The 72,089-nt window shown below is 36.4% G+C and overlaps 1 protein-coding gene across 6 annotated transcripts; it reads left to right on the top strand.

Annotated features, from left to right (window-relative positions):
• Positions 1-18,078: 18,078 nt before the first annotated feature.
• Positions 18,079-40,192, top strand: MBIP (MAP3K12 binding inhibitory protein 1). Of its 6 annotated transcripts, XR_010123694.1 has the most exons (10): positions 18,108-18,293; positions 21,965-22,084; positions 23,856-24,080; positions 24,163-24,259; positions 26,744-26,809; positions 27,043-27,195; positions 30,601-30,698; positions 37,222-37,318; positions 37,950-37,988; positions 39,566-39,663. XR_010123694.1 is itself a non-coding variant. In XM_054448681.2 (9 exons), the coding sequence occupies exons 1-9, from the start codon at positions 18,165-18,167 to the stop codon at positions 39,671-39,673; spliced, it is 1,035 nt and encodes a 344-aa protein (XP_054304656.1). In that variant the 5' UTR covers positions 18,079-18,164; the 3' UTR covers positions 39,674-40,192. The 6 variants fall into 6 exon arrangements, 5 of the variants coding, with proteins under 5 accessions (XP_054304656.1, XP_054304660.1, XP_054304661.1 ...); XM_054448681.2 differs by lacking the exon at positions 37,222-37,318 and having other exon boundaries at positions 18,079-18,293; positions 39,566-40,192; XM_054448682.2 differs by lacking the exon at positions 37,222-37,318 and having other exon boundaries at positions 18,093-18,293; positions 39,569-40,192.
• Positions 40,193-72,089: the final 31,897 nt, after the last annotated feature.

Raw genomic sequence — 72,089 nt, 5'->3', positions numbered from 1 at the left:
AAGCACACAGGGATGGTATGAGTTTAGTCTTGGGAATAAAAAACACTTCTTCCTTTGAGAGAGCAACAATCCTACTTTACCATGAAAGAACATCTGAGGAGGTCACAATACCTATTGTGGGTTTCCTTACTTTCCCTCTCCTCTAGCTAAAGCATCTCAGCCACTAGATCTATTTTTTCATTCATAGGTACTTTCATTTTAACATTTACTGAACATCTACTATGTGCCAGGAACTGTTCTGGGTGTGATGGGTACAAAAATCAATCAGCTACATCACTATTGGCATACCATTGCCTAGGATATGGTTGACACTCAATAAACATTTGCTGCTTTAAGGTAGAGATAACAGAAATGAGAAAGCACACACTAGTTATCTGTGAATTTCTCAGCAAAGTAGGATGGTTATTATCTGCTGAGAATGGAAAGGGTAAGTAGTGAATTAGATGTGTGAGCAACGAGAGACCTGAAGCATCAGCTAAGGGAAGTGTGCTGGGGAATAAACGGGAGATCAATATCAAGATAGCCTAGCAGCAACGAGAATCCAGTTGGAATAGGAGAGATTGATTTTTGTAGTAGGCCAGGGTACATATGGTGGTATGACTTCCTCCAAGAATACTATTTTAACAAAATTCTATCGCACAGGAAAAAGATCAGGGGAAACACATAGGTAGGGTGGTGGTGGAAGGTGAGAATTGGCCTGGACAAAAGATAGGGATTTAATAAATGCAAAGTGGAGTTTTACATTTTGCTGAAGGCAAGCCCTCTCTCTCTCAAATCGCTTGATGTTACGTGATATTTCCCCCATATTCTTAACCCATAAAAAATGAATTACTGTCTTCTAAACTGTTCTATTCTAAATTGTATTTCAACATGACTTCTGAAATAGCTGTACCATTACTAAACCTGTTGTAGGATTCTTTATCAGGATGTCCACAGAAGTGCCTTTTCATGATAAACTCCTATGCTGAACTTTTGTAAAAGTATATATATGTTAAATGCAAGATATTATAAAAATTAATATTAAAGTAATAAATAATATTTACTTCTTCCATTGTGAGATTTTGGAAATTCCATACAACAAACCCTATAAATTCCCTTTTTGAATAAATGAGACCCTTTTAGAGGACATTAAATCTATAAAAATTAAAGAACAGCCTCCACTGATTTAGCTACTATGATTTTTATGTATGCTGTTCCTTATCTACCTAGAATTTACACATTCTATGTGTCTGCATATTTGAAATGACTGTAAGAACATATGGCAATATGGCATTAGCTTATTCAAAAACGATATGATTGAATATAGCACAATTCTAAAACTGTTTATGGCAGAGTTAGTATCTTTTATTTTAACCAATTTTCTGACACCTGGATTTTCCTCAGTTTAAATGGATTCCTAGTTTTAAACGAAAAGAAGCTGACTGATTGTGTTCTCAATTCCCCTCTCTTAGAAAACTAGGTAGGTGGGTCAATGTAAGTTGCTGTGAAGTTCTCAGGAAAATACCACTCAAGAGGATAAGAACTCAGAAGCTCTTCAAGCATATGGAGTATCTTTTCCTTTAAAATTCCCAGGACAGGGCTAGACTCACACCAGACACTTGAATATTTGTGTGACTAGACTCTGCACAACCCAAGAGTAGGGCTGTATCTGACTTGTTCACAGTTGAATCTCCATTGCCTACCAAAGCATCAGACATATAATTAATGTTGAGGAGAAAGAAAGCCTAAAGGCCCAAGATAGTTAGCTTCAGTTCTAAGTAACAACATTCTCTTAGACAGTGTACTGAAAGGGTCAGGCACTGAACAAAACATCTGCACTTTAACAACTGTCTTAATAATAGCACATGTTATTAAACACCAAAGAACTTTTGGAACTACTCACATTAAAAAAATTTAGAAAATTGCATTCAAATTATAGGTAATTTACATATGAAATTGCTTGCAGTTAATGTGTTGCTTAATAGGCACACATTTGTTCGTATAAATTTTAGTATTTTCTTTGCCCATGATTTAACTAACTTACCTTTTCAAGAAAGTTGCTGTAAAACTATACTTGAAATCTCAATAGTTTTGCCTTTTTTCTTTGTGAGGGAGATGATGCTGCTGTTTGGGTATAAGGATAGGAGGTAAAGCCAGTTGAAAGGGAAAACAATAACAAAGCAGATAGTACAGTTTATTTTCTTCAGGGAGATTTTCCAAGTGTTTTGGAAATCCATTTGTATCGACAAAAATAAATGAGATTAAATTGACTGAAAAGAGAGCTCCCATTAAAAAAGTTCAAAATATAAACTGTATTACCCTTCAGTTACTGATAATAATAAGAATTTACCTATTTCAGTTTATAGTTTACAACATGCTTTTACATAATCTATCGCAATGGATTTGAATAACTAATAAGTTGTCATGCAGCTAATATTTACCCATTGATTGTTTCCCATTTCCTTGATTATTCAAGCAATTCACAGTCATTACGGAAAGTTAAAATATGGGGAAACATACAGAAAAAGTTCATTCTAAACCAATCACAATACTTTGGTGAATTTCTTCAGTCTTTTTAATGCACTCTTACTATATTTTAGTTAACAGTCTATGTATAGTTTATTATTTACCTTTTTCTTTTGACAGTATAACAAGCATTTTCCCACTTTGTTCACATATCATTTGAATAACCGCATATTTCTAGTTTTTAAACATGCATAAATAGAAAGATATTGTGGATATAATTATGCTAAAAAGTTTTTGTATTTCAGAATATTTTCTTAAATTACAAGATTACATTTAGCAAATAGTAGAATCAACCACAGAATCAGACAAGTTTTTATATTGTGTAGCCAATCTTATTGCCAATGAGAATAATTTTATTTTTGCCTCCCTTAAAAATCTATAGAAAATTTTCCTTCCATCTCTCTTAAAGACAGGAGCCCTTGAATCACAGTTTGCATTATCTCTTCTCATTATGTTATCCAGTAAAGAAAACATCTAGTGCTATCTTGGTATAAAAATATATTTAAAGAATATCATCAATATTTATATCATTCTCTTTTCAAAATAATATTTTTTTCTTAAATCTTTCTCCATATGTTGTTTTCCCATTGTTTTTGTGGCTTTCCTGTGCATGTACTCTTCTGCATAATTTATGACATAATAAAATACAATGCTTAAACTATGATAAGTACTATGATTTTATTATTTTAAAATAGAATTATAAATAGTAAATTTAAGCATTGAAGAATTTTAAGAAACTGTAAAATCTGAACATTAGAACTATAGATGAATATGATAATAATAATGATAGCAACCAACTTAACTGAGAACTCATTATTTACTTGGCAGAGTAACTCAGTAAAAATAATGACATGATTGAGAAAAAAGAAGATAATCACCTCAACAACTAGGAGTGGTGAGCCAACTTACTGACGCAGGAAGTAAGTTTAGCCTTCCCTTAAATACATGTATATAGGATATTAATAAGAACTTCTGCTAGTTAACCAAGAGGTATACAAAAAGACACTTTCTGATCTTGAGGGTTGTTGTAGAATCTACACTTAGAGACTATTAAAAATGAAAGGGGAGAACAATTGGTAGAAGGAGCATGACTTATTGAGTATACTTTTCTTTTCTTTCTTTTTAAAATAATAGATGGCTGAAAATAGAAGAGTAAGAATGGGAATATAAATGAGGATCAAGGCCAAGTGCAGTGGCTCACACCTGTAATCCCAGCACTTTGGGAGGCTGAGGTGAGCAGATCACTTGAGCTCAGGAGTTCGAGATCAGCCTGGCCAACATGGTGAAACCCCATCTCTACTAAAATTATAAAAATTCGCCAGGCGTGGGGTCGTGTACCGTAATCCCAGCTACTTTGGAGGCTGAGGCTCCAGAAACACTTGAAGCTGGGAGGCAGAAATTGTAGTGAGCTGAGGTCATGCTACTGCACTCCAGCCTGGGCGACACAGCAAGACTCTATCTCAAAAAATAAAAATTAAAAAACAGCTGGGTGCGGTGGCTCATGCCTGTAATCCCAGCTCTTTGGGAGGCTGAGGCGGGGGGATCACTTGAGGTCAGGAGTTCGAGACCAGCCTGGCCAACATGATGAAAACCCCCTCTCTACTAAAAATACAAAAATTAGTTAGGCGTGGTGGCAGGTGCCTATAATCCCAGCTACTCGGGAAGGTTGAGGCAGGAGAATCGCTTGAACCTGGGAGGGAGAAGTTACAGTGAGCTGAGAATATGCCACTGCACTCCAGCCTGGGCAACAGAGCGAGACTCTTTCTCAAATAAATAAATAAATAAATGTGGATCAAAGAAAGGAAAATAATCAAATGTCTTGAAAAAAGGGATAAAAATGGTAGGCTTATTATATGTGCCAATCACTATGCTGAGAAGTTTTTTATGTTATCTAATTTTCATATTCACAATGCTATGAAGTAAAATTATTCCCACACAAACCAGGGAAGAAACTGACCAGCAAACGCATTATGGGGTATAGAAGTCTGGGTTGGGAAGGGGAAAAGATAGCTGGATAAAAGTGAGATAAGTGGATATATAAAATTTTTATCAAAAATAAACAATTGAGGCAAGGGGAGCACTAAAAAGATAAGCAATTAGAAATAAATCTGTCTTTAAAAACTGAATAAAATATAGAAAGCCATGAAAATTGTTTGTCCTTACTCAATACCTGTCTATTATACAAGTATTTTTTTTCTGTAACACTGGGCTAATCACCATGGAAAACGAACAACTGAAAAAAATGACATGATCCCTGATCTTATAAGCCTACAATCTTTTAGAGAAATAATAATAACAATTATTTATTTACTTAATTGCCTGCCATTATACACACATCTCATTGAATCCTTAAAACATCCCCGTGAGGCAGGTCTTATTGCTCCAACCCAAATAATGGGGAAACCACCCCTTAAAGAGGCTAGGTAAACTTCCTAAAGTCACATGGGAAGTTAATGCAAGAGCCAGGACTCTAATTCTAAAGTCCTTAAACATCACTGTCTTTTAGAAGACTTTCAAATGTGAAGTATTTAGAAAGGAAACAAGTCAAACATAAAGTAGAGCATGAAATGCATTATATTCATTTATATTCTGTCTCGTTCTATATAATTGCTATATAATCTATATAACTGCTATATTATAGATATAGCAATCTGACATGACAAAACAGACAATATAAATAATAAGTTATTTGGTACATTGCAAAGGCCTGTAAGACTTAGTTTCTTGTCATATATGGACCTTGAGATAACCTTTAAAAGGACTGCAAGTCTTGGATTGGAAAAAAGTAGAACATTCAAGACTTCAGGGCACAGCAGAAAGAAAGCCCCAAAGACAGTAAAAATGAAAGAGAGAAAGAGAGAGAGACAGCGCAAGCAAGCAGGCAGGCACAAGTAGTTCAGTCAAGCTACACTTGCAAATATATTTTGAGATAATGAGTGTATAGGAGGATGCCTGAAGATCGGGTTGGAATGGCACCAGCAGTTATTTCAAAAATGCCACAGGCTATGCTTGTCTGGGCTAAGCTGAGAAACTAAATGTATGACATCCACGGTTTATTAATGGCATTACCATTAGATAGAAGCTAATGTATTTTACTAACAAACGATGGCCTGAGACCAAAAAAAAAAAAAAAAATCATAGAATGGTTAAGCCAGTGAACTTGAAAATAAGTATTTTTTAAAAATTGAATGTCATATCCACATAAGATTTTCTCAAATTCGTCTTTTAAAACATGAATTTTTTATACCATAAAAAGGATGTGCATAAAAATGTGAAAATTAAAATGTATATACTTAAGTAATCTGCAGATTCAAATATGCAAAGGTAAATCAAAGATAACATACACATTTAGAGGAAAATCAATCTACCCTCTTAATTGAACTGCTAGTCAGTCCCTTGGTGCCAGTGCTCTGCCCTCACTGATGTGCACCATTAGGAGTTGCAGGAATGAGAGACAATCACAGGTCTGGTGGGTGAAAGATAAAGCATGTTGAGTTTTGAGGCTATATTTAGGAGAAAAAAAAGGACATGAAAATGTACCTAGTAGGAGTAAAGATACCCATTATGTACTGTGTTGTTTTATAGTAAGACTTGTGGCAAATGGGGACTGTATTAAGGTGACATTTACCTGTAACAGAAAGTTACTGGCTAGGAAAAATCAATAGGAAGAGAACTACCAGGTCTGAAACTGAGCCTGTTCCTGAATGTAGGCAAAGGGGGCAACTTCTATAGTAACATGTAGACAAGGGTAAAGTACCATGTTGGCAACATAGAGTTCTCATATCAAACTATTCATGGGAACTCAAATGCCTTCTGTATATCCTCTGTCATATCTAAATCCTTGGGCAATGGCTTCAGGAGAGAAAACGGCAGGGCAGAGAAAATATCACTTTTACTACCTGAAAGCAGGACCTCTCCTCCATATGGTCATTTACATGTATCAGATCATGCACAGACAGGATTAGGGCTGAATAAACTAGGCACATGGTTAGTGCTTAATAAATGTTACTTTATTGTTATTATTCCCCAGTATTACCACAGTGATTTGGTATGCATTTGAAGGACCTGTCAGGTGACTTTTGTTCATCACTAGGACTAGCATGATCACAGAAACAAGTTGTAGCTCCAAGATTTAGGGGGGTGACTTTGCCCTATGTTCTTCTGCTGATGTAGCAAGACTACCCTCACCCCAGCCTTACCACTGTCACACTAACCACATCCCATAATGAGCACACTCCCTTTACATATGCTCCACCATTCTTAATATTCCAGGCAAGATTTTTCCAGGATGGCCTTTGCCTTGAAAGCTGAACATCATTCAACACATTCTACCTAGTGAACTCTGTGATTAATTCATTATCAGTTTCTGCTGCTATTTTGCTTGACTCCAGGTATCTTTTGCTCTGAAAATACATACCATGCTTAACCTGTATGACTCCTTTATCTACCTAGAAAGATCACTAATCCCATAAAGCAACCCTCATCAGATATGACTTCAATTGCTACACCCTGCCACATTAATTTGTGATTGCTGGTCTAATTACCAACATATTTTACTCTTCTAACAGAAAATTCTTTCCCCAACCTTAATTATGATTAGTCACATATATCTTAAGTTCTCCCAAAAGGAAACAAAAAGTCATAGCTTTTATTGGTGACTTTTGTGCAAAGCATTTAATGTTGTATGCTGAAAAACACCATAATTTAAAAGTAACAGTTGGATAAAGAAAATGTGGCACATATACACCATGGAATACTTTGCAGCCATAAAAAAGAATGAGATCATGTCCTTTGCGGGGACATGGATGAAGCTGGAAGCTATCATTCTCAGCAATCTAACACAGGAACAGAAAATCAAACACATCATGTTCTCACTCATAAATGGGAGTTGAACAATGAGAACACATGGACACAGGGAGGGAAAAAACACAGGGAGTGGAGGGAAAGGGGGAAAGCATTAGGACAAATACCTAACGCATGCAGGGCTTAAAACCTAGATGACGGGTTGATAGGTGCAGTAAACCACCATGGCACATGTATACCTATGTAACAAACCTGCACATTCTGCACATGTATCCTGAAACGTAAAATAAAATAAAAAATAAAAATATATAAAAAATAAATAAAATTTAAAAAGTAACAATAACTAACATTGAGTGCTTACTAAGTGCCATGATCTCTAAGCACTTCACATGTATTAAAAAAAATTTACTCCTTACACAACCATATAAGGTCAGACTATAGTTATTCCCATTTTACAGATAAGGAAACAGGCACAGAAAGGTTATCTAACTCAGCAGTCCCCAACCTTTTTGGCACCAGGGACCAGTTTTATGGAAGACAGTTTTTCCATGGCCTGGGGTTGTCAGGGGATGAGGGAAGTAGGGGATGGTTTCAGGATGAAACTGTTCCACCTTGGATCACTGAGTACTAGATTCTCTTAAGGAGAGCGCAACCTAGATCCCTCACATGCATGGTTCACAATAGGATTCACACTCCTATGAGTAGTGAATGCTGCTGATCTGACAGGAGGTGGAGCTCAGGGGGCAATGCTCACTCGCCCACTGCTCACCCCCTTCTCTGCGGCCCGGTTCCTAACAGGCCACAGACCAGTACTTGTTCACAACCCAGGGGTTGAGGAGCCCTGATCTAACTTACTTAAAACCATACTGCTATTAAGTGTTAGAATTAGCAAAAGAAGAGACAGGAAAAATAAACAGAATAGATAAACCAAAGGTAGATACTTATGTATAGAAGAATGATACTGAGGAGCTATGTTCAAAAAAATGGTTAGTGTATTAGTTTCCTAGGTCTGTTGTAACAAGTTATCACAAACTGGTAGCTTAAAACAACATATATTTATTATCTCTCAGTTGTGGAGGAAAGAAGTGCAAAGTCAAGCTGTCAGCAGGGTTGGTTCCTTCTGGAGATTATGAAAGAGAAACCGTTCCATGCCTTTTTCCTAAGCCATTGTCAATCCTTGGCATTCCTTGGTTTGTCGCTGCATATCTTCAACCTCTGCTTCCATGCTCACAGGACCTTCTCTCTCACTGTCTCCTTCTTTTCTGTTCCTTATAAAGATACTTGTCATTGGATTTAAGACTTGCCCTAATCTAGAATGATCTCATCTTGAGATCTTTACCTCAATTAGATCTACAAAGACCCTTATTTAAAATAAGGTCACATTCTGAGGTTCTGGGTACACATCTCTTTTGGGGGCCATAATTCAATCCACTACAGTTAGACAGTATTATTCACCATTAACTGCTGTAACAAACAACCCTAATATCTCAGATGCTCAACCAACAAAGATTTATTTTTTGTTCACATCACAGGTCAACCTGGGTGCTATGGGCCCCTTGGGAGTCTGGTGAATGCTTTGGACTTGTTCTCAGAATGATTTTTTTTAAAGTATAAGTAAAATGCAGACAATAAATAAGATTACAAATAAGATACATAAGATTATAATAAACAAAACACTTAGAATTACAAATGAAAACAATTATATTGAAATACAGTTATCAAAATAACAAAATAGCAGTAGATGCTTCTTTACTAAGGTATTGAAATAAAATCCAGAAATGAATCTAGTAATTATAATAATTTCAAAGAAGTAATGAATGCAAATGATCTACAACTATCCTGTGATTAAAGAAAAATCTGTGAATTCTGTTGATATCAAAGTCACAGGTACTAATTTGGTAGGTTTTTTTTGCCTTCAATCATGACTGAAGATAATGCTAAATTTCAGATAAAAGATAGTGAAAATAAATATGTGATTTTTCTTCCATAATCAAGTTTATGAACTCCCTGATTTCTATCTGTAAATTGTTTAGGGGGTCTGTGGATTCTAGAACGGAAACTCCTAAACTTGTGGCTGTGGCATTCCTCACACCTCAAAATCCTGTCCTGGATTCACTACATCTTGCCAGCAGACAGGGAAGAGATAGAACACAGAGAACCATGCAGCAGGTTTTAGGAGCCATGTCTGGAAAAGGTGCACATCACTTCTGCCCACATTTCATTGGTCAAAACTCAGTCATATACCAGCACCTAACTGTAAGAGAAGCTGAAACTAAATCTCCAATACTGGAAGAAGTCCACGTGTCCAAAGTCTGACAATATACCTCCACCTTTTTCTCATGCAAGATGGGGCTAAATCTCCTGAGAGACAACAGAGTTTTCACAATTCTTTTGGGAAAAAAGCTCTTAAAGCAGGTGTCTTCACAATCAGAGGTTATTTCACAATCAAAAATAGAAGATCTAGGGCTGGGTCCTGTGGATCATGCCTGTAATCCCAGTACTTTCGGAGGCTGGAGTTCAAGAGCAGCCTGAGCAACATAGGAAAGACACAGTATCTACAAAAAAAAAAATTAGCCTGGCATGGTGGCACATGCCTGTAGTCCCAGGCACTTAGAGTCTGAGGCAGGAGGATCACTTAAACTCAGGAGTTTGAGGTTACAATGAGCTATGGATGCATCACTGAAATCCGGCCTGGGTTGTAGACCAAGACCCTGTCTCTAAAAATAAATAAATAACCCAGTAAAATCAAAGTGTATCAGCAATCAAACACACAAAAAGTCCAGTTAAAAAAAATAGAAGACCAATATCACGAAAAAACAAATACATTTAGTAAACAGAAGAATTTACTCCAGGCTAAAGGTAACAGAGTGAAAAGAATTTTTAAATGAATAATTTTAATATCTTCAGAAAGACATAAAGGAGGAAATCGACAAGCAGGCAAAAATAGAATATAATAAAACAGGAATGATAAGAAAAATAACCAATTAGACATTCTACAAATAAAACTCTATTTGAAATTTTAAAAAACTCAAAAGATGGGCTAAATAGAAAACTAAATACAGACAAAAAACAAATTAGTGAGCCAGAAGATGGAACTGAGGAAAGCTCCCAGCACCAACAAATAAAAAGACATTAAATATAAAAGAAATATTATAAGACATTTAGGATAAATCTTTTCAGAAAGAAAGAATAGAGAGAATGATCAGAAGGCATATCTTAAGAAAGAACAACTAACAATTTCCCAGAAATTAAAAAAAAAGACTTCATCTTCCTATTTTAAAAGTTTATCTCATGCTGAGCAAATTTAATTTTAAAAAGCTCCATATGGTAGAAGAATCAACTCAAGATGGATTAAAGACTTAAATCTAAGACCCAAAAACTATAAAAACCCTGGAAGAAAACCTAGGCAATACCATTCTGGACATAGGAACGGACAAGGATTTCATGACAAAAATGCCAAAAGCGATTGCAGCAAATGCAAAAATCAACAAATGGGATTTATTTAAACTAAGCTTCTGCACAGCAAAGGAAACTATCAACAGATTGAACAGACAATCTACAGAACGGGAGAAAATTTTTTAAAACTATGCAACTGGCAAAGGTCTAATATCCAGCATCTATAAGGAACTTAAACAAATTTACAAGAAAACAACCCATCAAAAAGTGGGCAAAGGACATGAACAGACACTTTTCAAAAAAAGACGTACATGTGGCTAACAAGCTTATGAATAAAAGCTCAACATCACCAATTAGAGAAATGCAAATCAAAACCACAATGAGATACCATCTCACACAAGTCAGAATGACTATTACTAAAACGTCAAAAAAATAACAGGAGCTGATGAGATTGTAGAGAAAAAGGAATGCTTGCTTATACACTGTTGCTGGGAGAGTAAATTAGTTCAACCATTGTGGAAAACGGTGTGGCAATTCCTTGAAGACCTAAAAACAGAACCGCTGTTCTACCTAGCAATCCCATTACTGGGTATACATCCAAGGGAATATATATTGTCCTGTCATAAAGACACATGCATGCTTATGTTCACTGCAGTACTATTCACAATAGCAAAGATGTGGAAACAACCTAAATAGCCATAAATGGTAGACTCAATAAAGAAAATGTGGTACATATACACCATGGAGTACTATGCAGCCATAAAAAGAACAAGATCATGTCCTTTGCAGGAACATGGATGGTGCTGGAGGGCATTACCCCTAGCAAACCAATGCAGGAACAGAAAATCAAATACCACATGTTCTCACTTACAAGTGGGAACTAAATGATGAGAACACATGGACACATAGAGGGAACCAACAGACACCAGGGTCTGCTGGAGGGAGGAGGGTGAGAGGAGGGAGAGGATTAAGAACAATAATAGGTATTAGGCTTAATACCTGGGTGATGAAATAATCTGTACAGTAAACCCCCATGAAACAGGTTTACCTGTATAACAAACCTGCACATGTACTCCTGACAGCAAAACTTTTTTTTTTTTTAAAGCTCCATATGGGAAAGAGGGAGAAATGAATAGGCAGAGCACAGAGGATTTTCAGGGCAGTGAAAATTGTCTTTATGATACTATAACGGTAGACGAATATCATTATACATTTGTCCAAATTCATAGAATGTACAATGCCAGGAGTAAACCCTAATGTAAAAATTGGCTTTGGGTGATCATAATATGTCAATGTAGGTTGATCAATTGTAACAAATTTACCATTTTGGTAGGGGAATATTGATATATGGGGAAGGCTAGGCATGTGTGAAGGTGTGAGAAAAACATTCAATAGACATAGACCCAGAAAAAAGAGATAATGTAACTAACAAAGAAAGATATTAAAATACGTAACATAAATATGCTCTATATGTTCAAGAAAATATGAGAAAACATGATAATAATGAGGAGAGAAATGGAATACACAATTAAGATTCAAATTGAACTATAGAAGTATTTCTATATAATAACTATAATAAAATGAGAAAAGAAATTTTAAAAGTGCCTTTTCCCCTTGAATTTATTTTCTTTTAGTTGGTTTAGTCCACTAAAATTAGTAATTCACATATTGTATTTCTACTGTTTCTACCAATTACTGAGAAAGGCGTGTTAAAGTCTCCAAGTATATATGTGGATTTGTATATTTCTCCTCTTTCAGTTCTATCAGTTTTTGTTTCAAGTATTTTGAAGATCTGTTGTTAATGCAAATTTAGTATTAAGTCTCCTTTGGGGAATTAACTCTCTAACATTACATCATGTTCTTCTGGCAACTACATTGTCTAATATTAAAATGTTTACAGCTTTATTGTTACTGATGTTTGCATAGTATATCTTTTTCCATCTTTTTATAATACTTTTAACTAACCTCTGTCTTTACATTTAAAGTGGGTTTCCTTTAGTCAGCATAATCTTAATTTTAATGCAATGTGCAATCTCTGTTTAGATCATTTACATTTTAATATAACTACTGATATGGCTGAATTAAAATCTACTTCCTTTTCTATTTGTTCCATCTCTTTTTCTGTTTCTATTTCTTTTCATGACTTTTTCAATAAACTATTTTTTACGATTCTCCACTATTAATTTATAATTTATACCTCTTAAAATATTTTTAGTTACTCTAGGTCTTACAATATATATCTTTATTAGACTACCTTCAATTAATATTATATTGCTATATTGTAGAAACCTTACAACTGTGTACTTACAATTCCTCCCTCCCAATTTGTGTGCTATGGTGTAATACATTTCTTTATATATGCTATAAGTCCACAATAATTTGCCACTATATTTGCTTTAGACAGTGAATTATCTTGATGGCAAATAAAAATAAAAATAAATATCTCATGTGTCACTTTATCATAAACATTTCTTAAGATTTTTGATTCATCATATAGATACAGGTTTCTTCCTCGTATCACACCCCTTCTGCCTGAAGAACTTCCTTTAACATTTCTTATAGGGCAGTTCTACTGGCAATAAATTATATTAGTTTTGTTTTCTTTTAAAAATCTTTATTTCTCTTTCATTTCTGAAATGGAGATGTGAAGTCTAATTTCCCTTCCCTTGAGTGTCAGCCAGACACAATTACTGGCTTCCAACAAATAAATTCCAACAATGTGTAACTTGAGAGACTAGGTCCTAAAAGGTATGGCTTATGTCTTGCTGGTTTTTTTTCAGAGTGGGTGATAGAACAGCAAGCAATGCCACTCCTGAATTTCTGACCCACAGAAACTATGAGATAAGAAATGTTGTTTTAAGCCACTAAATTTTGAGGTGATTTGTTATACAGTAGTATGTAACTAATATTGAGGTTCTCCAAACTTCTTGGATCTGTGGTTTGATGTCCTTCACTATTTTTGGAAACTCCTGTCATCATCTCTTGAAATATTTCTTTGCCCTATTCTCTCTCTAGTCTCCTTTTAGGATTTCAATTACAGGTACCTCAGACTGAATAATGCCCTCCAGTGCTTAGATGCTCATTTGCAGTGTTCAATACTTCCCAAATCATCTCTTATGGTGCCCAACCATCTCTAGCAGAGCAATATGCTCTTCTCTGAGGGACTCCACAGGGCTGTTCTTCTAAATTCCACAGTTTTAATAATTCCTCTTTCGTTTCCCCCAGCCCTAGAGATTAGCTGCTTCCTGAATGTACTACTTCTGTGATACTTTGTTTTCTTATTGCCTTTTCAGTTAATTAACCACTTACCATAATTAACAATGTTTATAGTAAACTTTCTCTGTTCAGATAACAGGTATGGCTTCTGTTTCCTGATTAAACCTCAACTGATACAGAAATTGGTATGAGATTTATTTATACCAGTAAGTAAATCTTCAAAAATGGGAGTTTGAGATTGGTTTAGTTATGTCCTTGGGCTTGACTACACTGCTACACCCCTTGCTAATAGGAAGTAATGTTGTGATCCATTGCATGAAATGGCAATACAATTTGCCAGTTATTATCCCAACTTACTTGATCATGAACTGTTTTGTTAAAATGAGCACCTTATAGACTAGCATTCCATAAAATACACTTCAGGAAATGCTTGCTTAACCATACTTCTCTATTTAATGTATCCTCCCTAAACATATTAAGCATGTTCAAGTTGCTGTTCATGTTTTCTATAAATTCCTCGAGAATTCTTATTTATCAATTCACATTTTGATATCAAATTCATATTTTTATCAATATCAATTCATATTTTACTTTAAGTGTTTATAGCTTTTCCTGATTCTGGACCCAACCCCCTCCCCAAAGGAACTAATTGGCTGTATTGCTTTATACATACCTCTAATATGGCCATTGTCACATTATATGAAGTTGTTTGCTTATATATCTATCTATCCCACTAGAACTGGAGCTCTTTGAGGAACAGTCCTTGTCTGATTCATCTTTGTAGCTCAATGTCAATTAGAGTGCCTGGTATATAGTAAGTACAATTAATTTGTATGTGTAAAATTATTGAGAATGGTTATGTAGGCTAGCTATATTTACTCCCTTAAGAAAACCTAGAACACTTTGAATTTGCTGCCACAAAAGAGAATAAACAGACATGTTTCATTATTTAAAATAAATTGTTTATAGCAGTCTATATGTTACAATTTTCCTTCAACAATAGGCACTTGTTTACTTTTTTCCATTTTATAAATCTGTTCACTTATGAAGGCAAATAAATTCAGCTCAACAGGCATATACTGAGCAATTAACTCTGTGCCAGAAACTATGCTAAGCCTTATGTACACCAACATATAAATGCTTATAGTTCAACAAGGAGACAGATATAGTCGAATAAATTCAAGTATCACTGTGATAACTACAATAATAGAAGTATATACAAGTTGTAGGAGTAGTTTAGCAGAGGAGAAAATAAGCTCTTTATAAGGGGGGATTCCCCAAAGATTTTCTAACTGGAGTTTGAAAATGGAAAAGGAGTTTCTCAAGCAGACAACAAGCACTGGGTAAAAATCAAAGCATGGAGGCAAGAAATAGTAAAGTGTTGAAGACATAAAAGCAGTTTCAGAAGCATTAAGCACCAGATGGTTTGTGGCAGAAAATGAGGCTGGAAATTTAGGCAAAGGCCAGATCATAAGAGCCTTAATGTCATTCTAAAGAACTTGGACTTATGCAGCAGGTGATGGGGAGACAGGGATGACAAATACCATTTATTTTACCTTTTCTGCATTGAAATAAAATCTGTATTATCATATATGCAACAAACATCAGTTGAGCCCTTCTCATTTTGCTGGGAACTGGGTTATTTAATAGAGTTGTGCCATTAAAGCTCATCATAAAAGACATTTTTGTTGATAAGGTAAATAGCCTAGATTTCATTTATAGTCTCTATCCTCCCAATTGATTCTTGGCATAAGCCTGCAGGACAGTATTTCTAACTCTGTTGCTAACGCGAACACCAACACTTTGAATCATTTCTGCCAGGCAGCAGATTTTTCAGCAACCCACTTTATAAACTGTAATTAGTTTTCCATAAAGAGCAAATTATTCCCTTTATTCCCTTTCTAAATTTCATAGCGCATATTATACTTTTGTTATACATACATACACACATACAATATCTACAAATTTCTATTTTGAGTTAGCCCAAAGGAATCCAAATCTTTTCAGGCTACAAACTCTTCTATTTAAAATAGAATTTTCTATTATAAAACAAGAAAATGAGAAAAATTTCCAAAATGAAGGTAATAGGCATCAAGAAGGAGTAAGAAAGGTCCTTAGAAAGAAGAAAGAATGCACAAAAGAGTTAACAAATTTTAAGTACTACTGGTTGAGTATCCCTTATCTGAACTACTTGGGACCAGAAGTGTCTCAGATTTCGGATTTTTTTTTAGATTTTGGAATATTTGCATACATATAATAAGCTATCTTGGGAATGGGACCCAAATCTAAACACAAAATTCATTTATGTTTCATGTATACTTTATACACATAACTTGAAGGTAATTTTATATGATGTTTTAAATAATTCTGTGCATGAAACAAAGTTTTGACTGCATGTTAACTGTGACCTGTTATGGTCGGATCAGGTGTGAAATTTTCCACTTGCGGTATTGGCGCTCAAAAAGTTTCAAATTTTGGATCATTTTCGATTTTGAATTTTCAGATTAGGAATGCTCAACCTGTACCTAAGTAAAGAATACTAAGATACAAGTACAGGTCTGGATATCAAATCACAGAATTACATGGAGAAGCAATACACAAATCAAATGGCCATCAGTTAATTCTATATTAGAGGCTCAAAAGAATAAGTAAAACTTGAAAATTCAAAATCAATGATGGCAAAGAAAGGAATAGCAGCACCTTGTTAAAGACAACATTTTTTTAATATACAAAGCATATTCCCAAATGTGTTGCATATCAGTGTGCTCCATATTTGAAAAAATATGAAACACCTCAATGAAAACAAATGATCTGAAACTGATCGCTAATTTGGTACAAAACAAAAACTTAGTTACCCTATTACAATGCTTGAATAAGAAGGTTGCTCAATTTTAGACTGGACATTGTGAAGTATTTTTCTGCCTGTAGAAATAGGCTGGAATATCAGTTGTATATCTTGCTGCCAACAAGGGAACAGAAAAGATTTCCCAAGATTCTGTCAAGCCTGGTGATCCCATTTGTCTTTGGAAATGAAAGCCTAATTAAGAGACTCCCTAGTGACAGGTCAAAGGAGTTTTTATCCCCATCGTCCTTATCCTAGTTCCTTGATGCGTTAGTCCTTCCCTTTAATTTAGTCTACCCTAAAACTAAAGAATACACATTGTGCAAGTTTCCACCTTTGCTTTCTCTACTGTAAATGCATTAGACTATTAACAGAATTAAGAGTTTTAAATTCCACCTTCCTTATCTCTAAGCTGATGTTTATTTCTTGAAGTGTTTTTGAATAAAGCTTAACACTAAAAATTATTGTAATACTTTAATAGGATAACACTTTTTAAAAATATCGGAGTCTGACTAAAAGATTACAAAACCCCACAAACATCTTTATAACAAAGCTCTTATGATAAATAATACTTTGTAAAATTTCAATTCGGTTTTATGTTCTAATTTCAAAGATTGTGGTTGCATGATATTATTTATCCAGGTTAAATTCCTGTTGGAATTATATTGACAGTGTTTCATTTCTTTGAAACAATTTTAGGGTTAAGAGTCTCTACAGTTACAACAGAGAATATCAACTGTATTCCCAGTTACTCAGGAGGCTGAGGCAGGAGAACCGCTTGAACCTGGGAGGCAGAGGTTGCAGTGAGCCGAGGTAGTGCCATTGCACTCCAGTCTGGGCGACAGAGTGAGACTCTGTCTCCAAAACAACAACAACAACAACAACAGACTTAAAGAGATGAAAATGTTCTATCCAATCATGATAATTCCGTGTGAGTTTTCCAGTGTTTAGAAACACGTGGGGGCACCACTCCATCCCTGACCAACAAGCTTCCTCCAGACCCACTCCACACCGCCATGTTAAAATGTCAACTTTTAATTTTCGGACTCAAACTACAAAATTTAACTATGTCTCCTCTTACCAAGATTCACAATGAACATCTAGGAGTCAAGGTAGGCTTCATAACGCTAAACAGACCACGACTCTAAATGACCACCCCAAACATAGCATTCTAGCCTAGCTTTGGTCTGCAATTACCCACTTCAGAGCCTCGGCGCAATGTCACACTGCAACTGATTGGTGTAACGTGCTTGTCATTCACATAGAGAGGATGGGGCCTCAAAGCCCGATCTAAACGAGACGCCGTGTCTTACGTCATCGCCAAGCGACTAAAGCTGGAAGGGAGGGGGCGGGGTAGTGAGCAAACCTTGGTGGTGGTGGTGGGGCGGCCTGAGAAGATATCATGGCTGCTGCCACGGAGCTTAGTCGCCCGAGCAGCGGTGACAGGAGCCTGGAGCGAAGATGCAGCCCCAACCTCTCCCGAGAGGTGCTCTACGAAATCTTTCGCTCTCTACACACCCTGGTTGGACAGGTGAGAGGTGGCCTGAGGGATTGGGAATATGGAAACCATCCGATCCCTCCCCGCCATTCTTTTTCTCTAGCAGAGGCCGGGGGCAGCTAGGCCTGCAGTGGTGTGGGATGCAGTCCCCGAAGCCGAGGTGTGGGAGGAGCCCGGGCCCAGCCGCCTCGGTCGGAGTGAGGAGGACGGCGGTACCTGTTGCAGAGTCGTTTACCTTGCAGCTGTCCTCCCCAAGAGTGGGTGAGGTTGGCCTAAGTGAAAACCCGGCTCCGAGAGAGGCAGGCTTGGAGAGAATGAATGTGGAAAAGCTTCACTGCGAGTTTAGGAGGCGCCTAGCGTTCAGGGTCCTTTTTCCTCCAACTTACTCTTTATGGGAATTGGTTGGTCAGTAGGCCTGAGATTTATAGAAAAGCGCGCGCTTATTAGCTTTTTTGGTGGGGGAGGGAGTAATTTGTTCTTATGAGTTACTTGGTTTTGTTTCTTTCTTTTTTCCTTCGGGCTGTTTTGTGCATCTATAACCCTTTCAAATGGGGAGGAAAGTAAAAGGAATTCATTTAAAATACTTCTAGCGTAAAGTTGGATGAGTTATCCATCGTTGATGCTGTTTGCGTTAGAACTGTCGTTATTTAACTATTAACTAGTTTAACTGGCTGATAAATCGCTTTTGCAGAAATGTCATAGTAAAATTGGTTTTAAATTGAAGTGGGCTTCTTCGATCAAGTCACTGTTTCGTTTCATAATGTAAAATTCAAGTTTTAAATGAGAAACAATTTAAAAGTATGCTTGTTTACCTGCCTTTTAAAAGGAAATATTTTCTATCTTACATAGACCATTTTCTAGCCGTAAAAGTTTGTTTTGGGGCTGGTACTAGCGCAAGTGGACACAGCAGGCATTTGTGTCAAAAATAATGGTAAATTCCTATGAAAATAGAACATTTGTCTGATTTGTGAAAATTATTTTTAAAGCCTTGAGTAGATGGAGAATCAGTCTTTTAAAAAGTTACTATTTTTAAAAATCGTAGTATGTTGTGTCTTACAAAGAACATTACTGTAAGTTAAACGGTTTTATGTAATGACACAATTATTAATGGAGACTGCTTAAAGATATAACTTTTAAATTCAGTTGTTTGCCAAGTACTTACCAAAAACGTTTTTTAAAGACTTGGGGTGTTTTGTTATTAACATTCCATTCTTAAGACCCAAGACCTTTAAATGGTTTAAAAGTTAGAGAACTTTTTATGGCGACGCTGGAACTTAAGTTTATTTATTTTATAATGTCAAGATGAAAAAAGTTTATGCTCACCTATTAACAGAAGATGGAATATTTTTGAAAAATACTGAGCAATGATTCAAACGTTTCTTTTGAAATATTTTGCATACTAAATTTTTCAAACTGATTAGAAAATTTTAAACATTCAAGTACTGTACAAGTAAAGAAGTGATTACAATTTACTTATGTCACCTGTCAAAAATGTTGACAGTAAATATTTGGTTACTTTACCATGACACAGTGAAGGGACCTCCTATACAAGTGTCAAAAATATGATTGTTTCATCAATTAAATGCAAACTTTTCATAATACTCTATATTTTGAGAAGTGTTAAGAGTGAAAATCAGAGTTCCATACTTATAAAATTGCCCCCAGAGAAATCAGTATTTTCTTTTGCAGCCACTTTAAAGGATTTTTAGAATGTATGTTGTAACATGCCTAACTTCATCCTGTGTCATCCCTAAGTGTCGTTGTATTATTAGATCTCCTCAGTAGGAAACATAAAACTGAATGTTAAAAATAATTTTTTACTTAAGATCACAAAATTTACTAATTTTAACCTTTTTGCTTGCCTCTGGATGGTCCATCTTACCAAACTAAACAATTATTTATTTTTAGCTTGGATTTTTGTATTAATTTAGTAAAGTTTTTACTGAAAATATATATTTAAATAGTCTATATTAATAGCAGACTAATAGAGATTTTCGAGTGAGTGGTTTACTCATCCAAGTTCTGTAGGGCAAAATGCATAGAATTCATATTACTAATAATGAATTTGTTGAATGAATAGTTAGATGTATTAGGACAGTTTTAAAATTAATTTGTGACATTATTATGTGGTTTTCTTAAAAGACTAATTATTCTTAATTGCACTTGAAGCTTATGTAATTCTGCTGAATTGAAATGAGAATATGAACCAAACATTAAGACTTATTTTTCTATAAGTTATTTTCTCTAGAATATGTGATACTTTGCTTTGGTTGAGGATTTGCCTGCTTTATCCCCAAGCTGTATTCTTAAGTTTTCTATCATCAACTATAAATCTCCTTGAAGACTATGAAAATACATTAATGGGTTACTTCCATACACAATACAGGTTGTTGTCTAACAAAATCTTTATAGGAATTAAAGTAATATAAATTAATGCATTAACTTTAACGTACAATCTTAATATATTCTAATCTTTGCCAGTGCAGCCTACATGAAATTTCTTATCTCTTTATACTTGTCTAATATGGACTTTTAAATGCTTCCATTCTCGTCTTCAAAGGGCAGTAAATTTCTGTCACATAGTATTTATTCAATATATTATCTTTTTATTGGTAACCTTACATCTTTTTGATCTTTGTACAGTGATTCATCTTTTTTATTATAATTGTGACTCATAAAATCTGTATTTGAACTCATGTAACACCTTTATTTTGTAGAAAAGATGACTCATTTTGAATAAATTATGTTAACTTGATTCTACTATGAAGTATATTCTTATACTATGCTGTAAACACATGTCCTTAGAAAAGTTTATGATGGTTCACTTTTATTCACTCAAAAGACTGCAGATGGGCACTCTCATTGTAAAATTTTCACTCATTTTGATAATAATCTTATATTCAGGTTCTTGGTAGTTTTCTGGGTATTATTTTATTCTATTAGATCACCAACTGATAGAAATCTCCATATAATGAGCCATCACATCTTAGCATTTAGCAAAAGATCTGGACATTTCATCCAGTCTGACAACTTATTTCACTATGGTGGAGAAGTCTTTGTTTTTCAGCTTCAGACTTCCATAGCTAAATAATAGTTTTTTATTTGAAATAAACATGTTGCCATTTGTCCCTACACTTTGTATGTATGAATAATCTTGACTTTTAAATTAGTTTAAAAATTGGTTAAAAGTTAAAAAACTAAAAATGTGATTTGGAGGACGTCAGAATAATGATATATTTCTGATATGTATTTGTGTACATACTTAAAGAGAAAGATGCATGTTAAAACTTTCACAAAACACTTGTACTTCCTCTGTTTAAGGCTCTGAGCTAGAAGTAGTAGGATTCTGAATAGGGCAAGCCTATATTGGACTCCATCCAAAGTTTGTATATATTGAAGTATCAAAAGAGCCTTCATCTTTTCATTTTTCATGAATGGTTTTACCTCTAAAATGGTCCCATTACACAGACCCAAGAAAAGAATTTGAATGACATGTCATTTTGTTTTTGTTTTTTTATGAAAATCTGTAGCTTTCTTGGCCTTTTAAAATGGTAACTGGGTAGAGCATTTCAGTGTATTATTAAAAACTTGATAACTTAGAGCATAATAGACCCGTTACTCTAGAAATCTTATTTTTGTGACAATTCCATATGTACAGCTTAATCGTGTAATTTTTGTGATGTTGCTGGTTTGCCCCTTTGAAGCTTAACCTCAGAGATGATGTGGTGAAAATTACAATCGATTGGAACAAGCTCCAGAGCCTCTCGGCATTCCAGCCTGCATTGCTCTTTAGTGCACTTGAACAACACATTTTATATTTACAGGTAAATTTCATGTTAGAAATGATAACCCGATATTGAAAATAGAAATTGATTGTGGTTAAATTAGTTGGAGTATTTGACAGTTCTAAACACTATATTAATAGTGTTGCTAATAAAAGGTTATTTACATCTGGATTTAATCTAAATCTGTTAATTTCAGTAGTGATCAGGACAGTTAAGGGAATATAGCCCAAAAGACCAATGTGGGTATGAGAATGAATGAATGCAATTCTATTCAATTCTAGACCTGCACTGAAACTTCAATACAGTTCCATCTATGGTGGGTTATAATTAAGCAATAAGACACGGCAGGTGTGTGTCATGCTATGATAATGATTCCATGCCTTGGGTGAGTTTGGAGGCTCATGGAGTGCTTTCAGTGGTTCAAGAAGGGGCATTATCCCAGCATGACACATCCTGGAGTGTCTATTGCAATTAAACAGTTTCAGCATAGTTTTTAAAAAGAAAGTAATTTTTATGACATTAATGTCTCATCTTAGTAAGTAGCCAGTCACTATTTTATCATTTCTTTTCCATAACAGTTTGAAATAATTCATTCTTTATATTAAAAGTTAATATTGAATCGGTATTTATAATAGTGTTGTTATATTTTTAAATATTTCATGTTAATAACTGAACAGTATTATGACCTTGCTGGTTTCTAATTGAACATCTTTGCAATTATAATTGATGTAAGTTTGCAGTTTATCTCTAATCAAAGTGTAAAATGTGAAGTGTCAAAAAGATAAGTGGAAGAATTGTTTGGATTGGTCAGTTTACTGTGATTAAGGTGTTATAAGGTTTCAAAAGAGTAGTACAGCAAACAATGGAAGCAAAATTGTGGGTATGAAAAAAATAATTGGAATGTTATTAGTGTTAGTGTGTTTTGACTAATGGAATAGCCATTAATTTTCAGCCCTCCATTCATTGACTTTGTGGGAAATTTTAACTGTTTCATGTTAAAAGTAATAATTAACCCTGTTTTTAAAGGGCAGAGCAGTGAGCTGTAGAACTCAAATGAGACCTAATTGTGGGGTGTGGGGGAGGGGAACAGTAAATGAGTAATATAGTTTATATTCTACAACAGGGATTTTCCCCCTGTAGTATAGTGATAGGCCTCTGCCTGTTTTCAGCTATAGATCTTTTTTTTTTCTTGTTCGTTTTCTTTTTTAAAATTTAATTTTATGACCAAAAGATATCTTGCCATGTCAGGAAAAGTCTGAGTGTTCACTCAGCCTAACACCTATATGTTTCATGTCTATGCTTCCTCATTCACATTGGCCAACTGCAGTTTCAAGTGGAGAATCTCCAGTGATATAGTGATAATGCAGGGCTTTGCTGAGTGAGAGCACTAGCTCTCGTGTTAAGGAGGAAAAATACTAAGCCTTAGTGTTCTGAGGAGGCATTTGAATGACATGTTAATTAAGTGGCATTGGTGCCAGAGGCTGAAGCCTTTGATTTGGCACAAAATAAAAGATGAGTGACAGAATGATTCTCTCAAAGAAAATTTTAAATTTCCTTAGGTTTTCTTTTCTTTTTTCCTCTCTCCTTTTTTAAAAAACAAATTTATAGCAAATGATAATGGTTACAATAGCAGAGAATAGTAAATACTTATATGTGGTCAGATCTGTGTGTCCTGGTATACCAACTTTTTATATTTATTAACTGATATTAAGTATTTCATTTACTTAGCAGAAATTTATGTAAATATATTAAGTGTGTAATTAATTTTGGTCAGATTGAACCTCAGCAGATGGAATTGTGTTGTTCTCAGCCTTTTTTAGCAAAACTTCAGTCTCCGATTAAAGAGGAGAATACAACTGCTGTTGAAGAGATAGGAAAAACAGAAATGGGGAACAAAAATGAAGTAAATGACAAATTTTCCATTGGCGACCTACAAGAGGAAGAAAAGCACAAAGAAAGTGATTTAGGAGATGTGAAAAAGACACAGATCCATTTTGATCCAGAAGTAGTTCAGATAAAGGCTGGAAAAGCAGAAGTAAGAAGGTTTTTTGGTGGGGGCGAGAGGGTATTATTTTTAAAAATTTTATGTTTACACTGTTAAAACTTGTTGTTTGTAGATTGACAGACGAATATCTGCATTTATTGAAAGAAAGCAAGCTGAAATCAATGAAAACAACGTCAGGGAATTTTGCAATGTTATTGATTGTAATCAAGGTAACTACCTAGAAATTAATTTTCATAGGGTTTTAAGCACAATTTTTATAGTTGCTCTAATCTTTTATTTATTTTTTAAATGAATAGCTTTTAGAACACAATTCAATTTATTTCACGGATTTAGTTAGTAATTAAGACAGTAGAGTTTCCTTCTGCTTAATAATAGACTATATTGCAAACTGGTTTTCATTTTGGTTACACAAAGTAAATGCTAACATTAAAAGTGTTTATCACAGGTGAAGATTATTTTAAAGTTCCTTTATCCTAGGAAATGAAGGTGAGGTATGAGTGAGAAGGTTGGTCAATCTCACTAGTAAAAGGAACTGAGCTCTATGAATTTCAAACCTATACATATACTGTGAAATCATGATGTTAATACATAAGTGAACTTAGTAAAGTTAATATTCCTCCAGAGGGAGCAGTTTTCTCACACTCCTGAGCTGTTTGAAATGTCCTGTGTCACGATACAACTGATTTATCATGAAGACCATGGTGTCTTGCTTTTTTCCTTTCTGCCATAGTGCATACATTTGCTGTTTTTCATCTGATTCTCCTTTACCTCTCTACTTGATGCTATAGTACATTTACAAATCTGCAAGTATGCTGCAGAATACAAAATATTGCAATGCAGTGCCATAGATTATACTCAGGCACCATAGTAATAATCAGAACAAGTAGTTCTTAGGAAAAATTATGGAGAAGAGTTCATAATTGGAATGAACATGTTTCTTGTTGCATGTAATATTTCATGGCTAATTATTATGAACATAGAATTGTCAGATGAACCTAGAAATGACTCATATCACGTTGGTACACTGATTCTCTTAATGAAATAATATAGGCTGGTATTGGGTCCTGAATTTAGCTGTGTGCTACTATTAACATTACACATGTGCATCTCTAAATTTGGTATATTTTCCTATTAGCTTTTCAGAACAGGTGCAACAATGGCAAAATCTCAGGTACTACAACCAACTACAAGCGACTATGAGAAAGGGTTTGTTGAGAGAGCAAGCACATGTGTCACTAATGTTATTCCTCTGTTCTCCCTGCTAACTCTATTATTATAAACCACCAGGGGATAGAAATTGACAAGAATTGAAATGCTCAGCAGGATTCCTTGGCCCATTCAATTCCTTGCTGGCTCAAAACAGTGCTAGCAAGAATTGCTGTGGAGAGTGACTAGCACTCGTACATTCACACCATGCTGAATTTCTCACTGATGGGTCAGTTAATCTATATGTTTGGAATATAATTCTGGAATGGATGATAGCTTCTTTTTTTAACCCTTAGCCCCATGAAATGGTAAGAAGAGAATGGAGAAAGGATGGCCCTTTAAGCATATTTTGAGGTGCCTCCAAAAAAAAAAAAAAGGAAAGATGACTATTTAGTCTCTAGATATAAAAGCTAAGTGGATTTGGAATTTTATGCATACTATTTATCAACAGAACTACTAAGGAAAGTTCAACTGAAAAAAATACAAATGTATTTTAATATGTTAGTGTGTTCCTTTTAATACCTACAAATTTAACCTAACTATAAACAGTGTAATTTTTAAAAATCAAATTTCATAGGGGGGGAAAAAAGAATTTATTTTTTAAGAATCTCATTTACCAGCCATTTTTTACAAAATATTCAAGGGAATTTTACAGGAGATGTACTGCCAATGTGTGGCCTTTAAACATTATTTCAAACATAAGTATATATTATTACTATGTAGTATCATATGTTAATATATAACAATTATGTTAATATTAGTTGTATTATATGTTAACATCTTTCCAATTTTCCCCCTTTGTAATTTATGCATTGATACTTAATTTGAAAGAAATACTTTTCAGCTTGGAAAAAAATAGGAACAAATTTTCACAATAGACCTTTCCTAAAATGAAACTTTTTTGAAAAGTGGTAGGATGAGAAGAAGTAGATGACTTGTGTGATGAAGGGTTTTTAAAATGAGCACTGGAAATCTAGGTAGAGTGGAAATGTATGTGTACTTGAGGTTTCGAGGTCATCTTTGTGTGGAGTTCTGAAATAAAAATGTGTTAATTCTTTTTATTGGGTGTTCACTAATTTGGTCATTAAAATAAAAAATGCTGAATTAAAAGAATTCTAGTAAAAATGATGGGTTTTATTTCTACAATGAAGTAGAATTTAAATACTCTATGGTAGATTATTTTCTCCAGTGGCCCGAATAGTGACATTGGTTTTCAAAATTCTATCAATTTGTGCCACTTAATGTTGATGGCTTTTCTGTATATAAATCTGAACATTAGGTAAGAATATTAGATATTATGATAAATTTTGACAGGTAAAGAAGGTCACTAAATTCTATCCTGTGTGTGATAGTAATTTATTGTTACTATTATTTATTAAAATTATTATGAGTAAAATGTTAATATGAATTATTGAAAGTTTATAAAAATCTCATACATTTGAAGGGAAGAATATATTTAAACTTATATTTATCTAAATTCTCCTTAGAAAATAGTTGTGCAAGAACTGATGCGATTTTTACCCCTTACCCCGGATTTAAAAGTCACGTAAAAGGTAAGTAACCACCACATGACATCTGGGTCACTGACAGAAGTCTAGATTATTAGCAAAATGGAATAGAAATAGCTTTCCCATCTAAATTTTATTTTAAAACAAAAACATCTTGCCATCCTTCATACTTGTGGTTAGATGGTCTTTTTGAAAAAAATATAAAGTGCTATTAGGGAATAAGAATTTCTGATTTTTGAAATACAAATGTATATAGGCTCAAAAGTTTCTTAATTTAGTTTCTAGAGTTGTGAATACATACGGACCACAGACTAGACCTGAAGGAATTCCAGGGTCAGGTCATAAACCTAACAGCATGCTTCGAGATTGTGGTAATCAGGCTGTAGAAGAACGACTACAAAATATTGAGGCCCACTTGCGGTTACAGACAGGTAAGCAAAGTGCTAAGTGGTACCTCATAATGAACCTTTGCAAATGGTTAAAAAATTGCAGTTCATTTAGTCACCAAATTTTCATTTAGCTCCTAACATTTCTTGAACAGTAAGTGCCAGTCATTCAGAAAGTGTTATGTATATGTCAGTTCACTTAAAAGGTGTTATCACTGTACAGATAAATAAATTGAAGTTTAAAGAGCCCAAGCAAACATGCCTAAGATAGTAAGTGACAACTCTTTAAAAAAAAAAAAAAAAAGAAAGAAAAAGAAAAGAGATAGTCCAGTCTTGCCCAGGCTGGACTTGAACTCCTAGGCTCAAGTAATACTCCTGCCTCAACCTCCTGTGTCAGTGGGACTACAATCATGTGCCACTGCACCCTGCTCAAACCCAAGTCCTCACTGGGTGCAGAGCCTGAGTCTCCCTCTCCATTTATTCACCATGTCTGTTGATTCTGTTTTCTAAATAAATATCTCTCAGATCTGCACACTTCTGTCTTATCTCTACTGCTACTACTAGAGTTGAAGCCACTGTGATCTCTGGCTTGGACTGATGGAAGGATATTTACTGGTATCTTTGCCACTTGACTTCCTCTAGATCATTCTCTACCCTGCGGCCAGATTGCTTTTTCTAAAGCTCAAATTTGATCTTGTTTCTTCCAGCTAAAAATGTGGAGATTGGGATTGGAGGGGGTTGTAATTTTAAATAGTGTTGTCCACATCTGTAGTTCCAGCTACACCTCTGGGCTTCCCATCTCCCATTCACTGTGCTGCTTTAGAATCTTTATACTCATGCCCTTCTGTCCATGCTTTTTCTTCCTAATCCTAGACCAGTGCAGATTCACCTTTTGTATAATCTTATCTACGTAGCACCTGGTATTCCCTGCTCCCCTTTAAAGCAGTTATCATGGTTCTGTTTGTTTAATGTCTGTCTCCTGCTAGATAGTCTATGAGAGTGCAACTATGTCTGTCATATTCATTTCTTTGTACCTATTACAGTGCCTGGCACAAAGCAAGTGCTCAAATGTTTATTGAATGAACAGTTACTCATTTCACCTTTGCAGATATATGTACGGAGGGACAGAAAGTTAGTGTTTGACTCTCTCAGGGTAGGTCAAGGGATGATGGCATCCTAATGAAGTGACATTTGAGGCCTTGAAGGATTAGTAGGAATTTTCCAGAGCAAAGCATTCCCAAAAGAGGGAACAGCAGAAGCAAAGCATTCCAAAAAGAAGAAACACCATTTGCAAAAAAGGACAAAAACACAAAATATGGTTCAGGAGATATCTGAATCCAGTATAGCTGGAGTATACTAGCTATCTGAAGCTATACTAGCCAGATGAAGGTAGAAGAAAACAGAATGAGTAAGTCTTTGAGAGTAATGAGACACTGGCATTAAGTATTAATCTCTTCCCTCAGAAGTGGATGAGTTTAAAATGCCACTGTATAAAAGGATTGACTGGTTAAGTCTCTAATAATAGTATGAAATAGTTAATTTTTTGGAAAAATATCTGTTGAATGCTTACTATGCTCCAAGCACTATTTTAGGCACAAGGGATACTGAGATGATATAATGATAGTCCCCAGCTTCAAGGACTTTATAATCTAGATGAGAGAGAGATTAATAGTGAAGTAGAGTTTTAAAGGAGTAATGAAAGGCTGGGTGTAGTGGTGTGTGCCTATAATCCCAGTTCCTTGGGAGGCTGAGGGGGGAACAGAGCTTGAGTCCAAGAGTTTGAGACCAGCCTGGACAATATAGTGAGAGTCTGTCCCAAAAAACTGAGGAGCACTGAAGAATGGTGGGGGCACAAAGAGCCTTTATGCGAATGAAGAGGTTTAGGCAGTGCCTGCGTTACCCAGTGAAGCTTGAACTGGCTCTTGAAAGATACAGAAGTAAGACAGAGGACATTGTAGGTAAAGGGAGCAGCAAGAGCAAAGTCAAATGAACAAGTTAACTTATTTAAGAACAAGAACAACCAAGGTCCTAAGATTTTTTAAAATCCTCAAAATTTTTAGAATTTTTATACATAAGTTGACAATTTTGATATAAAAATTTACTCATATTCTTTAATTGCATAATGATTGGCTAATCATGTATTCATTCAGTCAGTAAATATTAAGCACCAGCTCTTTGCCATGCATTGTAGTCTTATGAACTGATGCTTCCTAGATTTGTGCAGTGCACAAGCTGCACAGCCCTACCTAATGAACAAAACAGATAAAACTGTCTATCCTCTTGGAGCTTACATTAGAATGGGGAAACAAACAATACAGAAAGAAAATATACTGAATGTTGGGTGGTAGTAATGGAATGGAGAAAATTAAGGTAAGGAGGATAAGGGAGTGCTGGGTAGGGGAGTGGTAGTACTGGCATTTTTAACAGGATAGTCAGAGAAAGTGTTACTGATAAGGTAACTTTTGAGCCAAGACTTGAAATTGACTTGGGATTATGGCGGTAGATGGAACCAGCTAAAGCTTACAGGGTGCTTGGCCTCTTTGAGTAACAGAAAAAAGTAATCAAGTGGCTGGAACCATGTGGACATAGGGAGAATATCCACGTTGTGTATGGCCTTGTAGGCCATTGTGAGGGCTTTGGTATTCAATCTGAGTGAAATGATCAGGTATTGGAAGGTATTTAATCTGAGTGAAATGATCAGGTATTGGAAGCAGAGAAATGATGTGATCTAACTTATATTTTTAGAGGATCACTGGCTCCTGTGTTGAGAATACACTCTGTGGAGGAAGCATGGCAGAAACAGGGAGACCAGTTTGGGAGCTGCAGTAATCCAGGGAGAGGTGGAAGTGGTCTGGACCAGAAAGGCCACAGTGTGGAGGGGGTGAGAAGTAGAAGGATTCTTGATATAATCATAAATTTAAAATTTGAGTGGCCATAATTTACTCTTCCCCTCCTCAGAAAGTTTGTTAGCTTAGAATTATGGTAAAGCCCCTTTTTTACATTCTTTTAGGTCAAAGGAAAAATATGGCATGTAGGGAGAAATACTAATTGAAGAAAATAGTACGACATATTGCAACCACTGCATTGAATTATCATCATTTGTCACTATGCATTTTTGTCCTCCCATGTAACTATCAAAGCATATCAGAAATATAAATTGTTCTATATGGAAGCTATTCAATATCTTGTAAAATGAATTTAACATGAAACTTCTAGAATATAGGAAGCATAAACGGGGTTTGGAGAGAGGAAGTGTAGTACAATATGTCCGATAGTGTATAATACAAAAATATGACCTAAGGACTTCATTCTGTTTTACTTTTGTTTTTTATTTTCTTAAGTATTTTCCATTCCTTTGCATAAGTGTCTTTGCATGGTATTTTAAGAATAAAAATTGTGAGAAGAAAGAATTATTCAATAGTATCTCAGAATTTTTTTTAATGTATTTAGGTGGTCCAGTGCCAAGAGACATTTATCAGAGAATTAAAAAACTTGAGGATAAAATCCTTGAATTGGAAGGCATCTCTCCTGAATATTTTCAGTCTGTAGTGAGTATAAGTGTCCTTTAAAAATAAATGAAAATGTTATTGTATTCTGGATTCTTTGTGGTTTAACAGTCACTCATTGATATATAAGCAAAACACTATTTTAATAATTCAAAGATGAATGAACACAGTCCTGTGTAGGGGATACATCTAGTTCCTTAAAAACTCTGGTTCTGAATATTTTTAAAATTTAGAATTTTTAAAAAGGGATACTTCTATTATATATTACCCACACCTCTCAAACTTAGGCCATTTTCATGGCATAGTAAGTCAGCCCGGGTGGTGGTTGGGCCTGTCACTCTGAACTTGCTACTTTGTAAAACAGAAGCTTCCTCTGTAACCTTGCTCTTTCAGTGATGCCTCTGCCTCTTTAATCTCTCTTCCCCAACAGGCTCCTTCTCTCAGCTCATATGCAGTTAATACTAAACAAACACACACCTCAAGCTGCCACTCTTACTCTTTACCTTAACCACCAGACTTTCTATGTTTTTGTAATTCCTTAACTGTAGCATTCACTCATTCTTACCCCTTTTTCCAAGAACATTAAGAAACAGTGTTGTGCTGGTAAGTTAGTATCTTTGGCACATCAACATTTTTCAGAAAAATGATCCTGAGCTCATTGTGTTTTCCTCAGTCTTCTGAGGTGATTATATATAATACCTGCCTTCCCTAAGTTTTGTTTTTTTTTTAAGCAGTACCATATTAGAACTAAAATAATACCAAAGTGAGATTATACCAAAACTCCTATTTCTGAAAAATTATGTGAGATAGCCCATTTTAGCATGGATCATATAAGTTAGTGGTGAAAATATATTTAAAATTTATTTTAGGTAGGACAGCAATCTTCCAAAGTTATAGACTGAGTATTAGAGTGAGTTACAGAAAAGAGGTATTTCCAGAAGAAGGCAGGTCATGTAACAAAAGGGAGCAGCAAGTCCTAAATGACAAAATTTCAGAGAAGAGTTTTGGTGATTTACTGCTCTCAAATGTAAAATGAGGTTTATAAAAATACTAAGGGCTGAAGCAAAGATCGAATGAGATAATGCCGATCAAACACTTAGCATACTGCTTAGCACATGGTAAAAACCTCATTGGCATTTATTTAGTTTTAGAACTACGAAGTAGCTGTACAAACATGGAAAAGTCACTCTATTCCTCTGATCTTCAAGATGTCTAATTTTAGAAAATGTGTTGGTTGTACTACATAATTACAAAGGTCTTTTCACTTTTAGGATTATTCTTTGAATGTCTTCCTAGGAAACTTCATAAAGATTTTTAATGACTTTTCCTACAGTAGTCTACCATAAGTTTTTCCCATTCTAACTGCCTTCATTAAAGAAGGCAATAACCTAGGACAGTTATTTTTCTAGTTCAGTTTCATACCTTGTTAATATAATTCTTCTTAACAATAGAACCGATGTTAAATAGAGTATGGTAAAATCAGATGCCTCCAATGAGAACTTGCTGCAGCATCATTCCTCTCTTCTCTCTGATTCTGATTTATAAAACCTTAACATAGGCCAGATGCAGTGGCTCACGCCTGTAATCCCAGCACTTTGGGAGGCCAAGGCGGGCAGATCACCAGAGGTCAAGAGTTCAAGACCAGCCTGACCAACATGGAGAAACCCCATCTCTACTAAAAATACAAAAAAATAAAAATCAAAAAAATAAGCTGGGCATGGTGGCACATGCCTGTAATCCCAGCTACTTGGGAGGCTGAGGCAGGAGGATCGCTTGAGCCCAGGAGGCTTAGGTTGCAGTGAGCCAAGATCGCACCATTGCACTCTAGCCTGGGCAACAAGAGCAAAACTCTGTCTCAAAAACAAACAAAAAAAAACTTATAGATGTGTTTAACAAAAGAACAAGCCCTCCACATCATAATCTTTTTTTTTGTTTTGATCTGTTACAGATAGGATAGAGTGGGTAAAGAGGTAGAAGTAGCCAGATGGTTAGGACCTTAAGTGCTATGCTCAGAAGTTTAAAATCTGTTTTCCAGGCAGGGAGCAGGGGGAATCTACTGAAACCATTTGAGCAGAGAAGTGATTTGTGAACACGATATTTAGAAAGATTTATCTAATACAGTTGTGGGAGACAAAAGAGAGAAACTAAGGACAAGGAGATAGTATTATGCTAGCTTAGATGTGAAGTTAGATCCTAAAATAGGGACATGAGTGAAAATAAAAGATTAATGCAAGCAGGGAAAAAAAAGGGGACAAATACTGATGATTGGATGTGGAAAGAGACAGAGAACAAGGATAGAGTCCAGTTTCTGGTTGGAAAAATGATACTATCATTGATAGAAATAAGAAAATCTAGAGAGAGAGAGACTTTTGTGGGAAATGTGAATTTGAAGGCAGAGGAGGTTATGAAGTTAAAAATATCAGGTAAGCTTTTTGAGGTACAGCACTTACACTTGGGACAATGGGGAGAGTCTGTGTAGTGGTGAGAGTCCATCGATGGATAGGACCACAGATTGTCTGAGGGCTGAAGTCTGAAGCTTGGTGACTGCCTAATTTCAGGGGCAGGAAGCATTTGTAAATGTAAACAGAGGATTGGCATATATGTATTAAGCATTCAGAAAAGGATGGATGGTGGCAACCTGTGATAAAACAGGTGCTTTTTAAAAGTATTTCCAAATATGTTAAAAAAAACTATATATCTTTTAGAAGAACTGCTTCTGGATTCGTGTTGGAAGGGACACATCAAATTAGTAGTGAGCTACAAGGAAGAAGAAAACACTGGAAAGGTTTAAACATTCAGACTCATTCTGTCCTTTAGGCCTGTGAACATATATGACACAAGCCCTATGGGAAAGAAGATTTCATACTCATCACCCTTCTATAATAGGATGAATGAGCCATCTTTAGGAACCTCACTTGGAATACAGTCAGCTATAAGAATGTCCTTGCAAACAGGAGAAGTTGAGCACATACCTTACAGAGGACATAGTACATTATTCATCACCCTCACCATCATGCTGGGAGTACATGCATGGTAATTGCATAATTTTACATATTTATCCCTCAAAAGTATACAGAAGAAACTACATATGTAGCACAGTCCTATAGCTTCTAAAGATAGGAAAGGAAAGTTGAGCCCATTCAATTTATTAAGGATTGAACTTTTGTTGGAACTCCTGAACTCTGAAAAGATTTTCATTGAAATGTGTTTATTCAGATTCACATGTAGATGAATTCTAAACATGGGGGAGCTTCTTACAATTGGATAGAGATTGATTATCATGGGTAACATTGAAGCGTAGCATAGAAAAACAAATATTTATGGGGAAAAAAGATGTCATTTGTATTTGTTTTATAAAACGTAATCAGATTATATAAAGTTCTCATTTTACGACCAGACATAAAACTCCAAAATAATTTATAATGTGTGTAAAACAGGATTTATGACAAAAGTTAATAATACTTGTTGGACATTTTGATACAAGAGTTCTAAAGATCTTTATTCTTCACATTAGCCATGGAAAGCTTTAAATGTAATGTTTTCAAAAGTTTAAGGGCATGGCCTTAACAGTCCATTTAAAAGATAACGATCTTTGAGTATTTCCAAAGACTTACTGATTTTAAATTATGATACTTGAAAACAGTAAGTACCAACATGCTTTTGCAAGTATATTGTTCATTTTATAGCATTTATCACTCATATGTTTATACATGTTTTTCACTTTATATTTTGAAACTCTCAAGGGCAGGAACTATGTCTTGTTCATCTTTGAGACACAGAATGTAGTAGATATCGAGTAGATGTGCAAATGAATGGATAGGACTTGGCTGATAGCTTATTATTGGACTTTGAAGGTGTGTTAACTTTGTTCAAAGCACTGACTGAGTGTAATTTTTAGTCCGTAACAGTAACTCCTGGTTCTTAAGGGAAGTATCGGGGGAGGGGAATGCTGAAAACCAGGTCAACATCATGTACACAGGCCATGTGCATGTGAACGTGTGGTGGGTCTGAAGCATGAGTGAACAACTGGATTCAGCTAGAAAATTAGATTGTAAACATATTTCAGAGGGCCTTGAAGGTCACACTAACCAGTTTGCACTTCTAGTATCATTGGAGCACAATTAAGTTTTAGAGAAAGAGAGAAACTTGTAATTTAGGTCCCTGTCTGGTGGCATTTTAAAGTCTGAGTTGGAGAGAAATTGGAGTCAAGGAAACTAGTTTAGGAAACATGTCATTGTCCAAGCCAGAGAGAAATGAAGGTCTGAATCAGGACTCTGGGACTAGAAGGGAAGAAAAACATTTTAGATACTACACACATAGAATCAGTTGCCTTTTACAACTGAAAGAAAGAAAGCCAGTCATGGAAGAGGCCTCCTTACCCTTGAGTTTCCTTAGAGCACTGATTCCCTGGATTCACGTGTGTGTGTGTGCATGTGCGTGAATGTGTGTATGACAGTCATGCTCTGCATAAGGATGTTTCAGTCAACAGTCAACTGCATATATTACAGTGATCCCATAAAATTATAGTATGGTATTTTTACTGTATCTTTTCTATGTTGAGATGTGTTTAGATACACAGATACCATTGTGTTACACTTGCCTACAGTATTCAGTACAGAAACATGCTGTAAGGTTTATATGCTAGGAGCAATAGACTATACCACATAGCCTAGGTGTGTACCATCTAGGTTTCTATAAGTATACTCTATGATGTTCACACAATGACAAAATTAACACATTTCTCAGAATATATCCCCATCATTAAGCGATGCATGACTAGGAACCTGCTAAGGTAAAATAATGGGTGAGGAGAGACAATTTTGCATTACCTTTCTTCAGCTTTTTCTTTAGTGTGCTGTGCTCTCAAGTATTTTCGCTCAGGTACCAAAACCTATTAAAATGTCCACCTTTTATACTTCTGTACAGATGGGGTTATGTCCCAATAAACCCATCAAAAACTGAAAATACTATTAAGTCTAAATGCATTCAGCACCTCTAACCTACCGAACATCATAGCTTAGCCTAGCCTAAAACATGTTCAGAATGTGTACACTGGCCTATCGTGTACAGTTGAGGAAAGTCACTTGGCAGCACAGGACACTGTAGAATATTGGTGTTTACCCTCATACCCCATGGCTGACTGGGAGCTTCGCTCACTGCCACTGCCCAGCATCACAAGAGAGCATCGTTATCACGTCACTAGCCCAGGAAAAGATCAAAATTCAGCATTTGAAGTACAGTTTCTACTGAATGTGTGTCACTTTCACAGCATCGTAAATTTGAAAAACCTTATCTAGCCATCATAAGTCAGGAACTATACTGAGATTTCCTTATACCTAAAACAAATAGTAAAGTTAATCTGGTGTATCCATGGTAGATATGGTATTTCTAAGTGTTCTTCTTATCAAAATATTCTGCTCAGACCTAAAACAAGCCCAAAAGGCCACATTTTACTGTTTTTAAGTCACTGAGCCACTGATGACCTTATTTTCCTCATTCTAACATTTCTTGCTTTGGTTCTATGGTACAGTAGTAATCCGATTGTTTAATAGCATAGAAACTATCAATATATTACAGGTTAAACGATTAGGAGAACAAGGGGAATTTTTTTGTTCGTTTGTTTTTAGATGGAGTCTTGCTCTGTCGCCCAGGCTGGAGTGCAGTGGTGCAATCTCAGCTCACTGCAACCTCCGCCTCCCGGGTTCATGCCATTCTCCTGCCTCAGCCTCCCAAGTAGCTGGGACTGCAGGCACCTGCCACCACACCCGGCTAGTTTTTTGTGGTTTTAGTAGAGACTGGGTTTCACCATGTTAGCCAGGATGGCCTCGATCTCCTGATCTCTTGATCCACCCGCCTTGACCTCCCAAAGTGCTGGGATTACAGGCGTGAGCCACCATGCCTGGCCAAGGGGAATTATATTTGCATTAAGTGTATAAAAAACCACCTCTTAGGAAGTTAGGAGACTGATCAATCACCAAATTAAACATTGATTCCTTATTTGCCCATAGGCCCTACCACAGGTATCCAGCTTGGTTTGGCAAAGGAAGGAGCATAATTATCTGAGCTCTATTATTTCATAATTACTAATTCTAATACTTAATGATTTCCCATTTATTGTAACTTGATAAGAAGCATACCTAGATGTTCTTTGAATCAACTTTTGACACAAAGGAAAATGTGAGTTTTAATGTTGTCTTTAAAATCTCAATAGTCAGAAATGCTCATGAGAACATTTTGTCTCTGACATTCACAGTTTTTTTGTCAAATATACTCATTTACTAATTTGCCATTCAAAAGCTAGTGCTTGTGTGAAACTAAGAAAAGGTCTGGAAAGAATTCATTAGGCCAAAGTTTAAAAGGCTCATTAGTGGATCAATGAGAATGTTGTTAGCTTCAGCTAAGAAATTTGAACTCAAAACTGGCTTAAACATTATGTAAATTATAAAATAGGAAGTCCATGGTAGCACAAGCTTCAGATTTAATTGATTCAGTGGCTAAATCATAATTGTAAGAAAATAGGTTTCTTTCCCCTCTTAACTCTGCTTGGTGTTAACTTCTTTTCCAGGCAGATGGCAAGATGGCTACAGCACTTCCAGGTGTCTTACCCAGACATGGCAGTAACCTGAGGAAGTGCCTTCTTTGAGGGCTTTCTCTCAAAAGATGTGAGGAAGCTTTTTCCAGAAGCTCTCCTCTTAATCTCCAGCAGACCTCTCCTTTACTCATTGGCCGGAACTGGACCCAGGCCCATTTCAGTCACTGACAAGACCGGGAAGCCATTGGCTTGGGCCACACAGAGAAGTAGTGGATAGGTAGCTGCTTGCATAAACAACCACAGTGTCTACTATAGTCAGTCCAGGGTGTGTGTGTGTGTTTTCACCCCTTGGCCTCATATACCAGATCCATTTTTCCTTTGTCTGTTGTCACTTCACTTGTTCAATACCCTGGGATGGAAAGGTTATGAAAAAAAACTAAGCAGAAAATCCCCAGAGCACCTCTTTCCGCAATCACTCAGGCTCATTAGAAGCGGGTAATTGATGGGAAAATATGTATTGCCAAGGATGAGCATGTTGCTGCAATATTACTATTACATATTGTTAACGTCATCCTCTTTAGAGGGTGACTTGCAGAATATAAGGTAGATGTTGGTTACAGACAGTAATTGTTATTGGTAAATTGGTTGGCTTTTTTTCTGTCAGGGTTCCCAAGGCTGTACATAATTTGTACAGTATTTTATAAAGAAAAAAATGATGCTTAGATTTTTCTAAACATTGATTCCTTTTTTTTTAAATCTAGAGCTTTTCTGGAAAAAGAAGAAAAGTTCAACCACCTCAAGTAAGTTACTGCATTTTCATTTTGGTTTCTGAAATAGTTTGATTAGTTTTATATCTTTCTTATTAATAAAAGTTTCTACTATGGTTGCTTTTAGGTCATACCCTGGTAAAATCTAGGACTGAAGAAAAGGGCAGTATAAACTAATATACTTGAATAGAAAAATTATTTTAAGGGCATGGAATGACACAGATAGGTTAAATAAATAAAACCTTTGTCCTGCTTTTAGTAGTACAAGGATGTGTCATTCACAAAGTGCTTAAAAATAGGAAGTGCTCAAGTAATTTCAGTCTTCCCCCATCCCTTCCTTTTTTGAATACTTCTAATTAGCAGCACCTAGATCAAAAAGGGTGTTTGGCAGAGTTTGACTTCAGCCAGTCCTGTCTAAAGTGCTACTTTACTAATTAGTTGAACCTTAAATAGTAAGGCTTTGCTAGAATTTAACAGTGGTAATGTGAATTTAAAGTTGGAGAAAACTTTCTAATTTTTAAGAGTAGCATATTTTTTTCTTGTAAAATTCTGAGTAAGTTTTTTGATAGCAGCTATTTTTTCCAGAAGTAAATGATTATAATTGATCCCTCAAGAGAGAATTTCTAGGTATTTTAAGCAGCTATTTTTAAAGTTAACTTTTTTTACTATTGATTATGAGAATAATCAGGTTTTTAAAAGTTATTCTCTTATGTAGTAAACTGTCAGACTTGTTGGTGCTTTAAAAATACAATTCACATAACATAAAATTCATCATTTTAAAGTGGCTATTAGTATATTCACTATGTTGTGCAACCATCACCACTAAGTCTAGAACATTTCCATCACTGCCCCCAAAAAACCCGGTATCTATTAGCACTCAGCCCCAATTTCCCCTTCTCTTTACCCCCTAATAGCCACTACATAATACTTGTGTCTAAATTAGAAATATTAATATATAAGTGAGGGTGTTCACATAGATAGACTTGAATAAATCCAATTTTTATTGGAAGGTAAAATAAGTGTTTTCTTCACTGTTTTCCACTTCAGGTTAACTTGAGTAATCAACATAGAAAGTTTTCCATTAAAAGGGATAGCTGATGTCTCAAATGATTTTTTTCTCCTGGTAGTAGGATAATTAGCATTTTTCTTCTTCTTTCCAACTTTTAAGCTCAAGGGATTTTCAGGTTTGTTACATGGGTAAATTGCGTGTCACGGGGGTTTGGTGTACAGATAATTTTGTCACCCGGTAATCAGCATAATACCCAATAGGCAGTTTTTCAGTCCTCTCCCTTCTCCCATCTTCAAATAGGCTCCAGTGTCTAATAATCAGGCTTTTTTTTTTTTAACTTATTCTTTCTAAGTATAAAAGGTTCAGGAGAGCTTAGTCATTAGAAAAGAGAAAAAGAAATATTTAAGCCTTGTTATTTTATGCCTTTAAATTTATGATATAGTCAACATATATAGTTGCTCAGTTTTAATATTCTCATGAGGGAAAAAACCATTTGATCATGCTTTTGAATATTTTAAATATTTATAGTTCATTTGGCACTTTATCTGCATTAAGATACTTCAGAATCTTATTCAGCAATTTGTGTCGTTATTGTTTACAGCAGAACTATTCACTGGCTGAACTTGATGAGAAAATTAGTGCCCTCAAACAAGCCCTTCTCAGAAAATCAAGAGAAGCAGAATCCATGGCAACCCACCACCTTCCATGAAAAACTCCTCTCATCCTTGTCATTTTACTTTTTTGTATACATATGTGTAACTTACACTGTTATTAATTCAACGGATATATATTTATCAATGTAGACTTCTCTGTGAAGTCAAGGTTTACTTTCACATGAGTCCAGCTTGCAGCAAGTAATCTTCAAATATTCCAGTAAGTTTTGAAATAATGAATGCATTGAAAATAACATTGTTGGAATTTATTCCCTTCTGTTTTAAAGGAGGTATTTTGGAAATTGAAAAACTTAATTTACAAGTGCTGGTACATCTTTTTTCTTTTGTGGACCACAGGAAGGAAGATTTATTTTGATATTGATACTTTAAAAAGACTTTATATTTGTGACATTGATGTTAACCAGTTTATTAGTTTAAATCAGTACTTTGCATATAATAAGCATTCAACAAAAATTTATTGACTGAAATGAATTTTAAATGCATGTGCATGAACTTGTTTTTCTTAATCTTTAAGATGTCAGTATTCATGTAAATAAACAATAGATCCAGCTTTATCCCTTTGATGGTGTGACTTTGAACAATTTACTTAATCTGTCTTTGTTCTTATTTCCCAGTCTGTGAAATGGGAATGACAATAATAGAAACTACCTTATTGATTGTTATGAAGAAGAGATGAGATCATGCATGTTTGAAACTGTCTGTCCCAAGGGAATTGCTCAGTAAATGTTAGCTAATATTATAAAACCAGGTCTGTTTTTGGACAGCAATTAGGATATTACAAAGAAATTTTAGTACCTCTCTTTTGAGAGTCTTACCTTTACAAGACCCCGCTTACATTAGGCAGTGCATACATTACCACGGTTACAAATTAAACATTTGAAAGATGCAGCTACAGTTATGTGGAAATTCTTTCATGGAGCAGTTGTTCAGGTCAATAATTGTTTGGTAGTTCACTCCTGTAATCTCAGTACTTTGGGAGGCTGAGGTAGGAGGATCGCTTGAGCCCACAAGGTCGAGGCTGCAGTGACACACTGTATTCCAGCCTGGGTGACAAAGTGAGACCCTGTCTTAAAAAACAAACAAAAAAGGTTTGGTTACAAGATTCAGAAATCTACCAAATAGCTTGGAAAAGAGTTGTTGCTAAAACGGAGCAGAAACCTGGAACTTTATTGCAGGAAGTACAGTGAAACACTGTAGGATCTAGGAAGTCACCAGCAATTAATCTCTTTCTGTGTCTCTGACTGCCTCTCATTCTCTGTCTCTGTCCTCTACTCACCTTGTTTTCTGCTCTCCCTCTCCTTTTGTCTCTGTCACTCTGCCTTTGTTTTTTAAAGCTTACACATAATCATCTATGTACCTACTATATTATCTTTCTGTGGACTGGTTTCTCTGAAGACCTTTTTATCTCTGCTTCCCCACATGGAGTGACATGTTAGTCCTGTCTTTATTAGTTCTATCTTCAGAGCCTCAGTTTGTTAATGTGTTTGAGCTGCTATGGTGCAAACTCTGAACTCAGCTCTAGAACTTCACAACTCCAGTGACTGCTGCTTACCTCATGTTTTGTGTTTCTTAGCTCATATTCTCCAGAGATTAAACCAGACTCAGTGTGACCAGGCATCTCAGTCAGCTGTGGCCAGATGGGGCCGAACCTGTTTGTAAGAAGTTTGCAATGTACACACAACCTTGTGAAACCATTTGTGGCAGCTTTGAAATTGTGGTCTCCTCAGAAAATGTAGGCATTGGAATCATTCCCAAGAAGACATGGGCTAGGTGGATTCCACCAATGACTTACCACTGTATTTCATTTCTGCAGAGCAAACTTATCCTTCAAGATGTTCTTTTCTAGCATGATCCCATAGTATAAGTACAGCTACAAATACCTATTCCCCACTCTGTATCTGGTCCATGTGATCATCATCCTGTCATAATGACATCCTCCACGTTTAGTGACACATTTTAATATCAGCACACCAGCCATTCAGTAGGGAAAATGAAAATAAAAAATTACCAATTAGAAAAGGAGGCTGACTTGGTGGTAGGGAAGGAACTTAGAAAACAGGATCGTACACTGATCACTAGTCCAGACCAATAAATGCCATAAGTCTGTTTCTTGCCTAGGTAATAGAATAACTTCCTAAGTCATGCTTTGGGGGTCCTAGGATATGCTTAACTACGATTCTCTCTTTCTGTTGTCCTAAGGCCTACCTTCTGAGGGACCTAAGAGAGGAGTCTTCTCTCCACTAGAGTACATATTGTCTGGTGCCAGCAGCCTTTTCTACTTGAGTCTGGAGCCTGCAGAAGAGGCTCAAGATTCAACACCATCTTGATAGGAGTTGGGATAGGTACTTGTCCAAGACTAAGGTTCTTCTGGTGATAACTACCCCAGAACATTAGTGGGCTCTCAGTCATTGTCCTGAGTACATCTTTGACTGAAACGTGATGCCAGGAATTTCTGTGGGATAAATTTGCTCCCTTCATCACAAGGCTGCCTAATGACCTTTTTACCTTCAGGATTTTTGTTATTCAGCTTTCTATTCCCATTGTTTCTAACAGCCTTGTCCTCAAGAGAATAAAGGAGCACAAGTGATTAGAAAGAGGCTTGCTTGCAGGGACTGGAAAGCACCTCTTCCCTAGTCTGCCCTATGGATCTCTCCCTTCCACAAGTTAAATTCCAGTCTATAAAAGTGTTTTACAAGGGGTTGGTGGGGCTGGGATTGGGCATCAACGTGTTTATCCTGTGGGAAAGGCTTAGGATTCCCACACTAGTCTGCGTACTGTTAGATATTCTCCTTTCAATTGCTGGCCTCTTGAGGTTTTTCAAACTCATGAATAATATCTGGATCTGGTCTCCAGCAATCTCAGCAGAAGATTTCCCTTTTGAAACAGGTCATTTTCCCTGCCTTTCTCTATCTGCTTTTAGCCAGACAACCTGCACGTGTGGTTTGGGTCCCAAGAGATAATAGGTCATTGTTCGGCTCTTTTGTTATCACTTACCTTCAAAGTACCAGTTTTCCATAGAATAGGGAATCCTCCCTGTCCACCCCACCTAACCCCATCCCTCCTCTTTGCTTTAACTCCATGGTTAGTTTTACATTTTCACTGAGGATCTGTTACTTGAGCAATCCTATTCCTGGCACCAGTTTCTGTTTTAGAGATTTGCTGTTTTCAAGAAACAGGAGCCCAATTCTAAAATAAAGGGGTGGTGGTGTAAAGAATCCAAACTGCAGGAAGTTTAGGCAGGTTTTGTTACCCTTTATCCCTCACTGGGCCACATTGTCTGGATTCTGTACACCCTTCTTTCCCTTTGGAGCTTGGCTTCTCTGAAGATTTCATCCTTTCTGCTTCCTTGCAATTTAGGCTTGCCCAGGGCTTTGGGCTCCATGGAGCTATTTCTGACCTAGCTCTTTGCTTCCAGTATTCCTTGTTTGTTCCTTATGATTCAAAATCTGGAACAGGAGTTCATATTCTCAACTTGGGCCAACTGTCCACCCCAGAACAATGACCTGTGGCTTGAACGGTAAAATCTCCAAGAACAAAACAGCCACATGTGCCCAGACCTTTGGGGAATGAAGAGCACTTCCATAAAGAAAGCATGAGCTGAGACCCCTGACCCTGTTACCTAGACTGATGAAAATGCGGCTGGCCTTTATAAAACTTTCAGTTCCATAATACTTTTTTTTTTTCAGTGACATTAATGGGAAATGCTTTATGATCCAAGAGATAGCATCCAGGTTCATTGTAAAAAATTTTAGTTTGGGGCTTCTTTTTTGAGCAGTTCTAACTGTAAGAATTAATATTTCGTGACTTTTACTCTTCCTTAGATATCCTCCAAGTGATAAAGAGAAAATTTACTTTTTAAAAATAGAATAAAGCTCCTATTTTGTAAATCTCATATGGGTTCTTTGGACTCATAAATCTAAGACATATTATGAGATCTTTTCTGTATCTTTCAAAACTTACTATCTCATTATCCTAGGAATTATTTAATCATTACTAATCAATTATTCCAAACTATGCTATAAAAATAAAGACTAAAATAAAAAGGAAATGGAATATTGATGGAATTACCTAAAAGGATAATGTGATAGGAAAATAAATGATCATTATTATAACATCCTTCAGTTTTCATATAGCATTGTCAAAAGTATTACATCATCTTTCAAGAAGGTATGAAAGTCTGGAGAAACACCATCTTTAGAGTCCTTTTTGTTTAAGCTTTCAGTGAATACAGTTAAGAGTTCAGAATTTTTCATTTTTTGCCCATAATAGCAAGAAGAAAATAGAAGAATTTCCACAATTATTAAAGCAGGTGAACACAGAGAGACAGAGGGCAGTACTCTAGACCCTAGATGATGTTGGTGAAACTGATCATGTAAGCAAAATCTCAGACCATGAGTCTAAAGATGCATGTTCTAGATGAGTTTTCTCATACTCAAGAATGAAGGAGTGAACCATATATTTCCAAGGACAACAAGGAAATAGTATTTCCAACCAGGTACTCAATGAGAAGAGCTTAATCATGCAATATTTTGTGACAAGAACCTGGACCATTTAATTTTGCTAAATGCTGTATTTGATCTTTTATGATGTTTATCCACCAAAATTTACTTGATATAGTTCCTAAGTTGAAAAATGCTAAAGATAGCTATGTGCACAAAGGTGATTTAAAAAATCAAGATGTAGAAATGAAAAAAATCTTTCTAATTGGTGCTTATAAATCAAAAAATGAAAATGTTTTGCAATAATCGCCATCATTCAACAAAATTATGTCATTAAAGCTTTAGACTTTATTTTTAATTTTTGTTTTTTCTGTTTTTTTGGGTTTTTTTTTGTTTTGTTTTTTAGAGATGGGGTCTCACTCTGTCATCCAGGCTAATTTTTGTATTTTTAGTAGAGACGAGGTTTCACCATGTTAGCCAGGCTGGTCTCAAACTCCCAACCTCAGGTGATCCACCAGCCTCAGCCCCCCAGACTGCTGGGGTTACAGGCATGAGCCATTGCACCCAGCCTGATAGCTCATTTCTTCTGAGCACTGAATCACTGTCCCTACTTTTTACACAGGGAAAGCAGTTTGCCAGCCTTGCATGTTTACTTTTTTAAAAAGCAGAAGCATGTGAACATTTCACAATCCCCAAATTTTCTAACACTTTTATACATTCTTTGTGGCCAAGGTTTCCTGGAGGAAGTGTCAGGGGGAGGAGGGAAAGCAATCTCACATTTATTCAAATTTTTTTGGAGCTACTTTTAAAAAATAATCCTTTGAAAGTGATTTTATGTTGCCTAAATATATGATAGATTTTTTAAAAAATTTTGATACTATTTTAAAAATTTAATGTTAGGCATTTGGACTTTACTAAGATCTTCAGATTTAAAAAATGTATCTTAACTCTCATGCCAGGAAAAATAGTCATCACCATTTACCATCTACTTCCAATGAATCTTAAAACTTTAAAAAAACATATTTTAAGGCCATGCGCAGTGGCTCACGCCTGTAATCCCAGCACTTTGGGAGGCCAAGGTGGCCGGATCATGAGGTCAGGAGTTTGAAACCAGCCTGACCAACATGGTGAGACCTCATCTCTATTAAAAATACAAAAAATTAGCCAGGCTTGGTGGCAGGCACCTGTAATCCCAGCTACTACTCGGGAGGCTGAGGCAGGAGAATCATTTGAAACTGAAAGGCAGAGGTTGCAGTGAGCTGAGATCACGCCACTGCACTCCAACCTGGACAACAAGAGTGAAACTCTGTCTCAAAAAAATAAAGAAAATATATTTTAAGTCATTTTATGAATAATTTACTGAATTATAAAGAGACAGTTTAAAAAATAAACTTTACTAGAAATTTTAGTAAGAATTTAAACACAGTAAGGACAATTTTTATTTTATATTTTCTTAGCGTTGAAGGTAAAAATGGGCAATGTTGGTTGAATGTAAGTAACTGCTCAATATGTGCCATGAATGAACCTAGAGGATATCCACCTTGTAAATAATTATTCCATATCTCAGATATATTTCTTTTAGGTACCAGTTCCTTATTACTTCCATTTCTTCTTGTACTTGCATTGCCAAAATGCAATGCCTCTTAAAACTTTGAGCCAAGCATGGTGGCTCAAGCCTGTAGTCCCACTGTTTGGGAGGCTGAGGCGAGAGGATTGCTTAAGCCCAGGAGTTCGAGGCTGCAGTGAGTCAAGATCGCACCACTACACTCCAGCCTGGGCAACAGAGTGGGATTCTGTCTCAAAAAAAAAATTTATATATGTAATATCAAACAATGAAGAGACATGGAAGAAATTTAAATGCATATTACTAAGTGACAGAAATCAAGCTGAAAAGGCTACATATTAAATGATTCCAGCTATACCATATTCTGAAAAAGGCAAAACTATGAAGACTGTAAAAGATCAATAGTTACTAAGGGTTGAGTGAGGGAAGGTGAGGGGTAGAGATGAGTAGGCAGAGCACAGAAACTCTTAGGGACAGTGAAAATACTCCCTGATACTATAATAATAGATGTATGCCATTATACATTTGCTTAGACCCATAGAATGTACAACACCAAGAGTGAATCAATGTGAAGTGTGGACCTTGTGTGAAAATGACATGTCAATATAAGTCCATCAATTATAACAAATGTACCACTCTGATGAGGGATGTTGATAATGGGGGAGTCCATGCCTGTATTGGGGAAGGGGGTATATGGGAAATCTCTGTACCTTCTCAGTTTTGCTGTGAACCTAAAACTACTCTAAAAAAATAAAGTCCTTTTAAGTAGGGACACTAAAAAAATAACCCATCCTTACATGACAAAATGCTTCAAATGTTCTTATTCTTGTGACTTGCAGTTTTTGGTAACCACAGCACTGTCTGATAAATCCAATTTATTACAAGTACTATTTTCTTGTCTTTAAATGGCCATTGTAGGATGGTCTTTGTCTACACTGCTTTAAATCACTAAGAAATAGAATTTTCTTCCAAGTTATCTTAAAATTAAGTTTGAATTATTTATATAATTTTAGATTATCAAGTTAATAGAATTTTTTTTGCCATTCTAGAATTGTGAAATTAGGAGTCCATTAAAAAACTGTAAACTTTTCAAACATACAGAAAAGTACACAAAATCATATATCAAACAACTGTGTCCTGCCACCTAGACTTAATAAATGTTAATATTTGCTTCAAGTTTTTATTTTTAAAGAACCAGGCCAAGTGCAGACAAATAAAATCTATCCCTTTCTCTCTCTCTCTCTGTCTTTCCCTCTCTCTCCAGTGAGAGTCACAATCCTGAAGTTCATATGCATCATTCTCAGGCATTTTTAGTATTGTTTTGTTTTTAACACATTCTGTTAATTATATCATATTTGAAACTTGCTACATTTCACTAAACATTGGTTTTAGGTTTTAACCATACTGATTGATGTAGCTCTACTTTACCAATTTTAATTGCTATTTAAATATCTCAAATGTATGAATAAACCAGAGTTTATTTATTCATTTCCCAAATAAGAGATACCCAAGCTGTTTCTACTTCTTGTATTTCTTGTACAGGATCCTGACCTGCGTGTGGTAGCCTCTGGAGTGAGTAGCTATCCCAGCATATAGCTTCCAACTATGGAAAACAAGCTACCTAAAAGATTTACTAGAATGTGATTTTAAAAGAGAGATGAAAATTAACAAGTTATTTATGTATTACTGATAAAACCATACAAATATCTAGCAGTAGACAGGAAAGTATAACCAATCATAAAGTGTATATTCGATTTTTAACTATGGCAATTCTGTTTCTTTCCTATATCACCTCAGTTAATTTAAACATCTAGGCTTTAATAGCCTGGGAATTATGCTTTGAAATTCACTGCATTGCTAAAGGACTCCAGCCTTCATGTGGCAGCCTATTAAATAGCAGCTATTCACTGCCTTTTTTCTTCTCCTGCTCTCAGAATCCTGATGTCGTTTTTCTGTCTCAATAGAAAGACAAGGGGTAGATGAACTCTCATGCCAATTAACAAATCTAGAGAAAAAATATGACTGATGCTTGAAAGGTCATGGCCTCTGACCTTTATTTACCTGTATAAGACAAAATCCAAAACAAGGGAATTAAAAGAGCATTCATTCTGTTAACCTTCGTCTCTTGGCTAAGACTATCAAACCAATGTGTTATTGTGATTAAAAAAAGGAATTATAGAAGTCTATTTATTCATTCAACATATATTGAATAACAAAGACTGTGCCGGGGCTGGGAATACACTGATGGAATTTCTGCCCTCCTAAGCTTTAATTAGTATGTGTTCTTCCCCATAGCACTGACAACAACCCCAGTTGCTTCTTTCCCAGAAAATTAGGGGGTTCCGGAAACACCCAAGAAGCATAATTAACACGATCAAGAGGAGGCGTGAATGAAAATAAGCAGGAGAGGTAAACATTATTAGGGTTTGTGTATAGTTTGAGTATCCCCTATCTGAAATGCTTGGAACCAGAAGACTTTTCTACTTCAGAATTTTTCAGATTTTGGAATATCTGTGTATACATAATAAGATATCTTGGGGATGGGACCCAAGTCTAAACACGAAATTCATTTCTGTTTCATATACCCCTTATATACATAGCCTGAAAGTAATTTTGTACAATATTTTAAATAATTTTGTACACAAAATGAAGTTTTGCATTTTGACTGAGATTCCTCACGTGAGGTCAGCCATGGAATTTTCTACTTGAGGTGTCATGTTGACGCTCAATTTCAGATTTTGGAACATTGCAGATTTCTGATTTTGGGATTTGTGATATTTAACCTGTATTCATTATGCAGCTTTGTATACAAATTACAGAAAACTTCTATTCAACTGGCTTAAACTAGGGGAGGACTTATTATTATATGTAAAGAGAAGTCCAAGTTGGTTAATTCACAAGCTCTGTAACATTGTCACTGAGGACCTAAGTTCTCATGTTTCTGATCTGAAGCCTCTACTTCATGGTGGCAAGATGGCTGCCACACTTCCAGGTACCACATCCAGATAAAACAATATAGGACAACAGAAGAAATAGACCTCTTATGTCTCATTGGCCAGAATTGTATCACATGTTTCTTCCTAAACTAATCACTGGAAAGAAGAATTTTTATGATTAGCTAAATTTAACTCAATTAAAAATGATAACCCGCATGCCCAATGTTCTCTATTTATAACTGGAAGAAACAATACTGTACAAACCAACTGAAGGAGGACAAGCATTGTGTAAAACTCAGGAGTATACAGACACTGATATGAACGCAAAATTAAAATCTCTGTGTTAAACAAATTGATTAACAGACTTGCATTTGATATTTCCAGCTGAAGATACTAGTTACCTGCAATAGGGAGACAAGATTAACATTGGAAGGTGCCTATTCTTCCATAAACCACAAATCTTCCTAATGTTTTCTTGCTCTCAGCAATAATTACAAATCTGAAACTTCAAATGGGAAATGTAACAGAAATTAGGCATCACTCAATAGTTAAACTCTTATTCATTTCATCAAGGAAACACTGTTACCAAAAGAACACTCTTCTCCCTCAAGAAATAAAAGTATGTTCCTGACTGTTTTATATTTTGCCAATGAGTCGAATTTTATGTTTTATGTTAATTATTAGAGTAGAAGAAATTCTTCTTGGATAAAATGATACTGCTGACAATACAGCAATAATCCACTGAATTTGTAGTATATTTTATGTTTTCAAAGTGCTTTCTCATACAGTAATCTGAGTTACATCTCATTCTTACTCCGGGAAGGAGTATATAACAGTGCTGATTCCTCATCTTTTAGATGTGAGAACTGGGACATGTCAAGAGTTAAGATTACCCAAGCTTCATGGCTAAGTAGTTAAAAGATCAGGATTAAAACTGAATTACTTTATTCCTAATCCAATGTTTTTGGAGCAATTTGGCAAGATCTTGTGTAATTTAAAATTATTTGATGCTATGCAAGGCTATTTTAAAAACTAAAAATAATCAGAATCTCACTTCTGAATAAATTCAGATATAAAATCTTCTTTCAGATTTTATCTTCTCCAATCTAGCCCTAGCTATTAGGTCCCTGAAACTTAGGGACCTTAGATTTTTTAGGTTCAAATGTTCTTTTCCCAAATGGTCCCATCCCTTTTCCCTATTAGATATATATTCTATATTAACTCAGAATTCAGCAAGTCTCAGCCTGGACACTTGTGTGACTTTAAATCCTACTTTAAAAGTTCTGAAAATATTTGGAAAGAGCCAAAAGTCAAAGTAAAAAAGAACAAGAGTACCTAAAATTGGGCTGGAAAAGGCAAATTTGAGAAAAATCTCACTAGAAGGAGTCTAGTGTAGGAAAAACAACTCTCCCACTTTCCTGGATTTCAAGGAGCAGAAAAGCAATGTCATGAAGCATCAAACAGCCCTATCTTTCAACAGTGATGGATGATTGATAGGAAGCTAAACAAAGCAACAGGTTCAAAGAAAGAGATACTTTTTTAACTAAAGCTAGAAGGGAGGAGCAAACATTTCCTTAAGAGAATTGTGACATGCCTTTTCCCTTTGGGAATGCTATTTAAGTGGAGATTATAGAGAACATAAAATTTACATCTCCTGCTTGGACTGGACTCCAGTATCCAGTGGCCCACTCAAAATCTCCACCTTGGATGTCTGGAGTCATGTCAACTCTCCACTTTGAAGACTGAACTCCTGATCTTTTCCTCTGACCTGCTCCAGTCACGTCTTTCCCATCTCAGTGCATGGCAACTCCCTTCTTTCCAGGCCCTTGGGTCAAAAAACCTTGAGGCCATCTTTAACTCCTATCATACATTTTGTCAGAAAATGCCGTGGTCTCTACATTCAATACATATTCAAAATCTAACCCTCTCTCATCGCTTCGCTGCTACCACGCCAGCTTAAGCCGCCATCATACTAATCCCTTGGATCACTGCAAAAGCCCCTTGTGGTCCCCCTGCTGACCTTGCCATTCGGCTCTCTATTTTTCACACAACCAGAATGATCCTTCACAATCGGAAGTCAGTTCACGTCACTTCTTTGCTGAAAACCCTACAATGGATTCTCAGTTCACTCAAGAGTAAAAAACAAAGTCCTTCCAAAGGCCTACAGGGCCCTACATGATCTGCCTGGCCCGCACCACCCCCCTTCCTCGTCTGACAAGCCCCTTTGACTCCTGAGCCCCACCACACTGGCCTTCTCACTGCCTGGACGGGCTCTCCTGGGTTACTGTTCCATATCCCCTCATATCTTAGCTGAAATCTTACTTTCAATGGAATAGGATTGCTAGGCAAAATACTGGGCACCCATTAAATGTGAATTTCAGATAAGCAATGAATAGCATCTCAGCACATGCCCCAAATCCCCCAAATTTAACATGGGACACACGTATAAAGTATTGGCTGTACATCTGAAATTCACATTTAACTGGGTGTCCTATTGTTGTTTTTGACTTTTTTTCTCCATCTGGCAGCCTTACAATGGTTTCTATCCTGATCCAGGCACATCCCACCTCCCCTTCACCCCAACTCCAGACTCCTCTCACCTGCTCTATATTTTTTTTCCTGGTAACACTCAGCTTCTTCCAACAAACTACACAATTTACTTAAATATCATGTGTATTGTCTGTCTCCCTCTTCTGGAAAATCATCTCCAAGTAACCAGTTCCAGCAGAAAAGCAAGATTTAATTTGTGGTTAAATAATTTTATTTTTCAGCATATTTTTTCCCACTTTGTTGGAGTTGGAAGTTTTTTATGAAAACACACGGGAAAACATAGGTGTTTCTATATTTCCACTTTTAATATTGGTACACATCTAATACATGGGCACATAGGTTAATATAATTGATTCCCATTCAAAGTTAACCATGTGCTAACCATGTGCTGTGAACTGTAGTAAAGAAGTATGTCTTCCAAAAAACATACCATACACATAGTTGACAAAAGAGAGAATTCCTATGGGGGGAAATAACAGTTGCCTTAAAAAAATCCAAAACATTTTGATTGAATGGCCCAATTATGTCCCTTCTTTCATACCAGCCAAATACAGGTAATTATTATATTTAAAATTAATAAATTTTTTTTCTGCAGCAGAAAGGCCATCTGTTGAACTCTGTCATTCAGTAAAAGCTATAGAAAATGTAACTACCTTGTCTTCATTTATTCATTGAACTTACTGTCATTGTTTAGCTGTCATGCATGGAGCACTGTGTCATACGATAGGGCAGGAAGAGTGTGAGAGGGACCCTTGGGGAAGGGAAGTGTGAGAGGGAAGAAGGAAGGGTCCAGATCTGAAAAGCCTTGCAAATCACTGAATCACTGGCTTAAGGAGCCAGTGGGAAGAGCAGGTGAATGGCCCGATTAGAGTGGCACGTTAGAAAAATCACTCCGGCTTCTGGCTACAGTGTGCAGAATGGATTACTATGCTCGGGTACATTACATCTGGTTAATAAGTTATTTTTGTAAACAGGGTCTTAACCTCTAGGCCTCAAAGCAAAAATTTCAGAAAAGGGCATTGAAGAAGCCACAACCCTGTTTTTAAATACCTTATTATGGTCTGTTTAAATATAGTTTTTAAGGTAATTATCTGTATAGCAAACATCTGCAATTTTATTCAATTCTGTGAATTTTTACTAATAGATAAGAGGCAAAAATGGAGAAAAAGGAAGAAAGAACTGGCAGGAACTAACAATTTTGAGTAGTATGAGGACTTCTCATGCATTATCTCATTTAATCCTTACAATAAGCAAAGAGGTTACTGTATTATTATCTCTATTTGCAGACAGGAATTTGAGACTCAGAAAGGTGAGAAGTCGTCTGTAAGAGACAGGGCTGGGTAGCCTGCCCTCATCCTCTCCAGAGCCCATGTTCTTGCCTCTGTAACAAATGGCAGACACATATACAGAACTGCTAAGTTAGGCAGCAGATGAGTAGAAGAAAGGCTGAGATAACCTTGAGTAAAAACAGAATAAAGGGGAAAATGTATAGGCCGAAGGGGAAAATTAATTGGCAAAATAAAAGTATGAGGAATTACCCTCTTGAAAAGAGCAAAAAGGCAACTGGCTTCTTGAATGAAGAGATATAGAGATGATCAACTTTGAATTTTTCAGCACATTACAAGTACAACCGTAACAGAATTGCCATTGAACTACAGAATTTAAGAGATGGTCTTCTTGCAGAGGTACTAATATTAAAGATGAACTGCTACAGAAAAGAAGTCTACTTACTAACTTATTTTACACAACCCCTCTCACATGCCCTAGTATTTGACATTTGTGCGTGAGGCTTGATCAGCATCATATCCTCTGAAAGCCAGCTGCCTTTAGTAGATATGGCTGCCTGGCAGGATAACACTCCTTGCTATAGGGAACAGAAGGTATCCCGTCCCCAAAAGAAACCTTCACTCAGGTTTATGCCCCCAAACTCTTTGGAGGGAGATACCGTCACCCTGACTGCATGCCCTTTCTAAGACACAGGCTAATCCAGGGTTAGTTGGACAGACAATGGTCACCCGTATATTGAGATGTGAAGAGCATGGGAACTGTGTCCTTCTTTAAAGTAGCCTCCCTCCTGCCCAGTAGGGATCTTGAATTAATATGTGTGGTTGAGTCATGACCCCACTCACTTCATTCATTTTGGGCACTCAGCTACCAAAAACTCCAGGGAATGGAGCACTGAACTGCTGAGCTCTGATGGGGAGAGTGTGGTGGGGAAGGCACTGGCCCAGGGTAATCAGCCTCAACAAGGCCAGCTAGGCAGGAAGCAAGTAAATCTGTTTAAGTAAAGAGGACAGAGGCTGTATATCCAACGTACCACAGAGTGTGTACATAGAGTGTACAATTGATGTTTCTTATATAATTGTTGAGGTGTTATGAGAAGTAGGGATTAGGTGTCAGTCCCCAAACTACTGCTTATTTGACACGTTTTTCACTAGTTGTATCTGAACAGGCAAAAAAGTTGCCTAGTTGCGCAATGTGGTGATGAAGGTAATATATGCCCTTCCCATGGGATATGCTATGAGCTGTGTGTGAGCTTTTGTCTTCCAAGTATGAATGGATGTTTGTGCCTCTCTACTTATTATTAACAAGGCACCAAAGAAAAAGGTGGAAGAGAAGGAGGAGAGAGGCAAGACAAAAACATACCAATACTCTTAGCTCCTTCCTGGCCTCTAAGGCTTGTGTACACCTTTGTCCCGGAGGCAGCGTTTATTGAAGAATACATTTTTGCTGAGAGACTTAAAATCTAACTGGTATTAGCTACCTAGAGATGGAAGGGGAAAGTCTTTGAAAATGTTAATTTAATAAACTAGCCAGCAGCCGGGACACCGGATGAGAACAGAAGGAGGGGAGAGAAACATTCCCTCCACCAGAGCATTTTGCAGGTAATTAAAGTAGAGACTGACTCACAGCAGGGCAATTTTAGCATACCTGACACAGGGCTTGACTCGAGCTCCCTCAATGTCCCTTCCAGTGCAGTTATGCTATTAGCTTTCATAATATTCTACACAAGGGAAAACATATTTTCTTCAAGCTATTCCATTTTTCAATTATTAAAGAGCTTTGAGTTTAAAAGTTCACCAAAAAACCCATCATGCCCCATCTTGGACATTACCCTTGTCTAATGGGTAGTAACAAGATCACTCTTTCAGACACTCAGTCCACATTACTTAAATGTTCATCTGCTCCATTTCACACTTGAAATGGGCTGTGCAATAAACGTATTTGATCTTTTCTTTATTGTCTGTTTCAGGAATGTATGCAGGGTTTTCTTCTTTGCTATATAGGAGCAGATTTCTCCTTTGCAGTGTAGGAAGTGATTCACCTCTAGGAGGCTAATTTTTTATAGTTGAGTGCAGGATCTTAATAAATAAACCAAAAAGTGAAGTGCTATTTTGAACAGCCCTCACACCAGCAGGAAGAATCAGTGAATGAGGAACCATGGAAGACTGTTCACTACATACCCATTTACTCCAAAATATTATTTGGATCAGCATTGGATATTTTTAATAAATTATAAGTGATTCTTCTTTCTGTATTAATTAAGAACTTACACTACTCTTCAAGTGTTTTAACTCCCCCAGTGCCAAGCTTAAGTCCTCTGGATTAATCCTGATGCATGAAGAGCTTGGAAAACATAACAATGGTAAGCAACAACCCTGAGTGATTAAGAAATCAAGATGTGTGCAGGTGCTGGTAAAACACACACACACACACACACACACACACACACAAATACAGCAAATGAAAATTAGAAAAACTGCCCAGACATATTGTCAGAACAAACTAAAAATTTAAGGCTTGGAATATGCTAGATTTACATTACATCTCACTTTAGAAGAAAGTGTTAGAGGAATAAGGCCAGGAAGACTATGAAAAAGCAAAGCTCTTAGCAGAGGGCCTACCACAGAGGAAGTACTCAAGAAAAATGAGCATGAAACAAAGAAAAATAAGGACAAAAGATAGAGATGAAAAGACAGCAATGAAAAGAAAATAACTTCTCTGTGGTTATTTTCTACAGTAGATTTACAGCACAAAAGGGGGACTCAAAGAATCTTTTGTCCAAGCTGGCGACATCTGATGAGGTATCCTAGATATGGCTATCAATGTACACAGCCTATTTCAGTTTAACCAGTCAAGGATTAAAATCATTCTTCGTATGCCAACATAATACTCTGTAATACGAGACTGTTTCTCCATGCATCATCTCAGTTTGGAGAACCGGTAGCAGAAAAGTGGCTTCCTCCAAAGCAATTCTTTTCTATTTTGTTTTCTCCAAAGCAACTCTGAGAGGATGGCCACTGGGATTTTCAGCCCAGATCCTATAAACCAGAGGCTTCCTTAACAAGGAAGGAGACAACCAACACATAGTGATACTAAAGTATCTCCACTTAACAGAAACAGAGAACCAGGACCGGAAATTCCTCCCTCAGGGCTTCCCAGCGATGATCTCCCTAACAGTCTCATGGTTAAAACAGTAATCTCATTAAGTCATACTTTTATGGAATAAGAACATCCCCTAAAAAGCTAGATGCTTCTGATTTTGCTTACCTTTTTCACAACATGCACATTGTCTTCACTGATAAATTTTTCATGGCAATAATACATAATTTGATAAGACTTTCTTGACAAACGCCCGGTGGAAATCCTAAACAGTGTTTCCTTTGGTCTCTCTCAGGGTAAGCCCCTGTCCACAGGTTCAGTTAGTTCTAAGAAATCATCTTAAAACTAAATATGTACACACTTCCTTCCTGACAGTCAATGTTCACTTTTACCTAAGCATAACTGAGCAACTGGAGTTTTCAGGTGGGTTACAGAGTGGAAAACAAATACAAGCTAATTTCATGGAATAATCTCTCTAGGAAGAAACAAACCATATCAAAACAATCCCTTTTGTAGATCTTCAATTAAACTGTACTGTATCATGGACAAAACACTCATCATAACTAGGAATAGATAGGTATTGTTTCAAACATATTATGTACAAATCATCTAATTTTTTTGAGGTTAATGAGTATAATTTATCCATCTTTGGTTACTGAAGGGGTTACATAGGATGAACAAAACTTAAGAGTTCATCCATTTCGTTTCTGTTGATTTGCTTCTATTTGTTTGGCTTTTACGTCCATGTAATTGATTTGTATAAATCCGTCCAAAGCAGATGGGCAACTGCTCATGACACTTGCAAACCATTTAGATTATTATTGTACTGATGTTTATTCAAGGCTAAATGGGGAGAATATAAAAGGTGTGATGTTCAACTTAGCATAACAATATCATGAAAAATTTATTTGGTCTCAGCAGCAAAATAGATACTCTCTACCAATCAGTTTCATAAGTGCAGGTGAATTGCTTCTGTCTATGTGGCTGGACTAACTACCCAAATTAATTATGGCACCATTTTCCAGTTTTACAACATAATGCAAACTCTCCAAGAGCATAGTAGAAAGCATAATAGAAAGACAGTCATCTCCAACGCTACTAGACGTTAACATTTACATTGAAGACTTGTATATCTCTCCTCACACTTTTGAATCAGAGGATTAAAAAAAATTATCTGCTAAAAATAAGTAAATAGATACACATTTGAGAACCCAGAGAGAGCCATCGTCTACTCAAATAGCACACTGATAGCATTGATTCTGTTTTTGTTTTTCAAGGAATAGATTGTGATTATAATTTGCTACACAAAATTATGTTTTGTTCTGTGTTTAGATTTGACACTTTCATAGATCTAAACAAATTTAAGTGCCATTGCTTAATAGACAAATAGAGATACATTGTTTTCTATATGCCACCAGAAGCTAATTAAAACTGTTTCCCTAAAATCCTGATCAGTTAAAATGCTTTGGAAGCACTGGAAAGTTATTTTAATTTTTTCCCCCAAGTGCTAATGATCAACTCAGCCTATGACACAGACCAGAGGTGTCACAAAGACACTTAAGATGTGTGCCCAAGTAAGTCCAGCTTGGAAGTGGGTATGCCTAAGTGAGAGGAAAAGCAAATGACCTCTAATATTTGACCTCACTGTGGTTGGATCTGTTAGGGTCTCACCAGTACTATTTTTTTCCCCTAGGCACAAGAGAAGACTACACTTCCCAGATGCCCTCGCAGTTTGAGAGGAACCATGTAACTGAGTTCTGGCCAATGGAATGTGCGTGGAAGTGAATAGCATGGTGTACGCTATTTCCTGACCTGGCCATTACCCTCCTGGTCTCTTTCTTAACTAGATTTTCTTTGAGGCCAATTCAAATTTACATGGGGAAACTTAGGTTTACTTTAAAAATCAGATAGAATTTTAGGTGATTAGGCTGAAACTCTCTAAACAAAAAGGGTTTAAAATCCTTGAAGAATGAAAGTTGCCTGGGCCAGTCTAATAAAAGCTATGAGCATCACAATAAACTGTTTTTTAAAGACTATGTGTCTTGGAAACTGAAAGTTCCACTTATAAAACACACATTACTGAGTAATGTGTGTTTAAAGGTTTAAAAATGTGTGTTTAAAGGTTTTAAAAACCTTTTTATATGACTCATATAAAAAGGTTTTTTAAAAATCTGCCACATATAATGCGATTTTACTTTTGATTATTGTGAAGTCAGAATTCCAAATACCTCAGATTCACCATTCTGAACATCAGTATTATTTGAACAGTACTTCTGATGCAGAAGGTACAGGTGACAGCTGAATTTAGAGCAACCCATGCCATTCCTTAAATTGTATTTTTAATAAAACCCTTAAATGTAAATTTTTATTGCTTCTCTCTTTCTATGATGCCACCCAGACAAAACCACTTCAGTTATTTTAACTTCTTTTAACTTTCCTACTTATTTATTGCAGATGAACGGGAATTTATTTTATATATATTACTTCAAAGTATTCTTATCATAAAATCTGTATTTACACCCTTCTCACAAAGACCAATTAATAGACTCTTTCCATAAGTAAAGGACTATTTAACTTACAGAAATATAAATGATGCCATGCCTGTACATACTGATATTTTTAAAACCTCAATTTAAAAGGTGACAGATTTTACAATGATGGATAGGGCATTTAACCACTAACTCTAAAGTATACTTTAAGTCCCACATTTAAATACTGCATAAAAGTTACTTTCTTTGTTTCCTTCTTTTATTCATCTATTTATAAATTCAAGGTCTTTGAAATGTTTTTCCTCTTATAGTTAATGTAGCCTGATCTTTCCTTAGAAAAATACATTGCTACATTTATCAATTTTCTGATAGCTCCATAAACAATGTTAGCTTATAAAATGCTAGTACTCTAATACAATGGTAACACTACAAAAAGTTATATATTTTTTAAACCTTTTCTCCTTAAACGAATAATTATTGCTTAAAGAATAGTTTCTTCCAAAGGTGGCATTTGAATGTATGGTTCATAATGCCACATGATAACCTCAGAGAGTGAATGAGCTTGTCACTAAGGCATCTAATCCTCTAGGCAAAAAATAAGAAAATGTGTTAGGACATAATTAAATACTTACTTTTTGGGAAAATATAGGAAAAGAAACTTCATCTTTTGTCAAACACACTTTTGTTAACCCAGACTTTGCCAGATTTGCAGCATGTCAAAACTGGTTCTTTCCTTAGCCATTTAAGAACCAAGAATGCACACTCATTGTTCATGACTAGTTTCCGCTCGCTTGTGACAAAACAGCTAGTTGGAGAGTCAGCCTCGGTCAGTGTCTATTTAGGGCAAAATGTCAAAAAAGAATGTCCTGCATTTGGGCTCAACAATAATGAACATGGCTAAATCTGAAAATTAACAAAAGAAAGTGAACAGCTTTTTAAATTCTGAGAACATTAGATTCTGGTGTCCTTTTTGTTCCGATTGTTGTGGCTTAACACTCTGAAAAGACCACCTGTTGGGCAGCCATTTTGTGATTGTATTGAATGCGGTGATTGCATAAAAGAACACTTTCCAAAATAACCTGGCATTATTATTCACTTATTTTGTAGTAAATCTGCATTCAAAACCTGCATTAAAATGTGAGGCTTTCCTCCTAAGTGAAATTTAAAACTATAAGTTTATGGAAATGCATACTCAACTGCAAATGCGTGATTTTATGGTCAAATGCATTATACTCAAAAATGAGTTCAAGTAAACCTTTGATATGGCAATTAGAGAGTATGTTGAATAAAGTGAAACAGTTAAAAGTGGTGCATGGCAGACAGGGAATCCCAGAGGAAATGACACAAAACTGATAGCATGTAATTATTAGACTGACACAGAGACATAATGTAGTTGGAGAAAATTACTGTTGTCTATTAAAAGAATGTGATATCCTCAGCAATCCTGAAAGCATATTTTACTGGTATAATACCTCCGCTTTCATGAATAAAGGAAAAACCATGTCCCAAATTCACAGGCTTTGTAATTCATTTATGCTAAAAATCTCTCCGAGAACACACTGTAAACAAAAACATTATTGTTTAAGTCCAACTGGTGGAAAATGCTAGTTAATGCTGCAAGTGACAACAAAGAAAATAAAAGAGAATACTCAAAAGAGAAACTGTTCCTAAGATAAAAAGATCGTTTGTTATAACTATCCAATAAATGTTTTAAGAGCATGCATTTTGGCATTGAAAATGACACTTGTATCAAAAATCATCTTTGGTGCAGGAACACATGTTTTGGATGCTTGATTTGATTTTCAGTTTTGTGGCTACTTTAGGATAATGTGAAGAACAATAATTCTCTATTCCATGATTTTTATTATTACATGAGCCTGTAGAATTAATGCATGTTCTGAATTTGGAAAACACAATAACTTTCAAAATATTTTTTAAAATTACATCAAATAGTTTCTAAGGATTCTTAAATACGTTACATTTCAGTTTAATCCTGATTATAGTCTTTTTCTCAATATAATTTCATTTATTTTAAATTTGCTCTATGTAATGACCCAAAGTATATTATGTGGAATGAATGATCATATTGTCACAAACATCCAAAAGTTTTTCCTAAGTTTTTCAAACTTGATACTCACTCATGGCCTTACTTCTATACATTTTTACAATAGTAAAGATTTTTTGCATTAAAAGTGAATTGTAAGCCCCGGGCAACATGGCAAAAACCTATCTCTACAAAAAATACAAAAATTAGCTAGGTGTGGTGGCGTGCACCTGTAGTCCCAGCTACTTGGGAGGCAGAAAGGTGGGAGGATTGCTTCAGCCTGGAAAGCAACGCTGCACTGAGCTGTGAGATGACACCACAGCACTCCAGCCTGGGCGACAGAGACCCTGTCTCAGGAAAAAAAAAAAAAAAAAAAATGAAAAAGTGAAGTGTTTCTTTAAAGAGAAAAAAATTAAAAGTGCTTTCCCTAAGCCTTATTTCCAAAGTGGAAAAGACCAACAAAAAAAAGAAATTTCCAAATTGATTATGTTTGTAAAAAATTCTATTGTTGATTTTTACAAAATATTTTGCTACTTTCATCAATTTTCTGATAAGTTCCTTAACTTACAGAGACTCCGGTATAGTGTAAGCTCTGAATGTTTAGTCAAAGTATGAGTTTTTTAAAATTCCTTTCTTGGTAGATAAAAACGAAGACTTTTTTTCTGATAAATAAGCACACTTGACTTTATATTATCTAAAGAAAAGCTTACATCTTCCATATCCACAGGCAAATATGATTCCTTCTTTTCAAGACCATTTTTTCCCTTGTTTTTCAGGGCCTAATATAGAGAAATATAACATGAAAATATAAACATGAGGAAAAATACAGCAAATATTCTGAAATATGGAGGGTATTATAAATAACTCTCATTCACAAATTTGGGATTTTCATGTTGAAAAATTATGAATACACTCAAATGTCATTGTCATGTGCCTAGAAGCTCAAGATACTGAAATTACCGGGCAACTTTAAATTTTAGTTCATCTCTCATACCTTTAACTCCCTAAAGATCTGTTTTCTTTACATAAATGCCACTCACTGGAATATGCACCACTCCTCCACAAGAAAAGCCATATGAAAAAATGACAAAGAATATCATGTCATGTTTAAATCATGTCCTATTCTTGTGTTTGAGACCCTAAGAAGTTAGTGACTTAGCAAGTCAATGTATTAGAAAGCTGTTGGTGGTGCTGTTCTATGCTTAGACTAAAATATACTCCATTCTCCTAAAGAAAATAGCTTCTTGCAAACACCTTCAAAACAAAGCCAAATTATATGCTATATAATAAATTAATATGAGTTTCCTGTTTGCTAAAAAGACTGAGTTTATGAATTTAGTTAGATAGAATCATGGATATAAACTTGAGTTTATGTAGAAAAGTAGGTTAGGCTTGGGAAAAGAAAGAAATCTTTATGAGAATCACAATATACTGGGGACTGTGAGGGTTAATAAGAGGTAAGGAGGAGGTGAAGGAAAAGGAGAGATGGAGGAAATAAGAGAAACTGAACAGATGAAATAAAGGATTCAATGGAAGGTATTGTTGGTCACAGCTAGGTGTCAGAAACAAAACTAGAAAATGGGAACTGCTTCAACATTGGGAGGAAAGTGAAAAAAAAATGAATGTATACCACATAGTAAAAAGAAAAAGAAAATAAGAAACAATAAAAAGGCTTTCAGGCTTTCCACAGAGCATATCTCTGAAAAAAAATAAAGCAAGCATGAAAGAAAAGAAACAGTGAAATTGAAATTTTCTCCAAAGGTATCTCATCCAGAAGGCTTCATTGTGCCTTCCCTTTCACATCAAGAATTTAATTTTGCATTCCCTTTGTCTGTCTTGAGGCACACTTCTAGTTTATTCCATGAATTTCTTTTTCTTTAAAATTCTCCTTATTGGCTAAAAGAAAGGTATAAAATTCAGATCTTTGCTCGGTCTCTTTTGTCCCAAGTTTAGGAAAGATTGGAATGTCTTATTCGTTGACACTTGGGTATTTGCTCATTTTCTCTGCTGTACCAGTAAGAGCCACCATTTTCATTGTCTTTAAGACACTCTCCTTGTGACACTAATAGACTAGCAGACTTTTTACTCTCAATTTACCATTAATCATTAAAGCTCCTTCTTTAATGATTGTGGAATAGAACCTTTAATGTTCATGGAAAAGGATATAAGAAGTCATAAGTTGGATTGCTCTTATTAACCCCGGGGTTGTGTTTCTAGACCAAGGACACATATTATTTCCGGCCCAAAAGTCTGTTCAGGTTGCCTGGAAAGTTGGACCTCCATCAGGAGGGGTGATTTATTTGGGGATATGGAGGCAACCCTAGAGCTTTACCTGAATAAACCCAAATTTGAGATTTGACTCTGGAAGGAGTCCTTCCCTGACTCTTTTGCTGGTTTTGAGCTTACCAAATTGAGCTCACCAAATTTTGGTTTGTATTTGCATCTTATGGTTCATTCTGACCCAAGCTAACCTGCATCCTCAAAGGATGTGTGGCCAATAACTTCCCTAAGGTACAGCATACAGGAAAAGGACTAGGACGTGGGCAGCTACATGGGCTCACCAACTGACTCTCCAACCCTGCTCATATCGCCTGGCCAAGGAACTTGAGTTTATCTCTCTATAAATTCTAGGGCATTGGTTATTTCTCACTTCACAGGATCACAAGCATATAGACTCATTGTCTTCCACTGATCAGCAATAGTATAATAGTATGGGGCATTTGTTGGGGCCCCATAGAATGAAGACACTACCATTCAGCTGATGATGCTGCCCCACATATTGTGCATCCTAGGCATGCCCATCCCCCACCAGTAACCTCAGGCAGCAGTCCTTATACTGAGCTTCTCTCTGGTGCCCATGGCAACCCCAGCTTTTAATGCTGAAATGTTACCACAGGGTTTCTTTTTGGTTTGGAGTTTTTTTTTTTTTTTTTCTGGAATCTTTTTGAAATGAACTGTTGATGATGCAGTTTTTGCACATCCTTCAACTTGTGCAGAATTCAGTCAGAACTTATGAGCCTGAATCCAATCAGGTTCACTAAGACGCACTATCTAAAAGCTGACTTATGCAAAAAATAAATAAATAAATAAATAAAATAAAAGCCAAAATGCATTCTTACTGATTAAACTTGCCTTTTAACGAAAGTGCTTGGTATTTCAGAATTAATTTTCCTCCTTTCATATTTTTCTTAATTACAATAGAAAACTATTTTTGGGAACTTTTGCAAATCTTTACTTCAAATTTTTTGAATATACACTGTGTGTGCACATGCAAATACCTAAATGAATATAAAAGTACATAGATATTCCGTATCTAGAAAGTTTTGCATACCTTTCTTTTCAATTTACTAATTCTCTAGCCTAGCATATAAAATGGATTGACATTAGTTAAGGACAGAATCTTAAAAATCTACTGTGTACCAGTATATTTTTAAAATTACTTATTACTCCTTTGTACATTGTTTAAAATCAATTTTTGATTTTTAAAAGAAGACACAAACATCAGTTTCTGAGAAGAAATTTGCTAGGGTCCTGGCTGCATTTAGTAATATTTCCTGGTTTAACATCTTTCCTCCCAGAGTGCACACTTACACTGATTTAGGGTCCTCGCACTTTCACTGAAATTGTTTATCCATTTTTGCTTTTCTGATACAATTATTATTGTTTGTTTTTTAAAATCTCTTTTAAAATTGTATTCATTTAATGTGTCTGTCTTTAAGATATTAAAAATCCTTCATTTGTATGTCACCTGTTAAGGGAACGGATTCTATGAACTGCAATAGAATGCCAAGTTAATTAGAAGAGCCAGAACTCTATTCTGGAAGCACTCACCTCTGAAATGCAGCCGCTTCTTGGATAAAAAGCAACAGCTGTGTGAAAGCATAGTGCTGCTAACACTGCACACCTGCTTAAGGCAGGAAGTAAATGGAAAGGTTTTCTCTACCTGAATTTGCAGGGGGCAGTTTTTAAAGCTGGAATGGGATAACCCCACATGGGAATTTGATCCAACCACTCAGGAGTAAATCTTGCCTTATAACACATGATGGATAAGAACATCCTTATCAAAGAGAGGCATGTCCTTGGGGTGAAGAAAAAGGCTGCCTCCTATGGCATTATTGAGGGTAGCAGCCACAGAGTGATTTCATTCTCTTCTTGTGTCCACCCAAGATTCAAGTTGAACCTACCAGGAATTTAGGCAAGACTTGGTGGCCTGCAGCAGTTATAGGGAGGCAGTTACATACAGTCACTTGCTACATATGAAGAGGAGCTTTCTGGCTGCTTTTAGAAAGGACTAGCCCAGGCAGGAGGAAGTTTAACCTGAGTGGTTTGCTAAGCAAGACCAGGTAGTTACTATAAGAGATGGTCTTGGCCAGGTGCAGTGGCTCATGCCTGTAATCCCAGCACTTTGGGAGGCTGAGGTGGGAAGATCTCTTGAGGCCAGGAGGTGGAGACCAGCCTGGCCAACATGGTGAAACCCTGTCTCTACTAAAAATACAAAAATTAGCTGGGCGTGGTGGCTCATGCCTGTAATCCCAGCTACTCGGGAGGCTGAGGCAGGAGAATCGCTTGAACCCAGGAGAAGGTTGCAGTGAGCCGAGATCGCACCATTGTACTCCAGCCTGGGCAATAGAGTGAGACTCAGTCTAAAATAATTAAAAAAAAAAAAAGATGGTATTTTCCTGTGAAGGTTTCCATTAATTATCCATGTGGGCTGGAATTGTTTCTCTTGAACAGTTACTGATACAGATATTCAAACAGTTAATGAGACTCCATCTGTATAGGAGCTTCCAAGTGGGAGTGCAGGCTGAATTGATTAGTTTTAGATGTGAGGCTTTTTTTTAAGCAAGAAGAAAACCCAGAGTCCAAACAAACAGCACTTGTAAAGTTCTGAAAAGACATTGCTACCAGAAATGGGGAGAGAAAAAAAGAATACTTTTGAGCAAACCCTACTTTCTTTAAAATGAAAAACAATGGTAAAGGTTTCCATATGTAATTAAAATCTCATTCTGAAGTTACCACCGCCACTGGCTCCCAAAGAACTCAATTAACAGGAAACGGCAAAGAATATGGTATTTTCTTTGAGACGTTTTAAGAAATGCTCCTAAGTAGACAATGGGTTGGATAGTAGCTGTTACCTACAAAAGGATAAGCAATTATGGTTCATTCCAGGGAAAAAAGGGTAGAGGATAAGGCTAAGAAAAGTAGGTTTATAATGTGGAAATTAGATTTTCAAGTGTGCATATTTGTCATTAGATCTATACTGAAATCCAAGCTGTACAAAGTCTAACTTTAAGAAAATTACCTTATAAAAAAAAAAAACAGAACTGCACTCTCTTCCCTCCTCCCTCATTTAAAATATTTCATCTGAGAAAGGAAAGGTGATCACTCCACGCTCACCTCAGGTCTCCTTTCCCAAATAGGCTTCCTTTTCTTACAGTTGAAGATGAAATACACAGTCCCGGGGACCAGCTCACTTTCCAGGAGTTGGTTCTCCCGATGTCCCTGACACTAGCAGGTTTAATTTCAAAGTATAGAAGGAGACCTCCGTAGGTGTGTGGTCATTGTGGAAAGAACGGAAGAGATCATTTAGGTCACTTTGCATGTTAGCGAAGTTGAAAACCAAGCCAGTAAGCAGTGAGTGATTTGATGAAGCAATGCTTCAGGTGTCTGCCTCTTTGAGTTCGCTGAAATGTTGGATCTTATACATTTAGCATCTGAAACAACCGAAGGCTTACGGAGGACCCTGACAGACTGGGGCGAGGAGGGCCTCTGCCTCCCCTGAAGACCCGGACCACTCTCCACACCTGGGCAAGGGTTGCAGCGGTGCCTGCTATTAGAGTTAAGCAGCAAGGGCAGCGACACCTGGGATGTAAAAAATAATAATAATTATAAATAAATAAACTCTAGCAAACTACCTGTTAGTTTCTACCTGTGAGGACCTAAGAAGACTAAACAGCTCTTTAATTTCTGGACTTTCCCTTGGATCACAGAGGGAGACCCTGGGAATTTTCTGATTCCTTCTTTTTTTTTCTTTTCTTTTTTTTTCGGTCTTAATGGAGATCTTGAACTGCAGAGCCGCCGTGTCAGAACTCAGATGGTTAACATTCACTTCTTGCTGTTTTATTGCATATTACTGTGCGCGCCTGAGCAGCGGGAGCAGATTCGGGCAATTACAATCAAGTCAGGGCACACGCCGCGGCGGAGCAACACGAGCATGATGAGGATACTGATGAGGCACTTATCGAAAACCCCACATCATCCACACTCATCAGCCACAACATGTCACCCCAAATGAGGCATCAGCTGCCTTCAAAAGGCTCATTGCACAGTGTTTACCGCTTCCCTCGGACCCACTTTTGATTTTACGGTCAGAACTGGGTTCAAACAGCAGCTGTCTGGCAAGGGCAGGTCTGCGGCTCCTCGCAGCTTCCGCGGGAGTCGGGAGTCCTGGGGCTTTGTCTGGGGAGCTTTGGGGAGCAGGGGCTGGCAGGGCGAGGGGGCGCGGAAGGCAGAGAAGTGTCCAGTTCCGTTTCTCTCAAAGAGGAATCCGTTTCCCAGAAGGGGCCCTTGATTAATTTCAAGCACTAACACACGGTGGTGGCATAATGGGGGGAGTAGGAGGGAAGCAAAACAAGGAGCCTTTCACAGGTCTCCTTAAAATGGTAGCAGGGTGGGTGGGACCTCTCACGCAGACAGAAGTCCTAGAAAGATCAGTCCCTTTGGAAAAGACAGATCCAACCAGTGAGCCGTTCAAGTGGTCACAATTTTTAATTCTTTCCATCAACAACTCCTTGGGTGGTTGGGGGAGGCATTCGTTAGCAATCTATAGGAGGAATTCCCCCCCATCTAGTTTTTCTGCTGTAGAAGGAAGATATATTCCTAGTAATACTCCTTAAAACTATTCTTTGTTTTTACTCCTTGAAACTCTTCCTTGTTGCTTTGGGTTAATGCAACTTGCAGCTAAACACTTGTTGGGGGAATCTAATTGTTTACACTTAAAGAATGTGAAAACCATTGCCATCTATGTTTCAATCTGTGTCTTTCCTGGTAGGGGGAGTGTATTAGGCTGATACCATCTTTGCACGTATTTGTAATGACTGAATTAATCAATGCCATTTATTTTAAAGCTAAATGTTCATAATTTTGTAAAATTCAACCTACAGTAAAACATTTTCCAGTTAGATCTAGAACAATTGATCCAATACCAATAAAAGCCACATAGACTTTCAATTTTTCACTCATTTGAGACCTTTTCAGCCCCCTCCCCTCAAGCCCCAGTGAGTGCTATCTTAGCCGTCCAAAGTAAGAATGAAGAGCAGCGTGTGGCAGGGAAGAAAGGGGAACCTCCTGCCCCCCGGTCATATGATCTGTCCTGGAGACAAGGCCACATGCAGAGCGTTGTTCTGCAAGGGGACAAGGGAAGGTTAGGCAGGTTCAGAGAGACGATGTGGACATAGGGTGGACCAACAGGCAGAGCCACACACCCTAACCAAGGTCCAGGATCCTGGGACTTAGAAACAACCACAGTGTACCTGTAATAAATCTGGAGTGTACCTTTGGGTATAGGGTGTCATGAACTCCAGTCTTTTTCAGTTTTACCACATCCATTGCTACTTTCTTTTCACTGTTTTTTTCTACATAATTCTACAGCAGTTGGCATTTGGCTTTTAATAGGATTTTAGCATCTTTACAAAAAATGGGGAACCACAGAAAATACTTAGGTAGATCTCTAGGTTTGAAGAGTTTTAGTAGTTTTGAGAAATTAATTTACTTTTTCTGGTAAGTCATTTTATCCACTTTTAGATGTTAACACACTAGAGCTGCCAGGAATTACAGGAAAGGGGATCCTTTCTGTCTATTCCATCTCAGGGGTTCTGCTCACCTTCTTTCCTCCCAGATCCGTTCCTTTCTAAACTTTTTAACTCTCCTTTCATGTCCCTGAGCTGATAATATTCTAGTTTGGCCCATTTTACCCAAACTCTTCTCTAGCTTCTGGGGTTTTTTTTCCCTAAGTTTAAGCCCACATGTTTGTACTACATGCTGGGATTCAAGGGAAAATCCCACGACATGGTCTAGGATGGTGACCATAAACCTCAGAGCATCACTGACTTAATAGCTCCAAAAGAGTCAAGACAAAACGAGGCAAGTTTGTGCCTGCATCTCCTTTGTCATCCTGGATCCCTCAGGGCCTCCAGGCTTCATGCCACAATAACCCGTGTTTACTGCATGATGTCAGGTGAATACTAAAGGGAATAGGAAATGTGAATGCAGAAAAGAAAATGGGTGGGTACTACGGGATAGGAGAGAGTTTGGGAAGGTTAGATTAAAAAGTATCTCAAGGCTAAGATTCATCTTGGTCCTTCTAAGTTTTGCCTATGACTCATTTTCACTAAGTGATATCTCATAACTTTTAACTTAGTATTTCCTTTAGAGTTCTCCTAGTAGGTGACCTTTATTGATGATATAGAAAGAAAATGAGTATTTAATTAGAGTTCAACAATTGATTATGGAGAGGATTCATTAAACCATCAGATATATTTATATGGACTTAGCAACCTCTATCAACAATGCCTGCCAAGATCATTGGTTCTAGGGGTTGCAAATATTAGTCATAATTCCTTAGGAAATTTTAATATTGGTGGTGTGTGTGTTTAAAATTTTTACATATATTGGATACTCTTCAATATCTTGCTACTGATAGAAGTCAATGCTGGGAGAAGCAGAGGGAAGATTGCAAATGAAAATGCAGCATGGTAAATTCTAGACAGTTATCCAAACCAAACGAAAAGGAATTATTCATGTAGAAGATCAGAGGAATTCACTGGTCAGATGGCTATTAAGGCCCCTAGTTCTCAACCTCTGGTTTAGGAATCTAGAGAAAAACAATCTTGCAGGATCCTTCCTGGGAGCTTCAGAGAAGATCTAGGCCAGAAAGAGACAGTTTTCATGTGTGTATGTGCATGCAGCATGGAGTGTGTGTGTGTGTGTGTATCTCTTTGTGGGGTCATCATCTAACGCTCTTTGTGATGCACATTCTAAATTAGGCAAAAGGGATGCATCTTTCAAATGCAGATCATGTTTGCATTAGAAGAGCAATGAGAACACTTGTCAGTTTCAGAACATTTATGTGCTAGAAGTACTGTTAGCAGAAGAGCAGTTTAGATAAATTCAAGACTTTTTTTGCTGATCACAAACATTAAGCTTCACACCTGAAGCCCTCAACCCCCTGCTGTGCTCTAATCCTAGCACCATTCACCCTTAGAGACTCAGAGTGCTGTGCCTCAGCTCTCAAACCTTTGATTGCCCTTAGTTTGAATGCCACCACCTGCAAAAATGCCTTTTTATTCCCTTTGAGCCTCTTGAGAAGGAAGTAAAAATGATAATTCATGACAAACATTAATTAATTGTTTACAAGATGATCTTTTCTTTTTCCAACTTCTGTTCAGCAGACATGTTGAACTGCAAGATTCCACTCGCGACGCCAGAATTCGTCAAGAGGCCTGCATTGTTGTTTCGCACTGAGGCATAGGACCGGCTACAGGCCATTGTTTCTCCAGCTCAAGTGGGCCTGTCTGGTTCGTGTTGGAAGAATGGGGGTGACACGCGTGAGTTCCCGAGTATAAAAGAACTACTGGTTCTAGGAAGGAACGGGAGGTTAGCCACTAATGCAGAGTAAATAAACATTTTTCACCACCTCTTGCTCCATGTGATTTTTAAAGGTCAAGAGCTGCCATTACAGTATTTTAAAAGCTTCAAATTACATTTAAAGAATGTATCACTAAACTCACAGAAACCTTATCAGAATTTAGGAACCTACTGTGATTGTTTGGTCCTTGAGTTTATCATCCCACTGGAAGGTGGATTGTAAAAGGAAGGCAGATGCCCCGTTGTTTCTGATATCCTGCAATTTGCTCAAAGTGAATGCTGTTCAAGTTCTTCCAAATTTCCCTTCAAAATATGGAAAGTGTTAAGGACACTTCAATTTCAAAATCTTATACAATCTACATTGCAGGTCAAACATTTAGGGCAGGGAAGAATAAGCCTCTGGGGCCTTTCACAACAAACACGTTCAAAATGCAAACAGATGTTCATGTTCCCTTGAAACTTCCAAATGTATGTGTGTGAAAGAAAAAGAAGTAAAAGGCAGAGGGAGATTTCTTTTTTAAATTAAAGAATAAAAAGCTTACTTCAAGGAAGTGTAGAGTAACAGCAGAAAGACTTCCTCAGCAACTGAGGTTTTCAGATTTCAAATTAGGAGCCCTTAGATCACGACTGCTAGGCTAAAAATCAATTCTATATTTTCTGAGTTAATACTAAGGATTGCACTTAACAGACATGGAGACTAATAAGGTATGCAGAAGGAGTAAAAGCAGCGCACACACACAAATTCAGGCCTTAGTTTTGGCCATGATCCAGCACAATGATGTTTCAACCAGATTTGAAAAAAAAATCAATAACATCTGTGGTATAATGGTTAATTAAAGCAGCTCTTCAGCAGAGCTCAGGAGGAGAGGCTCAGCCTGAAATTCAGACAGCTGAAGCTTGATTATCAGGAAAGAATGCTTTTTTAGCTATGAGTGGATAGGCCAAAAGCTGCAATGTGCCGAAATGGGGAGAAAAATTGCTTTTATTTTAACTTTCTTTAAGTAATCAATACATGCTTTTCACCTGCATTAGGACACGGCTCAGCTCCAAAGCCTGTTACTCCACTTCAGCATAAATTCTAGCTACTGTCTTTTAAAGCTTCAGTTTAAAAAGGAGTCCCCATCCCCTGTAAAGCAAAAGAAAAGAATATGCAGGTTTGGGTGCATGTTCTTGAGACCAGTTAAAGCTCAGGCTATAGGATGGTCCCAAGGGTTTAATCCATAAGCTATGTGCAAAGCTGACCCAATCTTGGAGTACACAGAGGTCATAGCCAGAGTACTAGGGCTTCACAATAGAACTAAAAATTCTCGAGGAAACTGTGAAGAGCAAGGTCAAATGTCCCACTGCTTTTCGTCTTCCTATTGTTTTGAGTACTGTGCTAGGGATGTTTTCTTTACCTTTTTGAGGGCAAAGCTCAATGAATCAACAATGATGCCTCTTGCAAGGTTAGTAGGTGACTTTTCCAGAGAAAAAAAAATTGTTAACACCTCATCTATTTTCTTAACACTTTGCTTTGGTTTCTATTTCGGATATTGTTCCTGGACAGTGGAATCTGTGTATTCACGTCATCATTGTCAAATTTCAAGATGCATTTGTAAAACGATATTGCCCCCTCTGGATTACACTAGTCCTCCTATAGCATATGGTTAGTTAATTGGTCATTCATTTTTTCATTCAGCAAGTTTTTCTTCAGTGCCAAGCATGTGCCTATCACTGTGCTGGGTGGTTTCTGCCCTAGGAAGCTCATGCATAGCCTGTTTGAGGGCTGTGTGCTTGTGAACAATTAATTGCAAACACAGTGGGAAAATAGTCCAAATACAAGTGTCTAAAATGGCTAAAAATTTTTAAGCACCCCCCTACCCCGAGTCAACTGCACTTGGGAAGAGACAGAGGGAAGGTTAGGGAGCATCAACAGGGAATATTCTTGGAGCAAAATCATGGAAGATAAGGAAGTGTCTCCAGGAAGACAAGGAGAGAAAGGCAGAGAAGGCATTCAGAATTTACATATACTTATGTGAATTGTAAGTATCAATTCAGAAGAATATATATGAAAGAAGTGATATAAATATCTTATAAAATCTTCTAAATTAATCTTTGGAAATTGATACATAATAGATATATGTATTTTCAGGGTACGAATGACATTTTGACACATTCATATAATATGTAAAGATCAAATCAGGGTAATTGGAATATCCATTACCTTAAACATTTATCTTTCTGCTAGGAACGTTCAAATTATTCTCTATTAAACTGGTGGAAAAGTAATCACACCATTTTGCCATTACATTAAAAGTAATGTAATGTGATTTTAATATCACATTATAACTAATGGCAAAATGGTGTGATTACTTTTGCACCAATGTAATAGCTATTTTGAAATGTACACCAGATCACTGTA

The sequence above is a fragment of the Pongo pygmaeus genome, chromosome 15 (assembly GCF_028885625.2).
Source record: "Pongo pygmaeus isolate AG05252 chromosome 15, NHGRI_mPonPyg2-v2.0_pri, whole genome shotgun sequence".
Taxonomy (NCBI): Eukaryota; Metazoa; Chordata; class Mammalia; order Primates; family Hominidae; genus Pongo; species Pongo pygmaeus.
The sequence above is the reverse complement of the archived record's forward strand: the minus strand, read 5'-3'. Positions and strand labels throughout refer to the sequence as shown.

Bases quoted from the DNA above. Each gene is read 5' to 3' on its own strand.
- MBIP (XM_054448681.2), top strand. From the start codon at position 18,165: ATGGCTGCTGCCACGGAGCTTAGTCGCCCGAGCAGCGGTGACAGGAGC. The intron at 22,085-23,855 runs GTAAATTTCATG...TGTTGTTCTCAG, and splicing joins AACACATTTTATATTTACAG to CCTTTTTTAGCAAAACTTCA. The intron at 37,989-39,565 runs GTAAGTTACTGC...TATTGTTTACAG, and splicing joins GAAAAGTTCAACCACCTCAA to CAGAACTATTCACTGGCTGA.